The 72,089-nt window shown below is 35.0% G+C and overlaps 1 protein-coding gene across 2 annotated transcripts; it reads left to right on the top strand.

Moving 5' to 3' along the window:
* The first annotated feature begins 12,849 nt into the window (after nt 1–12,849).
* TMEM38B (transmembrane protein 38B) lies at nt 12,850–65,757 on the top strand. Of its 2 annotated transcripts, XM_031961383.1 has the most exons (7): nt 12,850–13,123; nt 31,234–31,390; nt 54,202–54,278; nt 54,647–54,754; nt 55,690–55,777; nt 59,599–59,716; nt 63,743–65,757. In XM_031961383.1, exons 1-7 carry the CDS (start codon nt 13,012–13,014, stop codon nt 63,950–63,952), a joined length of 870 nt encoding a protein of 289 aa, XP_031817243.1. In that variant the 5' UTR covers nt 12,850–13,011; the 3' UTR covers nt 63,953–65,757. The 2 variants fall into 2 exon arrangements, with proteins under 2 accessions (XP_031817243.1, XP_031817247.1); XM_031961387.1 differs by lacking the exon at nt 54,202–54,278 and having other exon boundaries at nt 12,946–13,123; nt 54,570–54,754.
* The last annotated feature ends 6,332 nt before the right edge of the window (nt 65,758–72,089 follow it).

Raw genomic sequence — 72,089 nt, 5'->3', positions numbered from 1 at the left:
AGGCATAAGATAAAAAGACATACATTTACCAAAGGTGTCTGTCAGAGTTTATACAAACCTAGAGTCCAAATGGGAAAAGGACCACAGATGATCATGTCCTCCAAATGTTCCTGATTACAGATATTGTAATGGCTGTTCTCAAGTTCCAGAATGTTACAGGGCATGGGACTAGAAAGAAGTTCATGTGAGAGTTGGACCTTTTAGTAGACTGCTAGCTCAAGTTGAATTACCTAGAAGTATTTTATATGGCAATTTAATATTTAGGCTATAGTGATAGAATCCAGGTGGTTATATCAAGAGGAGTAGAGTCCTTTTAAATTCTTAGGTGATATCTACAGTAAAAGTCAAGTTCTGGGCATCATAATAGAGTAAGGACAATGATAGATGGAGCATGTCCACAGAAAAGCAACCAGGACTAGCTTTCATGTCATGTTGCAGGTGGATTGTTTCAAAATATCAGGGATGCTTATTTTAGAAAAGAAAATATAGAGGATATAAATAATAGCTGCCCCCAGATATTTGAAGATCTCTCACATGGAAGAATTTAACTTATCTTTTAATCTATCAGGGTAGAATTAGAGATGGAAGTTTTAGGGAAAAAGATTTTGACTTCGAATAAGAGAAAACTTCCTAGAAAAGTCCAAAGAAGAATGGGTTTTTCTCATAAGGGAATAAATTTCTCATTCCTGGAGGTCTTCTTGCAGAAGATTAATGACTACTTATTAGGAATACTGAAGATACTTCTGTTCAGATTTTTTTGGACAGGATGATCTCTGAAGTATCTTCCAACTCTGATTTTATGAGTACAATATTTGAAAAAGCTTTTATTCTTATTATAGTGTTTGCTTGGCAGGATATTTTGAATTTCACTTTCTGTCCTGTTATTTTGATCCTTAAAACCTTTTAAAGAGGATGCTGAGTACTTTTTAATGCTAGACTGCACACACCTTTTTAAAATCTTCCTTCCTGAAGAGCTATAGAAGTTGGACCTCAAAATACTTTGTCTCTGAAGCTAAGCCAGAGTCATGGCATTCCATCTCTAAGTTCAACACATTTCTTGGTGAACTTAGCAGTTACTATGCTTGACTCCTCTTCCTAAAACATGTTTTGTTAAAAGGAATTATAAACTTTTGTAAAAAGAATTATGGCAAAATCAATCATGGAAACAATATGTCAGGGACCTCTCTCTTGTCCTGATTCCCCTCCATGTTGCTACTCTTTGGACTCATGACATGTTCCCAAAGTATCTTCCTATGTAGAGAATAGACAGTTAAGGATTTTCATAAAATTGCTACACCTCACCTCTCAAAATGTTCAATAAAGGTGATGGGGGGAAGAGCCATGGAACAGTGGCCATATCAAGAATACAACTGAAGGTAACTTAAGGGCCTTCTCTCTACAAACCATACCCTTATTGGAACTTTACTCTTCACCATGTGGGGATGGTACCAAACATTCTACATGCACATACTTGGCCTTCTCCCAACTAGCACACCAAAGGAAAAATACAAGAACATGCTCGTATCAGCAAAGTTTTTTGCTTTTGTTTTTTAAACTTGGAAACCAATCAGCTTATCTAACCAAACCCACTGGTACTGGTAACTGCTTTTGATTCTCATAAGTACTATCCCTCCACTGCCCCCCAATACATACTGTCCAGTGACTGAGAATTGCATTTTATTACCCAAAACTTAATGTTGAGTTGCTTAGTCTCACTTTACACTCAACTGCTGGCCATGGTGCTGTTTCTCTATTCTGTTAACAGAAATCATTTTAACATTCCTTTTCCAAGTCCTGACTTTTCTGTTTTTATATGTTGAATTGCTCTATAGTAAGTAAGCAGTGCTCTATGGTAAAATCTAAAAATAGCTTGTATCAGAGATAATGCCAGGTGTGCAGAATGATAGGTGATTACAACTAATCTCTGCAAATTATATAAGGATCTATATAAAGATCTAGTGGGGAAGAGGATGTTCAAATCATTTCATTTTTTTTTTTTGTGAGAAGAAAAATCAAACAAGTAGAACTCATGCAATATTATAGCTAAAAGGGGTTTGTGACATTTTGTCATAAAAATCATAGGACCTTAAAGCTCAAGGGGACCTTAAAAATAATCTACCTTTACCTTTGTTTTATATTACCATACCTTTGTTTTATAAACAGGTATCTCAGAATCATAGAAAACAAGCAAGTTATTAAAGTTTCATAGCCCATTAGTGGTAGAGTGAAAACAAAGTTGGCAGGAAATCTGCTGGAAGAGCATACACACACACACACACACACACATGCACGCACACACAAAACATACATACATACACATATATATATATATATACACATACATACATCTACAATGTATTCCCCCCAAAAAGATGAAAATCAATTGTCAAAGGAGCAATCAAAAAAATTCTAGCTAATGAACTGAGCTAGAAAATTCCCTTTAGCCAAGTCTAATAACTGCAAAAAGATGAATTATTCATTTCTTTCTGTAGCAGAGAGAAGCCATTGTTAGTTCAGAACAAACTTGCAGGAATATTGAAGGGATCTCACTCCAAACAGGATCAGTGATAATTTTAAAAGGAAATAAGGCTTGTGTTACCTTAAGCTATCAGTAGAAATAATTAAGATGAGTAAGAAAGGTACTACAATATACAAAGCATTTATTTTAAAAATAACTAATTTTTGAACATAGTTTCAGTGAGATAAGTCAAGTTTTTTAATATGTAGCTACATTGTTTATTTTAGAAAAAAATGAAGGTGACCCCATTTTTTAGACTACTTTGCTCTGAGAAAACATTTTCACTGCATAAAACTTATTGCCTAAGTCATATGGCAATTAATGAGGAACTTTTACCATGTAGTTGTAATATTCCCTATTTGAGTAAATAGATAAATGAATGAATGAGAAAAATTATTTAGAGACTACTAAGCAATATAGTAAGTGTTGGGCCTTCAAGTAGAAAAGCAAAACAGTCACTGCTCTTACCTATTCCAATTGGGGGAGATAGCACATATGGAAGATTTTACCTTTAAATCAGAAAGGCCTACTGGTCCTTAGAGTTCAATGTTAAAGTAGATGGTAATACATTTTCTTTAATGGCATTTCCACTTATGATGCTGATCCATTTGTTAGTGTCAAAGGCTCTGATGAAGTCAAGAACTTCTTCACCCATTGGGTCTTCAGTAGCTGTAGCTGAGGAGGATGCTTGGGCCAGGCTGGAAGCAGGGTTGATATTCTGAGGGGTCACTATTATTCTTGGGGCTCTTGGGCTCAGGGTCCTAATATAATTCGCTTGAACCGTCTGGTACACACTGTTTCTTGGCTCTCACTGAATGGTGCTTTTCTTTTTCAGCAAGGTTAGAAAAATTGCAAATAAATTACCTATTTTGCTAATTAGATATCTATGATCTATTTATGTGGTACACTCTCTATTAATGTAGATTATAACCCAACCAAATTTTCTCATGCTATGTAATTCATATTAATGCTTTGACAAAGAGGTGTACCTTCAATGTACGTTTCTATATCTTTTAATCCTTTGTAGATCATATCATATAGAACTTCATTTTTCTTTTTTCTTTTTTTTTTTTTTTTCTGAGGCAATTGGGGTTAAGTACTTTCCCAAGGCCATACAGCTAGAAAGTGTTAAATGTCTGAGATCAGATTTGAACTCAGGTCCTCCTGACTTCAGGGCTGGTGCTCTATCCACTGCACTACTGCCTTAGAACTCCATTTTTACTATATAATTGACCTACTGTATTTTCCAATCACACCTTTATTTCCTTATGTCTTTTATGGTATTTTGTATTGTTATTATGACCCATACTACTGTATTCCCATCATGAATCTACCTGTTACTCTTGGGGAAAATTTGGATTCCTCAGAGATTGTGGTATGTAATTATTTTTGCCATTATAGCATTATTGGGAAAATATCAATGCCAAAAGATTTTTTTTTTTTTTGAAATGGGATACAGTTTGGGATAATTGAAAGTATCATACAATTTCTAAATTTGTAAATTTCTAAATTTTTGAGGTAGTTCTTGACTCAGTCCATGATTCATCTGTAGCACCAGTTCAAGATACATATGCTGAATTATTTACTCAATGGTTAGCCTAGTCCTGGCCTCTGTCTGTCCTATTGTGACCTATTCCCCTGGTGGGTCAAAAATTAAAGCTACTAGAAGTCATTGCATGTCACTGAATACCTGAAGATTAAACGAGCTCTCCTAATTTGGTACTACAGTAGACTCTTTGTCAATATTGTAGTTATTAACAGGGGTTTTGCATAGCTTAAAGGTTATGTATTATATTTTTATGCATCATAATTTAATACTTAAATATTCCAAAATATATATGAAATTTATAATAAAAAATATATATTTAATAACACAATTAGTGATTTTATTGTTCCTAAATGTGGATTTTCCAATAAAAACCTGTCATTTTAAAATATGTGATTGAATTTTACTGATTTCCCATGAATGAAGCTAATGCCACTCAGTGGATAAGAAACATCACTGCAAGGTAAAAATAGCTGTAGAATTGATCATTGCCCACTGTAGCTAAAATATATAGATGAAGAGATGCTAGAACTAAAAGATATGTTAATGATCAGACAATCCAAAATACATATTTTATAGGTAAGAAAACAGACCAGGAGGGTTCAGTAACTTGCCTTGGATTGCTACTTATTAAAGGTGGGAAAGGTGCCTTAGTTCATTAACTCTTATTTAGACCTCTCATACAAAAAGTAATGATTAAACTTACCTTTGAAGTCCAAAGGTGTTTATTAGGATCTTGATTTAAAAAGATAGATGATTTCATAGTAAAGCCACAAGCATGCCATCCACATGGTGCTCAGTACTGTAAGGATGGGCTATGCAGTCAATAAGTAAGCCATCCAAATGGAGATTAGGGCACATTAGAAATGGGTGTTCTCCTATCCTGGTAAATGGGCTCTCTCTACAATGATTGTTAAGTATTCCTACTAATCATCGAACACCTCAGTTTGCCCCTCTCTGGAGATGCCATCAGTTTTGGATCAATGGTAGGCATTATAATGATGAGCAATAGCTAGTTGAACACCTTCCCCAGACAGCTTTGAAGCTGAGTTTTTATATTTATCCTGGAGGCCATGGCAACTTTCAAATACCTACTTTATCTGATATAGTTCCAACTTGTTTCTGTGTTGTTAAATCACAAATTCCTGGTACTAGGTGTTGGTTAATCAACTGGTTATGAGGGTAGGTAAATGGCAGACAAAATTCCCCCATTGCTCAGTCACCACAGAAATAGACTATATGTTGTAAATTATGTTAGGAATATTGCATGCCCAGTTAGTTTACTTGATGTAAAAGTCAGGGTGATAGTTTCCATTTAAAAGATGTGAATATCACTCTTATCTCTATTTTCAGACATATAGTGGATTATTTGGAGAAGGGAAGAAGTGAGTTCAAATCTGTGTTCATACACATTAGCTTTATATACATTTTATATAACCTACCTTGCAAATTACTTAAACTTTCTTTGCCTGCCACATAGTAGGTCCTTAATAAATGTTCATTTCCTAAAAAAGACAATAATGGAAGGTTAACTAGGGCAAGTATTTAATGTCTTATTGTTATTGTTAATAATAATAATAACAGCTAGCATTTATATAATGTTTATTATTTTCTAGGAACCAGGCTAAACTAGAAATATCACACTTCATTATCATGATCATTCTGGGAGTCAGAATTATCTCCATTTTAGAGTTAAGGAAACTGAGGCAAATAGATTGTCAGTTGTCCAAGGTCCCACAGGATGATTTGAACTCAGATCTTCTTCCCGCTAGGCCCAACACTATTTATCATGCTACCTGTTTAGTTCCACACAGAAAGTTTATGACATTAAAATAAGGATCTGTGATTTCATAGCTGTAGGTACTGCTGGTGAGACAACTTTAGTTTTAGAGAGTAGCTTAAAGCTCAGAAAACAAATTGTTCATGGTTACCTACCTTGCATCAAAGATGGGATTAAAAACCAAGTTTTCTCAACTACAAGCCTAGTGCTTTATCCACTATGACACACAAAACCTTTCAGACCTTTTAGTCTTTTTCATCTATCATTTTTATATATTGATATGAGACCACAGCTGATATGTTTAAATGGATTAATTCAATGATAGGTATTAACTTTGTATTTTAAAAATGTTTTCATAATATTTATACAAGCCTCAATCTCATTTACTTTTGTTAATCTAGATTTCCCTCCATTTGTCCCCACCTCCTTCTGTTGGTCTTCCCTATCCCTAAACTAAAAACACTAGCATCTGCCGGGATCAAATACACTAAGCCTTCTGGCAAATACATAAAGATTCTAACGTGGGATTATGATCTTATTTCCCTTAGGTCTTTTTTTGCTTTCTTTAGGCCCTAGGCAGGTGGGCTAATGCTTATTTGCAGTTTTAAAATTAACCCCCCATTAATTTATGAACAAATTAACGACATTTCAAATAAAAAATGCTAAATTACCTAGAGAGTAAATTGATTTCTGATGACTCTACTGCTAAACACATGTCTTATACTTAACAAAGGAGATATATTTCCAGAATATTGTTTCTAATTTAATCTATTACTGTGACCCACCACTAGTATGAATTTATTCATTCATCAAACACAATCATTACTATACACAATGCGCAGTGCTAGGTTCTAGAAGATATACACAAAGAAGTCTGTCCACATTTTTCTCATCTTTTCCTCTTATAATATAGGGGCAGAGAATTAAGAATTAATGACAGAATTATAAAACCTCAGAGCTAGAAGGGTTACTGCAGGGATTCAGGTATAGCTCAGGTTCTGGAGCTTCTTTTCCCAGCTTTCTTCACTCACTAGTAATAGGAAGAAAACCAGAAGTAGTTTCCTCTTTTCCCTTCAGGGTTAGGAGTATCTTCCTTATGTTATATAAAACTTTTGAGCTCCCAGCTGTGTGCTTTCCCCCACTGATTTTCAGTTGATATCAATTACCCAGCCAGACTTAATTAGCTTTTAGAAATTAGTATTTACCAAGGAAGTATAGAAAGAGAATTTGGTACAAACATGATTTTATTTGTGCAAGTTACTCCTTGAGAGAAAATTCAACTCTATCAATAATAATAATTAACATTTATATAGCCCTTTAAAGTTTGAAAAACTTTGCAAATATTATTGAATTTTATCCTCACAACAATCTTGAAAGGTAGATGCAATTATTTTCCTCATTTTTTAGATAAATAAACTGAGTCAGCCAGAGGTTAGGTGACCTGCTGAGGACCACAGTTAGTAAAAATCTAAGACATGATGTGAATGAACTCAGTTCTTCTAGATTTCAGGTCCAGAATTCTATCCATTGTTTGTTACTCTAAGTGGGGTGGGGTGATTGATTCAATTACCCTTTCCCCCTTCACTCCCACTCCCCCATCTTCCCATAACAAGTATGACTTTCTTTTACAACATCCTGGATAAGTAATTCTTGAGGCTCTATTGGAAGACTTTGAATCATGAAACAAATAATTAGCAAAACATTTAAATATATATATGTGTGTGTGTGAGTGTATGTGTACTATATATATGTGTATGTGTATATACAATATATAAATTCATGTATGTATATTTAAAGTTTCACTACTATTTTTATTTTTTATAGAATTATTACTATCAGTCATCCTCACTTCCTCATAGAATCCTTACTTAAAATCAGTATAGTCAAGCAAAGCACTTAATACAAAATATATTTCTCATTCCTTATCTATATAGAGAGCTGAAATGCCTACTGCCCCATCAATTTTCTGAATTAATGATTGTTTATACTATTTATCAAAGTTCTGAAGTATTTAAACTTTTTTATATTATTAGTGTCATTGTGTAAATTGTTCTGGTTTTGCTAACTTCATTTTGCATCATTTTATAGTTTTCTAAAGTTTCTCTAAATTATTCTTGTCATTTCTTACTGTGAAATCATATTCCATTATGATCATATGCCACAATTTAGTTAATTTATTCTACAAATGACAAATGCTTATATTTTCAGTTTTTTGCTATTCCAAAAGTGTTACTATAAAGATTTTTGCAATTATGGGATCTTTCCCTCTTTCTTTGGGCTCCTTGGATTATAAACCTAGTAGAATTATGGCCTAGTCAAAGGGTAGTAATGATATTAGTGACATTTTTGGCATAATTTCAAATTGTTTTTCCAGAATGGTCTGACAATTCACAGCTCTATTTCTTTCTATAGTCCCTTCAAATAATAAATGCTGTCATTTCTTTTGTCAAAATTTTTAGGTATAACATGAAATTCCAGAATTATTGTGATTTGCATTTTTTAACTTTAAATGATTTTGGTTCATCTTTCATATGAATATTGATAGTTTGTATTTATTTTGAAAAAAAAAACATATCCTTTGCCTGCTAATCTGTTGGGAATGGTTTTTTTTATGTTTTGAATCAAAATCTCTTTGTGCAATCATCACTTATAGGAATTCGCACAATTATAGCACCTCATCTGGAAGGAACCTCAGAGACCATTTCTAATTTAACCTTAACCTGAATGAATATGACCTCAACAACATACCTAGAGAGTGGTCATCCTGTCTTTGTAGGTTTCTACTGAGGGGGGACCAAAGCTTCTTTTATCAGTTCAATTTGTTTTTGGCTAGTTTTGATAGGTAGTTTTTCTTTAAAATAAGCCACAATTTGCCTCGCTGCAACTTTCACCTTTTTATAGCCCCTCAGATCCTTGAAGCTAACCTCTTCAAAAAGATACTTATGCCAACTGAGTTCTCTTATCTAGGCTAAACAGTTCCAGTTCCTTCAGTCCAACAATACAAGGTGAGATCTCTCCCTTTACCACCTTTTATCTCCTTTCTGGGATGCTCTCCTACTAATCAGTACCCTTCCTAAAATGTGATGGTGCTTGGAATCGAACGCAGGACTCCAGAAGTAGTTTCACTAAGCCAAAGTGCAACGGGACCATCACCTCCACAACCCTGGGTGCTACATAGCTTCAGTTTTACCTAAGATCACATTAGTTACTTGGACCTGCCATATCATCTTTTTAACTGACAGGTAGTTTACTGAAATTCCCTAAACTTTTTCAAATAAATTACTGTATATAGCATGTAGCATATCAACCCACATCTTATACTTAATAGATATTTTAAACTTAGGTTTACATTTCTCCTATTGAAATTCATTTAATTAAACTTGGCCTGGTATTCTAATCTTCTAAAATCTTTTTGTATTCTGAAACCTAACCTTAGTTATCCTTCCTAGGTTTGTTGTCTCTAAGGTCAGGTAGAACCAATTGAATCCCTCTTTTACATGACACCCTTTTCTATTCCCTGAAGTTGCAAAACCTGTTTTCATGTTTCCTAGTTTCCAGGCTAAAGGAAGGAAGGAAAGAGGGGAAAAAAACAAACATTTATTAAGTGCCTAATAATAGGCACTATGTTAAGAACTTTCCAAATATCTCTTCTGGTGCAACCAGGTCCCTCAGCCAATCCCTCATCATCATCCTCACCTCACTCAGAAGACTGAGGGAAAGTCTTATTCAATTAATTTATTCATTTATTATAAATGATAGTGATAATAATAAATGATGAATCTACATTAAAAATGCACAAATTTGAATGATTTTTACTTTAACTCCACACAAAGTGAAGACTATCATCAACTTAATTCTCAGATATACAATTATCTAAGTCCAAAGGACTCATGATAGAAAAAGCCATCCATGCAGAGAAAGAACTAATGGAATCTGAATGCAGCATTCTTGGTAGTTTTTTTCCTTTTGAAAACTGTAATTGTTTTGCAAATGGTTTCTTCACAGAATGACTAATATGGAAATAGGTTCATATGATTGTTCATATAGAAGCTATTTTGAATTTCTTACCATTTTAGGAAGGGGAGGTGGAGACAGAGGGAGAAAATCTGGAACTCAAATTATAAAAAATGAACATTAAAATTGGCTTTACATGTAATTGGAAAAAATCACTATAAAAAGTCAATGAAGAAATGTTATTGTAGTATGTGTCAAAGAGAAAGTGAGGAATGAAATAAATTCAGAGGAATCTTACAACTGTACCTATATGCAAATATAGAAGTATAGTCTTCAAAACTTAATTCAAACGTTTAAATGTACTTCCTAGGATGTATCATCTGAACTGGAAATGAATACCACGCTACATATGTAACCTGACCAGAACAGAGTACAGCACAATTATTGCCTTTATTATGAATACTATTTTTTATTTATTCAGTCCAAGTGTTTGCTCATTTGACTATCCTGCTATACTTGTTGGTTACACTGAACTTTGCACAAAAATTCCTAGGCCTTTTCCACATAAATCAGTGTTACTGAAAACACTTTGGCCTTTCAAATCATGAAAGTGTGCTCAGGTACTTTGCCCATGAACATTAACAGCTGTTAAACATTTCCTAAACTCTATGAACTTGTGGCAATTGAATTTTTGAATCCAAGTTTTGAAATGTGTGACTTTAGGCCCCAGTAGGATGAAAGGGTTAGACTAGATGATCCTCAGAGTCTGTTTTAGTCCTAAATCTTATGATCCTTTGGTTCCATATTTGAATGAAACCATTTTTTTTTGACATTTAACTCATATAATTTATTTTAGAATTTAAATGACTTCCAGATATAATTCTTAAATCTACAATACATTATCAAAAACAAGAGAATTACAGACCAAACTCAGATGATCAAAACCTATTTGGTTGATTCAATAAAATGAGGTGTCAAATAAAAATCAATCAATAAGCATGTATTAAACACCTGCTGTTGATGTTATGAGAACCAGTTTATCAGGGACATGATGCCATGACAAGTAATTAAATTAGACCTGAGTGAGGGGCGGGGAGCGTCTGACCTGCTCACTGGGGATTTTCGCTATCAGCCTGACTCCTGATCATGCGTGAGGAATGAAGGGACTCTCAAAAATGGTCAAAGCCAGAGTTCATCTATTCAAATTCCCCTCAGCCTCATATACCCTAATACTCTTACGCAACTACAGCACACTGCGCATGCGCTAACTATAGGATTCTGTACATGTGGGACCACATAAACGACTTGCTATGTGTGCACGTTTCCTTGCCACTTGGGTGTGTCACCGCTTCAGTTACCTTACAGGTTGTCACGTGCCCTGACTTCTCAGGAAGGCCAGAAGCCCCCTAGAGGGGATGGGGAGCCAAACCAGACGGGGTCCCTTTTGTTGGACTAAAGCGTCTTATACTTTGTCCAGGTTCCCCACTATCTGTGACTCTCCACACACACATGGGGATAACAGCAGCATCTTTTACATGAAAATCAAGTGAAATAACTTGTGTAAATTTCATATTTTCATTCCTCACAAAAGAAACTCCTTCAAACTACAGGACATTTTGCTAGGGATGAGGTATTCCATATTAGATGCGAATAGCCCAGAGGAGTTGATAAAAGAACTGACCCCCGGGGCGGGCAGTCCGAGGCGCGGATGAATAGCAGCTTAGCTTCCCTGCCCCACCCTCTGGGGAGGGGAACGTTCGGAAATCCTAGTTACGTCTCCGACGTTACTCTTTCCCTATAAAACCTAGGCACGGGAGAACCCAGCGCTGCCGCCCTCCTTTGGGTCAGCCCGCCAGGCGCTCAGCCCGGGTGGAGTTTAACCCCCTAAGCTTCCGGCCCCCACTTCTCCTCCAGGCTGCTAACTCGCTCTCAGGGGGCTAGCTCCTTTCACAGCCCCAGCCCCCTGAGCGCCCGCTCCCTATCGGGCACTGAGTTTCACCGAGGAACTTGTCTTCCACGTGCTCTCCCAACTTCATTTCGCGTCTATCATTCCTGGCGCCTGCTGCATCCCTTCATCTTATCTGCGCTCTCTTCCCTACGCAGAGCTACTTTTGTCAGAGAGAATGGCCATCGAGAATTCTTCGCGGACTGAAGCCCGGCTTTTGGCGCCTGCCACCATCTGGCGCCGCCATCATTTCAGAGCTCAAGCCACGTCGCTAGGGCCTCTCTCCCCTTTCCTCGCTACCTGTCTGCCCTCCAGCTCCAGCCAAACCCCACCCGCCGCAAGGAGCCTTTCGCTTAGATCCGGAGCCTCCCCCTTGGGGTCGCACCCAGTTTATTGGGCGCGCCGTCGTTAGTTTGCGCGCTCTCTTCCCCCACGGCGCTGCGCGCGCCCCGGGCTGGGTCTCTTGGGCTTTACTTCCCCAGGGCTCGGCCCCGAGTGATAATGTTAGCATGTGAGAAGCGAGAGCACGCGCCTCACTCAGCCGCAGAGTCGCACTCTCCTCCCGAGCGCTGTACAGCCCGCAGGGCGCCGTGAGAAGCAGCGTTTGCCCTTTGCTTCTAGCCTGGCCCGGGCACACCGCAACCGCTTAGAAAGTGCTTCAGGACTGCGCGCGGAGCTCCGGGCACCAGAGGGGCGCACTTTATAATCACGGCCCCGACGAGGGAGGGAACCGCGGCGGGCAGCCAGGGACTGAGGCGGCCCCGGCCACGCAAAGCCGGTCCCGAGGCCCCGGAGGGGGCGCCGCGGCGGGCAGGGGGGGGGGGGGGGGGGGGGGGGGGGGGAGGGTAACACCAGAAGGCGGATTCCGGGACTCGGGGGTCACTTCCAGTCCTAGACCAGGTGATCTGAGGCGGGGGGGGAGGGGTCTCGGACTCGGGGCATGGGGGCCCGCCTCCTCAGGCTTCCAGGACCTTATGTGGCCGCAGTGAGGGGAGTGAGGAGGCGGGGCCTATCCGGCCTGGCCAACCGCCTTCCGCGACAGTTGGCGTCCCGCCCCCGCGCGCGCGCTCCGCCCCCCGGAGCGAAGTATTCCTCTTCTACTCCCCCTCCTCCCTACGGTCCAGCGGAGTGGTGGGCGCATGCGCGGCGGCCCCGGGGTGAAGTGAGTCGGGGGCTGGCGGCGGAGGAAAACCCGGCGCTGAGCGGTGGGCACCGCCGGAGCTGGAGGCGACTCCCTGGGGCTGCGCGGGGAGCCCGCCGCCGTCGCTATGGAACGCATGTGGGGAGAGCTGACCGTCGCCTTCTCCCGGTTGTCCATGTTCCCCTTCTTCGACATCGCCCACTACCTGGTGTCTGTAATGACGCTGAGGCAGCAGCAAGGTGAGTCCCCGGGAGGCCCGGCACGGAGGGCTGCTTGCGGGGGGGCGAGCGCTCCCCCGCCTCAGCTTCTCCCCAGCGCTTCTCTGGCCCCCTCCCCTTCCCTCGGCCCTTGCGTCGCTTGTGAGCGCCCCGGCGCTGGCCCGCGGGTGGTCCCGCCTTCCTACACTAACCCTCCCCCCGGGTGGTGAGCCTGAAATTCGGCAATGTTCGTAAAACCCTTTTCAGACCTAAATGGAGCAATAGAAATGTTAGCGGTTTTCTTGGTAGGGTTGTTACCTGTAGGGGGTAAACCGTGGATTATGGATGGCTCAGACCCCCTCCCTCCGCCTTCTCCGTCCCCCATCCTTGGAGCAAACTTCGGCTCTTGTCCTCACAGGGGGCTTCATGGATAAACTCTTTCTTTCTCTGTTTATTTTCCTTCCTTCCTTTCCTTCCTTTCCTTCCTTTCCTTCCTTTCCTTCCTTTCCTTCCTTTCCTTCCTTTCCTTCCTTTCCTTCCTTTCCTTCCTTTCCTTTCCTTTCCTTCCTTTCCTTTCCTTCCTCTCCTTTCCTTTCCTTCCTTTCCTTTCCTTCCTTTCCTTTCCTTCCTTTCCTTTCCTTCCTTTCCTTTCCTTCCTTTCCTTTCCTTCCTTTCCTTCCTTTCCTTCCTTTCCTTCCTTTCCTTCCTTTCCTTCCTTTCCTTTCCTTTCCTTCCTTTCCTTCCTTTCCTTCCTTTCCTTCCTTTCCTTCCTTTCCTTCCTTTCCTTCCTTTCCTTCCTTTCCTTCCTTTCCTTCCTTTCCTTCCTTTCCTTCCTTTCCTTCCTTTCCTTCCTTTCCTTCCTTTCCTTCCTTTCCTTCCTTTCCTTCCTTTCCTTCCTTTCCTTCCTTTCCTTCCTTTCCTTCCTTTCCTTCCTTTCCTTCCTTTCCTTCCTTTCCTTCCTTTCCTTCCTTTCCTTCCTTTCCTTCCTTTCCTTCCTTTCCTTCCTTTCCTTCCTTTCCTTCCTTTCCTTCCTTTCCTTCCTTTCCTTCCTTTCCTTCCTTTCCTTCCTTTCCTTCCTTTCCTTCCTTTCCTTCCTTTCCTTCCTTTCCTTCCTTTCCTTCCTTTCCTTCCTTTCCTTCCTTTCCTTCCTTTCCTTCCTTTCCTTCCTTTCCTTCCTTTCCTTCCTTTCCTTCCTTTCCTTCCTTTCCTTCCTTTCCTTCCTTTCCTTCCTTTCCTTCCTTTCCTTCCTTTCCTTCCTTTCCTTCCTTTCCTTCCTTTCCTTCCTTTCCTTCCTTTCCTTCCTTTCCTTCCTTTCCTTCCTTTCCTTCCTTTCCTTCCTTTCCTTCCTTTCCTTCCTTTCCTTCCTTTCCTTCCTTTCCTTCCTTTCCTTCCTTTCCTTCCTTTCCTTCCTTTCCTTCCTTTCCTTCCTTTCCTTCCTTTCCTTCCTTTCCTTCCTTTCCTTCCTTTCCTTCCTTTCCTTCCTTTCCTTCCTTTCCTTCCTTTCCTTCCTTTCCTTCCTTTCCTTCCTTTCCTTCCTTTCCTTCCTTTCCTTCCTTTCCTTCCTTTCCTTCCTTTCCTTCCTTTCCTTCCTTTCCTTCCTTTCCTTCCTTTCCTTCCTTTCCTTCCTTTCCTTCCTTTCCTTCCTTTCCTTCCTTTCCTTCCTTTCCTTCCTTTCCTTCCTTTCCTTCCTTTCCTTCCTTTCCTTCCTTTCCTTCCTTTCCTTCCTTTCCTTCCTTTCCTTCCTTTTTTTCCTTCCTTTTTTTCCTTCCTTTTTTTCCTTCCTTTTTTCCTTCCTTTTTTTCCTTCCTTTTTTCCTTCCTTTTTTTTCCTTCCTTTTTTCCTTCCTTTTTTCCTTCCTTTTTTCCTTCCTTTTTTTCCTTCCTTTTTTTCCTTCTTTTTTTCCTTCCTTTTTTTCCTTCCTTTTTTTCCTTCCTTTTTTTCCTTCCTTTTTTCCTTCCTTCCTTTTTTTTCCTTCCTTTTTTTTCCTTCCTTTTTTTTCCTTCCTTTTTTTTCCTTCCTTTTTTCCTTCCTTTTTTCCTTCCTTTTTCCTTCCTTTTTCCTTCCTTTTTTTTCCTTCCTTTTTTTTCCTTCCTTTTTTCCTTCCTTTTTTCCTTCCTTTTTTCCTTCCTTTTTTTCCTTCCTTTTTTTCCTTCCTTTTTTTTCCTTCCTTTTTTTTCCTTCCTTTTTTTTCCTTCCTTCCTTTTCCTTCCTTTTTTTTCCTTCCTTTTTTTCCTTCTTTTTCCTTCCTTTTTCTTCTTTTTCCTTCCTTTTTTCCCTTTTTTTCCTTCCTTTTTTCCCTTCCTTTTTTCCTTCCTTTTTTCCCTTCCTTTTTTTCCCTTCCTTTTTTTCCCTTCCTTTTTTTCCCTTCCTTTTTTTCCCTTCCTTTTTTTCCCTTCCTTTTTTTCCCTTCCTTTTTTTCCCTTCCTTTTTTTCCCTTCCTTTTTTTCCCTTCCTTTTTTTCCCTTCCTTTCATAGCCTTTTATTTACAGGGTATATACATGGGTAACTTTACAGCATTAACAATTGCCAAACCTCTTGTTCCAATTTTTCACCTCTTACCCCCCCCCCCCCCTCCCCTAGATGGCAGGATGACCAGTAGATGTTAAATATATTAAAATATAAATTAGATACACAATAAGTATACATGACCAAACCGTTATTTTGCTGTACAAAAAGACTCTGAAATATTGTACAATTAGCTTGTGAAGGAAATCAAAAATGCATGTGGGCATAAATATAGGGATTGGGAATTCAATGTAATGGTTTTTAGTCATCTCCCAGAGTTCTTTTTCTGGGCGTAGCTGGCTCAGCTCATTACTGATCCATTGGAACTGATTTGGTTCATCTCATTGCTGAAGATGGCCAGGTCCATCAGAATTGGTCATCATATAGTATTGTTGTTGAAGTATATAATGATCTCCTGGTCCTGCTCATTTCACTCAGCATCAGTTCGTGTAAGTCTCTCCAGGCCTTTCTGAAATCATCCTGTTAGTCATTTCTTACAGAACAGTAATATCATGCATAGATAAACTCTGGCAGCGGGTTATGAGGTTGCTGGCAACGGGGATGCTGTGTACCCGTCGGTGTATAATTAACCCTGGCCGGCTGCCCCAGAAAGGCCTTCTAGAACAGGTGGCTCGGTGACTTAGAGCCAGAGCTGGGGCGACTGGATCTCCGGCGCGATCTCAGGTGTTGCCCGGCGTTAGTCGCGTTCTTGAAAAGCATTTAAAAGCGGAGACACACAACATTCACAGCTGACAATCCCAGTCCAGAAAGTTGCATGAAATGTTTTTCTACACCTCTTGAAATACTCAGAAAATTAGGGCTCACTTTGCAACTTTGAAAGTTCGGGATAATTATTTTTTAAAAAACGGTATAAAAGAAAAAGAATTATAGAGTTTGAATGGAAAGTGATATAGTACTATGGGATAGGCACTTGAGTTCTCCCCAGTATGTTTTTTTTTTTTTTTTTTTTTTCCAAAACCTCCTTTGGCTTTCCTGAGGTTTACAATGTTTGTAAAACCCTTTTCAGACCTAAATGGAGCAATAGAAATGTTAGTGATTTTTATCTCACCTGAGAAGAATTTTACCTTATGTTTCACTCAGTAAGTCAGTAAACATTTATAAAGAGCCTACTATGTGCCACACACACTGCTAAGGGCTGGGAATGCAAATGCAGATAGAAACCAAGACATCCTTGGCTTCTAGGAGTTTATCATCTAAGAAGGGGAAAGACTACACACAAAAGGAATTTAAGGGGGAAGAAGGTGATGGAGAGGTAGAGAAGTACTGGAGCAGTGGAACTGGTGAGAAATCTTTTAAGTAGAGTGAGGTCCTGGAATCGATGGCCCTCAATGTAGAGAAAGGGTCCAGTCAGAGGGCTCCATGAGATGGGAGGACCAGGCAGATTCAATCTTACAGCATGAGATTTCCCAAAGATGCCTTTTCTGGGGAAGGAAGGCATATGGAGAAGTCCATAAGCTGCCAAACAGGTGGGAAATGGGGAGAAAAGGCTCACTGAAAAAACCGAGAGCATTTGCTTAGAACTCCCTTTTCTCATCTCTATCATATCTCTCAAAGGGCTGGCCTCTATTTCCCTCGTCTCATATGAAGAGAGCTGGCTTTTCTTGCCAATGCAGATTGTTTTCTGGGCACAAGTGACCCCCTTCCGACCTTTCTTCTCTCTGATTGCCCCTTTATTCATCTCCGTCTTTTCTGTAATCTTGAGTCACTTATCTACTTATGGTGCTGCATCCCCTATGCCTCTAAACCCATCTGTGTCTCCAGGCCTCAAAGAAACCCTGCTGTTATCTACCCTTGCTCACCCTCATCCCCTGTGTTTTTCCTTTCATCGCTAAATGCCTTGAAAAGAAAGGCTAAGGATCATATATGATTGCTAGTAAATGAATAAACTTTGGTGAAACACCCACTTTGTGCCAGCCGCTGTACTAAGTGCTGAGAGAGAAAAGGCTATCTTAATCTTGCTCTCAAGGAATGTGAAGACTGTGGAAGAGACAAACTGCTATAGAGTGGTAGAGACAGCTAGGTGGCAGCAGGAGGCAGTTCTAGGCCTGGAGGTTGGAAGAACTGAGTTCAAGATCAATCTTCAAGTCTTTACTAGCCTGGACAAATCACCTTCCCTTTGCCTCAGTTTATCTGTAACATGGGGATGATAATCTCCCCCCATGGAGGATCAAATAGCATAAGATTTGTAAAGGGTTTAGCATGGTGCTTGGCAGATAGGAGGCTCTATATAAATGCAAGCTATTATGATACTTACACAAATGTAATTTGTGTAATAGCTCAATCTTTATACAAGATAAATTGGAAATAGTAAGTTCAATAAACATTTAGTAAGCATTTCCTGAATTCCAGGCATTATGCTAAGTCCTGGGGATATAATAAAAAGGCAAAAGACAGTCTCTGCCTTCAGTGAGCTTACTGTCTAATGTGGGAGGCCACATGCAAACAGACATACCCTGACAAGCTATGTACAAGATAGATGGGAAATAACAGAAGGAAGGCGCCGGAGTTGAAGACTTCTTGTAGGAGGTAGGATTTTGTTTGGGATTTAGAGGAAGCCAGGGAGCTCAGTTGTTAAAGTGGAAAAGGGAGATATTCCACACACAGAGAGTGCCCAGAGCCCAGGGACGAGGGTCTGGTTTGTAATTGAGTTGAAAAATATATATTGAAGAGTGAGATGTAAGAAGTCTGAAAAGGTAGGATGGCGTGAGGTCGTGAAGAACTTTGAATGACAAGCAGGGGCTTGGTTTTCCTCCCACAAGTAGCAGGAAGTCATTAGAGTTTACCAAGGTATGTTGTGTCTGACTCTTCAAGACCCCATTTGGGGTTTTCTTGGTAGAGGTGCCAGAGTGGTTTCCCATTTCTTTCTCCAGTCTGTTTTTATAGATGAGGAAACTGAGGCACGCAGGTGAAGTGATTTGTCCAGGGTCACACAGAAGGCGAGTCTTCCTGATCTCAGGCCAGGTGCTCTGTCTCTTCTGCCACCTCTATAGACAGACTGGCAGTAGAGAGAGAGAGGAGCTGCGATGAGAGGAGATCCGGAAAGGCTTTCTGTTGGAGCATTTCAGACTTGGTGGAAGCCAAGGAAACCCAGAAGCGGAGATGAAGAGGGAGAACATGGTAGGAGTGGAGGGGCAGCAGGGAAAAATGCTCAGAGTGGGGAGAGGGTGGGCTTACTGGATGGATGAGTCCATGGGGGGTTGTGGGGAGGGAGGATGATGTGTAAGATGCCCAGAAGGTGGAGGGAAGCAGGCAGCCAGGAGTGGTGTGTCACACAGCATTTTATGTTTGATCCTGGAGGAGGCTCTTCATTTCCCTCCTTGTCTTCTCTTAACTGCAGGCTGGCGTCCAGTCTCCTCACTCAGCTGAAGCAGCTCTGCAGAAAGTTACTGGAGATGTCTTACTTGCCAGATCCATCTTCATCCTTCTTGAGCCCGCTGCACCCTTTGACAGAGTTAACTCTCTTCGATGCTTCTGTGTAGCTTTGGTGACTCTGCTGTCTGCGGGTTCTCCTATTTGCTGAACCGAGATTCTTCTTAATCTCTTTGGTCTTGGTCCAGGCTGTGCCTGATAATGTTGAGTCTTCCTTAAGGCTCTGTCCTGGGTTTTCTCTTTTCCCTCCAAGTCTTTCCATTGATTATCTTATCAGCCCCCATGGATTCAACTGTCAACTCTCTTGCAGATGATTCTAGATCTATTCATCCACCCCCTAAATTCTCTCCTAACCTCCAGACTCATCTAACTGCCCACTGTACACCTCAAACTGGGTATCCCATCTTAAATTCTTACACATGTCCAAAATGGAGCCCATTCTTTTTCTTACCACGCTCTCTCTGCTCTTCCTAACTTCCCCTTTTCTGTCCTCCCAGCCCCCAGGTTGGCAGTCTAGGAGTTATCACATTCACTCTTACCTCTCCATATTTACCCTGCAGAATTCATCTTTGCAGCATGTCTCAGAAAAGCCCCCTTCTCCTGAGACACTCCCAGCCCTAGGAATAAGCCCTGGGCCTCTTTAATCGCCTGCTGATGGGTCTGCTTATCCCACGTGTCTTGTCTCCAACATCAAATACAAAATTCTCTGGCATTCTAAGCCCTTAATAACCCAACTCCTACCTACTTTCCAGACTCCTTGTACTTACTCCCTGCCACATTCATTTAATCTAACAGCAGTGATCTTCAGCTTGTTCCATGAATAAAACAAGCCCAAATGGCTTTGGGCATTCATTTTCTCTGATGTTGTCTCTCTTTTTTACAATGCCTTCGTTCCTCATTTCCTCCTGGCTTCCTTTAAGTCTCAACCAAAATTCCATTTTCTATAGGATACCTTCCCAAACCCTCCTAATAATGGTATCTTTGCTCTCAACCATTTCCTGTATATAGTTTATTTATATTTGTTTGTTTATTATGTCTTCAATTAAATGCGAGTGCCTTGAGGACAGGAACTGCCTTTTGGTTCTTTTTGTATTCCTAGTGCTTACTAGTGTGCCTGGCACAGAGTAGTTACTTAATAAATATTTACCAGCTGATTCACATATGCATATATATATATATATATATATATATATATATATATATATACACACACATATACATACCTTGTTTTTTCAGGGTTTATTTGCTTTGTCTGTAGAATTTGAGCTCCTTGCAATTCTTTATATTCTCAGCATTTAACAAAGTTCCTGCACTTAATAAGTACTTTAATAAATGCTTGTTGACTGATGTTTGTTTCTTGTTGGGTGGATTCCCAAATATTTTATATTTTTTGTGTATTTGTAATGTTTTATAGTTATTTTAAATGAGATCTGTGTCTTCCTTTTGAGTTTTTATAGTAATATACAGAAAAGTTGATGACTTGTATGAATTTATTTTATTTCCTGCTCGTTTGCTGAAATTGCTGTTTTAGTTTAATCTTTTAGATTCTCCGAATAAACTATCCTATTATCTGCAAAAATGATGTTTGTTTTCTTCATATGTCATTATTTCTTTTTCTCATCTTATTGCTTCAGTGAGTACCTGTAATGTTCTTTTGTTTCGTTTTTCCTTGAGGTCTCTGGGAGAAGCCTTCGTTTCAGTTCAGTAATCACCACAAGGGCAGCCAGGTGTTAAAGTCCGAATCCTTTATTATCTCCTTCCTGGGGCTGGGCAGCTTTCTGGAAAGCCTTTTAGTCTGGCCTTGGTCTTAGTAGGGGAAATAAATGAAGTCAGGCCAGCCACCAGGAAGATTAAAGATGGGATTGAATTTCTCTCCTTGGTGCTGAGAGCTTAAGCTCCTGCCACCAGTTCTTTGCCTTCTCTCTGAATGTCTTTCTTAATCTTCCTGGGCGAGGTTTCTAATTTATATGTTTCACAATGAATACAAACCAATCATTATATCACTAGGAAACCATTATTTGTTATAGGATTAAATCAATGCTAAACTAGATTTAACCATTGTTTCCTCTTTGTTTCAACTTCTGGCCCATACCATCTCTTTGTTGGATTAAATCATTCATACTGAATCATGCTAAATTAGATAATTATTGTCTCTATCAATTCCACTGACTCAGTACCTTGTAAGAATTCTTTCTTTCAAGTTCAGAGTTCTGGTCCATAACAAGTACCCACAGCTGAAAGTCAGATAATAATGTGATAATGGACATTCTTGCTTTATCTTTGACCTTAGAGTTAAGAAGACCAGGATTCAAATGTGGCCTCAGTCACTATATTTTGTGACCCTGGCAAATCGTTTGACTTTTCACTCAGTTTCCCTATCTATAAAATGGAGATAATAATGGCACATACTTTCCAAGGTTGTTAGTCTTCTAATATTTGTTTCCTATTATTATCTCATAAGGTGAAATAATATTTGCAGAGTGCTTTGTAAACTTTAAGATATTGTGGAAATGCTAGTTATTGTTATTATTGGGAAGACTATAATGCTAATGCTGGGATTTACATATATACTTTATCATATTAAGGAAAGGCTTACCTGTTGCTATGCTTTTTAGTGTTTTTACAGAAATAGGTGTCTTGTCAAAAAACTTTTCTGTTACCTATTATGCTAATATTATTATATTATTGTTTTTGTTATTAACATGGCTTATTATATAATTTTTCCAATGTTGAAACAACCTGCATTTTTGTTAGTAACCAAATCTGATAATGATGTATAATCTTTTTGATATGCTATTGTAGCCTCTTTGTTGATATTTTATTTAATTATTTTTGCATTGATATTCATTAAGAATATTGCTTTATAAGGTTTTTTGTTTTGGGATATTTTTTTTTTTTTTGGCTTATTACATTTGTATCCCAAAAGGAATTTGGTAGGATTCTTTATTTTCCTCTTGCTTTTTTTTTTTTTTTTTTTTTTTTGCAAACTATTAGTATTGGACTTAATTGTTCTTTTAATATTTGCTAGCACTTTTTATAGAATTAATCTAGCTATTCTGGAATTGTGTTTATTTCTTTTTTTTTTTTTTTTTCTTCCAATTTTGTTAACCTTTTCCTGTGATTTGGGGTTTTTTGCTTTTTTTTTTTTTTTTTTTAGTTGCATGCCCATTTCATTGTTTTTTTTCTTTCTTTTATGTGGAAGAGAAGTCAGGGTAGGGATAATGATCTGAGACAATATTGAGGGTATAGGGATTGAAAATCTCAATTAGAACAAAGATTGGAGGAATTAAAATTTGGATTCAACTAGCATTTATTATTCAGTAAGCCTATTGTATGCCAGGCATTATGCCCAGCACTCAATATGACAGGTTTTGATCTTTTAGCTGGGACAATGACATATTTACCTTGATAAGTTGCAGTTAAAGGACAGATTCATAGTGCTTTAGATTAGTTCAAGGGACTTGAAGGGTTCATTTTCAGCCTTAGTGATGAAGAAAGGCAGATGAGTTGGGCCATGGCTGTTCCTCCTTAATTTGACAGCTTTATTCATTCTATATCTAATTGCTTCTCAACTGCAATGTAAAATAATTTATAAGTAAGGATAAAATGATATATTTGTTAAGTGCTTTGTAAACTTTTAAGGTACTGTATACATGTTATCAATATTATTATTACTATTATTAAGATGAGACATGATAAATATGTAGAAATCACTAAAAAGAGAAAGACTGGAAAATCAGCCAGACTAGGCCAAATATTAAGAGAAGAGGCCTGTACTGGAGGCAGCACAATTGTGAGTGAAGGATTTAGATAAGGTGTCTGATGGTGGGAAAATACCAGAGTTGTGGAAGAAACCTTATTGATCTTACTGATATTAAAAAAGTTAAGATGAAGTGCATCTATAACTACTGACATATGTGTTTACTGTTCTAGCTATACAAAATCTTTTGAATTAACCTTCAAAAATCTTTTCCTTTTAAAAATTTATGAATTTAAATAGCAAACGTGAATATGTTCACATACAAATTACTAAAAAGAGGGTTATATATGACATTGTGTGTCTCTGTTAAATATAGCTAATTAAAAGTGTGTAATTTAACAGTGCCAGTATTGTCCTGCCTGCTTGTACATATTTTGGTATATCTGGGACCTTTCTCTTTTACCTCCTCGGGGTATGTGGCCAGTAATGTTTTGGCTAAATTAAAGGATATGAACGGGTTGGTTATTTTTCTCACATAATTCTAAATTGTTTTCCAGCATGTCTGTAATGAGTTTGTCAATCCGCCAACAGAATGTTAATGTACTTGTCTTCTCACAGCCTTGCCAACATGAATGGTGTAAATGTTGCCTTGGTATCCCCAGGTTCTTTTTTTAATCTTTTATAATTTCTCATTTTTCTTTTTGTTCCCCAATTTAAAAAAACATTTGTATTTAAAATTTTGAGTTTCAAATTAAATCTTTCCTTCCTCCCTCCTCCCTTCCCTCTCTGAAACCTTAAGTGATCAGATATATGTTATACATGTGCATATCCCAGGGTTTTTGACCCCTAGATCTTGAGTTTTCCTGTTTAGGGCGCGAGGGAGTTGAGTGGTGTTTGAGTCTCCAAGGGCTTCCACCTACCTAGGGATGTCATGCTGCTTTTCCTAGGCTGGCAGTGGGTAAAAGGAATGTGTCAGCCATTTGTGCTTAACTTAGCAACATTCATTGAGCCACCAGCTACTTCCCGTCAGGGTTTGGGAGAGTAGAGATAAAATAAAGCAAGACCTTGACTACCAGTAACTTACAGTCCTGTTGCTGCAATAATACTTAGACCCATGTAGACATCATGCAGATTTGACTCTGATAAGATAGATGTAACAGGAAGTGCTTATTTGTTACCCTTCTGTCTTTTAAACTCAGGGCTGTTTTGTGGAAGTTACTGTAGGCACTGATAATAAAGAATGGGAAGGGATACGCATTTTTGTAATGCCATATCTTATTAGGGGCTTTACATACATATCTCATTTGATGCTCACAGTACTGTGGAGTAGGTGCTATTGTTATCACCATTTTAGGATTGAGGCAAATATGGAGGCTGTCCAAAATTATATAGCTAACAAGAGTCCAAGGCTGCAGTTGAGTTCTGGTCTTCTTGACTGCAGGCCTAGTGTTCTTTCCACTGGGCCATCTCACCATCACTTGGTGACTAAATTGTTCTCTGTTTAATATCCATGTTCTCCTTTCCCTTAAGCATTTAAGCATTAACATCAGCATTTAAAATCGAATAATTATTGTGTGAATGAGTTTCATTCATAACATTATTTCACATTGACTTTATTTTTTGTTAGTATTATATTTCCAAACTCTTAAGTCCCCTTTTCTCACATACTAAAATCTATCCTTTTTACAAATTAATGACATTTTTGATTACAAAATTGATCTTCAAAATGCATCATTTTTTTTCATGGAAGGACTTCTATAAACTAGAATGTTAAAATATATTTTCAAAGTAATAGCACAAGTGGTTTGTTGAAATCTTGATCAGTTAATCAAATATTAATTAAGAGCCCTCTATTTGTCAGGAGCTGGGGGATGCAGACAGAATAAATGAAATAAACACTACAGGGGAGAGGACAAATACATACATGATTTAGAAAATATTTAGATCTTACTGAAAGTACTTATTGTGCTAACCAACATAGTTTTCAGGTTTTTTTTTTTTTTGGCTTCTTTAATATGGGAAAATGAATTATTAATTTGGAGAAAATTTAATTCTTACAAAGTAGGGGAATAAATGGTAACAGTGATTTGAGAACTACATGTAATCATATAACTCATTTTTTTTTTTGTTTTAAAATATACATTTTTTGTTCTTGTCATGGTTAAATATTTTGTTCTAAATCTGTTATAATTTGGATTCCTATAGGTAATATATATTAACTATAGTTTCTGTGTCTCTCTTTAAATTCTGTAAAAAATTAAAAAAAAATTCTCCCATTCTATTTGCTTAAAAAAGATAAAGTTTATATAGAGAGAGAGCACACTTAAAAAAGTCAGCAAAAACCCAGCATTTTTTTTGTACTTAAAATAGTATGTGTGGGACAATTGGCTTTAAAAGGGCAATAGTGGTTCAGATTTCTCTTGAATAAACAAAAGTAATAAAAATATGTACAAAGTAGGTCATCTATTTAATAACTTTTAAAAAAATACTTTGTGTGGATGCTCTTTAAAAAAAATGAGATAAAGAGTTTTGAAACTGAAAATCCTTAAAGGAGAAAACCTTCAATTGCTTTGGTGAGGGTACTCCACCCCAAGCACAAACAGTTTCATCTTTGTTATCTGGGTGGGGTCAGCTCAGTCCAGAAACCCATTGAATTCAATTCAAATTCTAACCCTAGCTGAAACCCAGTGAGGACCCAACTTGGGACTCCACCCACAAGTCCCCTTCTGCTTGTAGCCAAAGCCCCCTATTATAAAAGAGCCAAACTAAAATGCTCTCTTTGCAAAGGTTCCAAATATGCCAGCCCTATGCTTGGCACATCAAGGGCCTCTGCCCACTGCAATACTGTTTCTGGTGCCCTCCTCTCTTTATCCTCACATATTTCCTTAACTAGACTTTAACCTTACTTCCAATCTCCATAATAAACCTCTTTTATCAATCTAGGTTTTCAGGTCTATAAATTCCTATACCAGGGACTCCTGCGCTGCCAGAACGGAATCCCAGAACTCCCTATTCTTGTTCTGCCACTGGACCTCATTTAGACCTTATTTAACTCCCTGATCACCAGAAACCCTAATTTAGTTTGTGTACCCCAAATCTAAACCTCATCAAAACTACTAAAGTAATTGCATTGATTATATGCTTATTACTCTTGAAGTGATCCATTCAGTCTACATTCCTTTTCCTCTCATCATTTACATACATACATAATTTGTACTATGTTAATGTACATTTAAAGTAATATGACTTGGGAATGCCTTAAGAATTACTTGAGGGGAAAAAAAAAAAAGAATTACTTGAGGGAGGTAGAGGTTGAGTGACTTAACTATAGTGACAAATTTTCTTTGTTGTTATTCTAAAGTTGTGTCTGACTCTTTGTGATCTCATTTGGAGCATTTTTTGGCAGAAAAACTGGAGTAGTTTGCCATTTCTTTCTCCAGCTCATTTTATAGATGAGAAAACAGAGGCATACAGGGTTAAGTGACTTGCTTGGGGTCACATAGCTAGTAAATGTCTAAGGCCAGATTTGAACTCATGAAGATGAGTTTTTATGATCCCAAACCTGGTGCTTTATGATACTTAGTTGCCCAGTTACATATTTTTGTTTAAGACATTTTGGGATTTGGGACAAAGATTAAAAAAAATTAAAACTAGAAAAAAGGTATTTTTTAAAAACTATTTTTCTCTTTAAAAAAGGTGAGGCAATTTACTTTTTATCCTGAGCAATTCTCCTTCTGATTTTTTGACACATAGCTCTGGAAAAACAGACTGTAAAAACACCCATTGTATTTCTCATGGAACTACTTGGCTATGCCTTTAAAGCCAAATCACTCTAGCTCTTAGTGAATGGCTAAGTCATATTCCTCAACTGAAGCCTTTGTGACATTGTTTAGCATCTGATGACTTAGAATGAGTATAAATAGCAATTGTTTTCTGTTCTGGCTGAAACTCTTAGGGTTTTTCCCTTAAAGATCGATAAGTTTTATGGTGGCAAATTTGGTCTTCTGTTTTCTATATTTTTACTTAACATCTTAGTCCCTGAATGGGCTTTCTCCAGTCAAATTGAGATCTGGGACAGACAGTTTAGAAATTAATGGTTCACTGCTTGCTGGACCATTGCCCAGTTCTCTTGACTTTTGCCTTACCACTGGACTTTTGCAGAATCTTGAGGAAGAGGGTGGTTGATGATTTTGTCCAACTCTGCCTTATTAAATCCAGTTCATGTGCAAATTTGATATCCTTGATCCTCTTCTAGAAGAAACGACAGGAAAAAAGTTGAGATTTGAATCGGGGTTCTCTAAACTCCAGGTTTAGCCTGTTTTCCACTGTACCATGTTGCATTTCAAACTCTTGCCTCTTCAAACTCTTCCTCCACCTTTGGAAGAATGAAATTGTCATTAAGACAAGTTACAGATTTATGAACTACTCTCACATTGAAAGAGGAAAAAAACTCTTGGTAGCACATAGCAGGTACAGTTGAAATTTCCCATCATTAATTATAACATAATTCTGAACCAAAGTTACCTCTCAAATTTTTCATCTCATCCTTCTCCCTGTCCTTATTTATAGTTTGCGACATGCTTCTGTGATAATGCTTTTGTTCCACTATTCTGATCCTTACCAAAGGATCTCATTTTGCAGGAATACTCCTGGTAGAATTCTAGATCTCTTCATGTTGTTGTGCCACAGTTCCATTTTATTGTCCTGCTTCAGTTTCCCTGAATTATTCTGCCTCAGTTTTCCCTGTACAACCCCCCTTTTCTGCTCATTAGAACTGAGATAATTAGGACTGTGGAGATCTGGCATTCCAGAAGATAAGACTCCAGATATTATCCTCTTAAGTCCAGACTTCCTGGCTCTAGTTGGACACCTCCCTCCCTCCCTTACTAACCTCCCTCCCTCTGATTGCTTCTCAACTGCAATGTAAAATAATTTATAAGTGAGGATAAAATGACATATTTGTAAAGTGCTTTATAAACTTTAAGATACTATATCAATATTATGATATAATGATGAGATACTGATAATGAATTATTGATGACACTCATGTCAGAAGAAATTTTTGGTATGATTGACAGATTTTAAAATTGACATACATTGCATTGGACTTCTGACCATTAATAATAGTTAAGTTATTGTTATTATTAAGCTCTGTTAGCTTAAGTGATATCAAATTGAAAGGTAGGTCTACAAACATAAGTAACAAATGTAATATAGAATTACTTTTGGGGGGATAAATATGCATAAAGATCTAAATGTAGTTTTTTTAAGTCATTATAAAAGTAACCCCCCCCCCCCAATTCCATTAAAAGAAATAAGTCTATGTAAAATTGTGTAAATATGGGACATACATTGTCTAACTAATTTAACTTGTGCTAAAATCTTATTAACTGTGTGATCCTTGTCTGTGGGCAAATAAATGACTTAACCTTTCTGAGCCTTAGTTTCACTTAAAAAATTTGGGAGTTGGAGTAATGTGATCTTTAAGATTTTCTCTGACTCTAAATGTATGATGCTATTTTAAAGCATATTTGATTAAAAAGAAGAAATTGCCATTTTTCATAGTGATATTTATAAAGATAAAACATTCATTGAGATTTTCCTTTTGAAGGTTGCACAATTTATTGGATTGTTTTTTTTTTTTTTACAAAACCTGAACATTCTAAATCAACAGAACTTTGATTCACAAATATAAAGAAACTGGATTTACAGAAATATTAAAACTGCAGTTAGTACATTTACAAAATTATTTATGACTACAAATGATTGTCCTGTACATGAAATAAAGTATATTAATAACTTGACCAGTCTTCAGAAATAATTCTTATTTTGTTTTAAAGATCCAGATATTTATAATTTAAATATATATAAATATATATAATATATAAATTAAATAATTTATAATATAAATAAAATAAATTTAAAAATAATTTATAAATTATAATTTAAATATTTAAATTATATATAAATTGATAATTTATAATTTATAAAATAAATCCGGAAATCATTTGCTATAGGCATGCTTGATACGTTTAATTTGACCCTCTGAACCACAATGATTCATTGATTTGTAGTTGTATATTGAAACAAGCATTTAAATTTGAAAATCTTATGAGTTGGCTTTTGGTGAGCAAATAGTTCTCTGGCATATATGATTTGTTGTAAATCTCAGACACTACCTCTAGTTTCAGTTTCCAGCTCTGATATTTGTTGCTTGTTTGACTTTGGGCAAGTAACCTCCCTGGGATTCAGTTTCCTTATCTATAGAATGAGAACTTAGGACTGGATGGTCCATAAGTTTCCTTATAATTTTACATCTATGATCTTTACATTTTATTGATATGAAATGTGGTGATCTGCTATTGCTTTATGAACAACAAAATTAGTGGCTGAAAAATAATTACAAGTACTATCATCAGTAAGACCACATTTTGAGAAACTATACCAAAACAAACCTACCTATAAACATTTTTCTATTTTCAAATGACTGCTATCTTTTGTTTTTGTTATCTTCATTTCAAATACATCCCTCCTCCCCCACATCCCTCCTAACAAAGAAAAAGCACAGTTCAGTAAAAAACAAACCTTAAACATATCAACCAAGTCCTATTGCATATAGAACTATCTATACACATATACATATACATAATAGATAAATAGATAGTCCTTCTCCTTCTCCCCTTCTCTCACATAGTATGTTAATCCCCCACTTCTTTAAAGGTGGGAGAAAGTTCATCTTTATATTTTTTCTTGGGGAATAAGCTTAATCTTAAATTATGTTGTTTCTTTTTTTGTTCTTTCCATTTATATCATTATAGTTTTTATGTATATTTTCCTAGCTCTTTTTACTTCACTTTCATCAGTTCTTAACATTTTTCTCAATAATTATTTCATATTCTCTATATTATTTTTATTAATCATTTCTAATGCCACAGTAATATTCTTGTTACATTCAGATTTCCCAATCCACGGACATTAACTTAGTTTTTATTTCTTTGCTATGATAAAAATTGCTGCTTGTAAATATTTTGGTATAATGGCATCTTTTCATTTTCTTGGGGCATATGCCAAGCAGTGGAATCTCTAGGTCAGTGGGTGGGGGGGGTATATGGCTGTGGCAGTCAGTTTCTTAGGATAATTTCAATTTTTTTTCAGATTTTTTTGCTGTAGCAGCAGTGTGCTACTTTTGTACAGTTCTTAAACATTGAATGTTTCCATTTTTTGTCATCTTTGCTATTTGGCTGGGTTTAAGGTGAAATCTTAAGTTGTTTTGTTTTTCATTAGTAACTTGGAACAGTCTTTTACATGATATAGCTTATAGTTTGTAATTCTTTTGAGAAATGTTATCTTTTAATTTTCATCTATTTTTAACTTTGCACTAGAGTTATTGAATATTTGAATTAAATTTAATTCAGAGGTTCTTGTTAATCCTTTCTGGACATTCTTTTCCTTTAGTTAAACACGTTTTGGTGCATAAACTGCAATTTTCCCTTTATTTTGGCTAATTCTTATGAGCAGTGTAAATATCAGATCACCAAATGTCTTATGAGTGATTTTTTGGAGGAATTACATGTGTATATACATATATATATATAAATATAAAATAGAGTAAATATAATCTGATTAAATATGTTTGTGAGGAAACTAAGATACTAGCAAGTTTAAAAGAATTGGGATTCTTTTATCTTTTGAAAAAGAACCTGTGAATCACTCTTACTTCTGTTTTGCCCTTGGTTTTGTCTTTGGTTTTTGTTTATGGTGAAAAAGTTAAAAAGTAATAAAATTCATTTCCTCCAGTGGTATGTCCACTTTAGTTTATTGGACAAATATCTCCTATTTAGAGTTCCAATGACAGTTATAAACCATCTAGAAACTTCATGATTGTTAGCACTCTGCCCTCATTGCCACCACTCTGCCTATATCCCCTCCCCTGCCCCCTCCAATGAAAGAGGGCTGCAAAAGCTTCAGGCACTTCATATTTAGTTGTCTTTCTTTTGTGGACTGCCAATGAATTTAAGGGGCCAGCCTCATAGTGATATGCTTTTCTGTATTTAAATAGGTCAGTACTTGAAAAACTGATTCAGTCTTTTGCTTAACAACACAGTTTATAAGACCTTTCTAGGGATGGCAATCTGTACTTGAGCCTGTCTTTTTTGGCACCCCTTGAGAACCTCAGTACTAAGAGGCACTGAAATTGGCTTTTGTGGAGTGGCAATGAAATAGCCTACCTCATTAATTGTTAGCCTAGGAGTAGGCATTCAAGAATAATTATTGATAGAATTGGAAGAATATATTCTCTGTATTAAAGAAAAATGTGAATTATAGTGTGAGTTTTTTGGAATTGTAGTTACTAATATCTCTAATAGAGAACAAAATGTTATATAATTTTCCCAGACAGCTATAATTGAGATCACATTTTAATCAATATAATATTTGTGAAATGTATATATTTAACCTTATTACTACCTATGAATGAAAGTTTCTGAATATTTAAAAACTACAGATTATTAACATTTTGTTATTTATCTGAGACCACCTTTCTGATTTTTCATTTCAGGAGCTATTTCAGTAGCATGGCAGAATCCTTTAGCAAGCTGGTTTAGTGCTATGCTGCACTGCTTTGGAGGGGGAATTTTGTCATCTTTCCTACTTGGAGAGGCTCCAACAAAATTCCTTGAAAATAACACTAATGTCTTATTGGCTTCTTCAATCTGGTAAGTAGCAGCTATAGTACAGTCTAACATTCTTAAAAATGTTTTCAGAACTTCTCTTGTATTGAAAGCATTTCAAATTTGGAAAATCCCATAAGCATCATAAAAATGATAATTAAGAATTTCACTAGTTACGTCATGGAGTGATTTTTGTCAGTCTGAAGTCTGTGTTCATTTAATTTTCCTATGGAACACTTTACAAATTTATTCAAATGGATAATCATTATGTTAAAACATATTAAGCTGCATTAGAATTAATTCTTATTTTATTGATCATTCTCATTGATTCTGTAATTGAATGTTTAAATAATCCCATTAGGTGTCTCATTACTTAAAGCAAAGATACTCCATATAATATTGCCCAGACCAATAATATATCTATTAAATCAAAATCTGATATACAATCATAAAATTACATAAAATTGGCTGGCTGGCTGGCTGTTTATGTGTAAGATTGTTTTACTTCTACTACATTCAAACCCAATGGTGACAGGTTGTGCATGCCTATATTTATTAGTAAATCTTAACAGGAACAGCCAAGAAGAAATATTTTTTCAGATATGTTCAGACAGTATGAGTACCCAACCCTGAGTGAGATTAATTATCTGCTTAAGTAGAACTACTCAGCTTTTAGTTATAGTATACTTTTGGGTTTTGGATCTCACTGATACCTATATATATATCTTTCAATTTTGTAGGTAATAACTAACCCATTTACTCTGCCTCATCCTCTGCCACTTTTGTTTATGTCTTAACCCCCCCCCCCCCCCCCCCCGCCATGGAAATAACATCTAATAGGAAGAAGGATTTGTGGCCTTTTAACATTTTATGGTTATGAGAAGAATACTTAAGATATTTATCCATTATCACAGAATTACATTACATGATCAAAACGCCTTTTCTAATCATATGTTTGTATAATTTTACATAATTTCCTGCATAAAATCATGAGCATTATGTTCATATTTGCCATGCATCCCACTCCATTGCCCTTTTAGTTAATGTCCATTTTGATTTCTTGGGACTTGAAGTGTTTATCATGATTTACAGCCACAGACATTGCCAACAGAATATTTGTGTTAATATGGGGGAATCTGAGTGTGAAGTAGCATCTTTGTATCATAGAAGGGGTTGCAGAGTCTCCTGTATTCATTCTACTTTATTGTCTTTCTTCTGCTTAAGTCTTCTTGTAAAAATCTTTTATAAAGTATTTTTTCAATGTCATTTGCTTTTATATTTTTTAATTTGCAAAATATGTGCAAAGATAGTTTTCAACATTGGCCTTTGCAAAATCTTGTGTTAAAAATTTTTCTCCCTCCCTTTCCCCCACTCCTCTAGACTGGAAGTAATACAATATATGTTAAACATGTGCAATTCTTGTATAAATATTTCTACATTTGTCATGCTGCACAAGAAAAATCAGATGAAAAAGATAAAAAAGAGAAAGGAAAAAAAGCAAACAACAAAAAATGCAAAAAAACTATGTTGTGATCCACATTCACTCTGTACATTGGCCCATTGATAAACCTGAATCATCTCATTGTTGAAAAGAGCCCCGTCCATCAGAATTGATCATTGCACAATCTTCTTGTTGTGTATGCAATGTCACTTAGCATGACTTCATGTAAATTTCTCCAGGCCTCTCTGAAATCATCCTGCTGATGGTTTTTTATACAACAATAATATTCCACAACATTCATATATCATAATTTATTCAGCCATTCCCCAACTGATGGGAATCCATTCAGTTTCCACTTTCTTGCCATTACAGAAGGGCTCCTACAAACATTTTTGTACATGTGGGTCCCTTTCCTTCCTTTATGATCTCTTTGGGATACAGGCTCAGTATTGACATTGCTGTATCAAGGGGTATGCACAGATTGATAGTGCTTTGAGCATAGTTCCAAATCGTTCTCCAGAATGACTGGATGTATTCACAATTCCACCAACAATGTATCAGTGTCCCAGTTTCCCACATCCCTTCTAACATTCCTCATCTTTTCCTGTATTCTTAACCAAGCTGAGAGGTATGTAATGATACTTCAGTTACCTTAATTTGCATTTCTCTGATCAATAGTGATTTAGAGCATTTTTTCATATGACAAGAAATCATTTTAATTTCTTCATCTGAAAATTGTGTTTATAGCCTTTGACCATTTATCAATTAGAGATTGTATTCTTATATTTGTATTCTTGTATTCTTATATTTGAGTCAGTTATCTATGTATTTTAGAAATGAGGCCTTTATCAGAACCAGTTTTCTGCTTCCCTTCTAATCTTGACTGCATTGGTTTTGTTTGTACAAAAACTTTTTAATTTAACATAAACAAAATTATCCATTTTGTATTTCATAATATACTATATAGTTTGTCTTTGGCCATAAATTCTTTCCTTCTCTGTCTGCGAGGTAGATTATCCTTTGTTCTCCTAATTTGCTTATATTATTACTCTTTTTTCCCTTAGTATCACTCTTTATGTATAAATCATGGAGCCATTTTGACCTTATCTTGGTATTAGGTATTGGTGTTAGGTATTGGTCAGTGCCTAGTTTCTGCCATACTCCTTTCCCATTTTCCCAGCAATTTTTGTCAGATAGTAGGTTCTTATACCAGAAGCTGGGTTTATCAAACACTAGATTACTATAGTTGGAGACTATTGTGTCTTGTGAACCTAACCTATTCTACTAGTCAACTACTCTATTTCTTAGCCAGTACTAAATGGTTTTAATGAATGTCATTTATTTTTATGTAACATTCATTCCCAGAGATGTCCTCTCCTTCCGCTTTCCTAACTATGAACTATTCCTTTTAACAAAGATCTAAAAAGAAAAAAAAGGCAGTTCAACAAAATTAACCAACTCATCAACTGTCCCTGCCAGCATGTGTTAAATCTTATATGCGGAGTCTCCCAACTTTGATGCTAAGGGAGGGAAGGAGCAGTATATTTTCTCAGTTCTTCCATAGGACCAAACTTGAATATCATATAGTATTGTTTCTTTTTTGGTTCTTTCTGTTGCATTTTGTTTTCCAATTCTTGTTTTTTGTACTCTGTATGAGTTTCAATCCTTTCAAATACTTCTCTAAATTCTTCATATTTATAATTTAAAAAAAAAATTATATATATATATATATATATATATATATATATATATATATATTAGGAACCTAATGATCAGCAAATTTGAACAATTCTGTATATAAAGAACAAAAAAGAAGTTTGTATATGGAACCTTAAACTTTGGTTACATAGTTTTTTTTAAAGTATATATTAAATTTAGCATGATAGTAAGAAAATTGCCATGTTTGTATGTGTTTTCTTTCTGAACTTTTTTTTATTTTTAAAAAAATGTTTTATTGACCCTCTTTTTTTCCTTTTTTGATCTTTATCACTACCCAGTAGAAATTCCCTCCTTAAACCTCTTCCCTTCAGTGGAAGTATTCCATACAACAAATAGTATAGTTAAATAAAAAGCTCACCACATTGGCTATGTCTAAAAACGTATGTCTCATTTTAGTTATTTACCACTTTACCAAAGAGAGTGGCATGCTTGATTCATTATTAGTCTTCCAAAGTCATGATTGCATTGATAAAAGTACTGTAGTCTTTCAAAATTGTTTTTCTTTACATTTTTGGGATCATTTTGTAAATTGCTTTGGTTCTCTCACTTTCCTTCTTCATTAATTCATATATTTTCCAAGTTTCTCTGAATTTATCTGATTTGTAATTTCTTATGGCATAATAATTATTTGAGTTTCTAATTCTTTGCCATCATAAAATGTGAGCTAAATGTCTGGGAGTGTATCAAAGAGTTTGCATATTTTAATCATTATTTTAAAAGCATATTCCACATTACTTTCTGGAAGAGTTGGGTAAGTTTATAACATTATTAAAAAATCTTGTGTGACTTTCCATATCTCTTATTTAGGTAAGAATTCTGCTTCTATTCATAATTGTGAAAAGTACCTGGTCTCATTCTCTTTGATTTTTAAAATACTTTAATCTTTTATATTTATTGCATTTTCATTCAAGTCATTGATTTGATTTTTATTATGTTATATGGTGTAAGATGTTGATCTAAAGTTAAATTTCTGCCATACTGTTTACCAACTTTCTGAATAGTTCTTGTCAAATAGAGAATTCTTCTCCTCATAGTTTATATTTTGAGGTTTATTGAAAACTGAGGGGAAAAAAAGAAAACTGAATTAATGATCATAGGATCATAGATCTTTACTGAAATAGGACCTCAAAAATCATCTAGTCCAACTTATTTATTCTACAGATGAGGAAACTGTTGTCCAAGGAGAGTATGCCTTGTTCAGAGTGACATGGGTAAATAAAAGACTAAGAAAGGATTGAATTCTTATCTTTTGACTTCAGAAACAGTGTTCTCTCTATTATTCTACTGTTACCAATGAGATAATCAATAAATTTTTCAGTGCATACTATATACCAGGCAGTGTTATAAACACTGAGGATACAAAAAGAAGCAAAAGACCGTTCCTGCCCTCATGGAGCTTACAAATGTAATGGAGAGATAGCAACATGCAAACAAGTATATACAAAGTAAGCTACATACAGAATCAATAGAAAGTAATCAACAGAAAAAAGACATTCTAGTTAAGAGGAAATGGAAAAGGCCTTCTGTAAAAGAAAGGATTTAAAAGAAGTTAAGGAGGTCAAGAGAAGAAGCTGAACAGGACAGCTTTTTCAGTTTTGGGGGATAGCCAGTGAAAATACTCAGAGTCAAGAGGTATAGTTTTGTTTATGGAATAGCCAGGAGGTCAGTGTCATTGCAGCAGAGTATGTATTTGGGTTGAGTATGTTTTTTTTTTTTTCCCTTCTGATTCTTGCTTTTACTTACTATGTTCCACTAATCTCTATTTTCTGTTTTTTTTTAACTAGTGCCTAATAATTTTAATGATTACTGCTTTAAAATATATTAATTTGAGGTCTAGAAGTGCTATTGACCTTCATTCCTATGTTAAAAAATGATTTCCTTTAATACTCTAGACCTTATTTTCCCTCCAAATGAATCTTATTTTATTATTATTTTACTTCCATACAGTAGCTGTAGTTGTTTGGTTTAACATTAAATTTCTACATTAATTTAGATAGCAACCTGATTTTTATTGTATTGTTACAGACCAATCAGGAATGGTGACATTTCATTTAAGTCATTCTTTAACTAAATAATAATTATAATTGTTTCCTTATAAATCTTGTATACCTTGGTGGATAGAATGCCAGAACAATGTCTTTTTTCCAAATTTATTTATTTTTGTCAGATCTGATGATGTTGGTCCCTATCCTTGATCTAGCTACAGCATTTTATGTTGTGGTCTCCTCTCTTTTCCTGGATATTGGGTTTTTACAATCCATGTCTCTTAGTTTTGTGCCTCTTCTCCCTCTTGCACTTGCTCCTCTCTTCCAACCTGTCTGATCTCTCAGTCTTCTTTGATAGAGCATCATTCATCTCTGACCTCCAATAGTATACCCCAAGTCTCTGACCTTAGTCCTCTTTACTTTTTTTTTTTTCATATTTACTCTCTCATGGTTACCTCACTTTTCATCTCTATGCAGATGACTTCCAAAGCTGGATAATCATGCCTCATTAGACCAACATCTATGCTTATTGGATATTCAATAGGCAGAGTTCATAGAAATCTCAAAATAAGTATGTCCAAAGCAGAACTCATTGTCTTTCCCAAAATTTTGCTCCTTCTAAGCTACTTTTAGATTTCTAGATTTGAAATCATTCTTGAATCCTTACCTTTGCCTCATTCCACAAAACCAATTTTGACCAATCTTTTCAATTTAGCCACCATAGTTCACCTTCTCTCCACTCACATGGCCATGTCTTCTCACCTCTAAATCCCCCACTTATAGTGCAGTCCCTAGCACTTCTCATCTAGTTATTGCAGCAGACTCCTAATTGGGTTCCCTGCCTCCAGTTTCTTCTCCCATCAGAATGACAAAATGATATGTCTAGGTATTAACATTCCTCCTCTTTTATCTTGCTGTGGCATCCTAGACACTATTGAGTTTTTACTGTATCCCTTGTTATTATTCTTCTTGTTTATCAGGCTTTACTAACATCAGCAAACATTTATTAAATGCCAACCGTATGTTAGGCACTGCATAATGCATTGGGGATACAAAGAGGGCAAAATCTGCCCTTGAAGGACTCACAATATACTGGGTGTAATAATAACTCCTGTGCTGTTATTCCTTTAAGATCCCTGATCATTGTGATCTTCCTTGTTGCTGAGCTCTGAGGATGACTGGGCCATTTTATCCATCCTGAAGCTATCTTTTATATGTGTTGTCATCTCTAATTAAAATGAAAAGTCCGTAGTGGGTAGTAGGGACTGCCTCACTTCTTACATTCAATTTTATTAATCTCACCTTTAATTTTCAGAATTTCCAAAATGATTTTTAATTTGTTTTTTTCTATTTTTTAAAAAATTGCATGCCCAATTTGTTGATTTATTTTTTCTTCTATTTTACTGATGTAAGTATTTAGCAATATAACTTTTCCTCTGATTACTGCTTATGTTGCTTCCCATAGGTTTGGCATATTGTCTCATTACCATTCTCTTTAATAAAATTATTATTATTTCTATGATTTGTTGTTTAACTCACTTATTCTTTTTTCTTTTTTTCCACTTATTCTTTAAGATTAAATGATTTAGTCTCCAATTAATTTTTAATCTGTGTTTTAATGTGTCCCTTATTAAATATTATTTTTATTGCATTATAATCTGAAAAGGATACATATATTAATTCCATATATATAATCTGCATTTAATTATAAAGGTTTTATGTGTCAGTTTATGTTATGGGAGCAACCTGCTAGTGGCTGCTGGGGATCTAATTCTGACCAGCAGAATAGATTTCTTCATGTGAGTGGATGATAACGATACAAGGACACTGAGAGGCAGATGCATTCTCTGGCCTCTCTCCTTTCTCCTCTTCCCTCTTGCTTCTGATTTATTTCATTCCCAATTCACAAGCAACATCTGCGTCAGTAAAGGCTGATTTGCAGTTCCTTCAAGTGTTTATGATTCATGGCTGTGGGGGCTATAGGAGAATCTACCTACCCCTTCATACTTAGGCATAGTCCTTATCAAGTTTATATGGTGCCATGTACTACTGAAAAAGATTTCATTCCTTTCTAGTCCTATTCAGTTCTCTCCAGGTACCTGTCATATCTAGTTTAATTAAGATTCTATTCATCTCCTTGACTTCTTTCTTTTTTATTTTTTGGTTAGATTTATTTTAGTTCTTCAAATGTTCTGTAAAACTAGGCATTTGATATATGAGTGATGCCAGGTCCTCCTTTTTACCCTTCCTTCTGTCTATCTAGGTTGCATACCCTTACTTACAATAATGTAACCAAAGGAATGTAAATTTTGGTCATTGAAACTTCTCAGGTTATTTTGGGGGTTTACCAGCTAGGACCATGCATTAAACCTAAATTATTCTGACTGTCATTGATTGACCACTGATAGATTCCAAGCCAAGCTCTACTTGGTCTTTGGATCTTCCCTGGCGCTGAGTGAATATAAAATAGCATTTGATTCTGTTTTGGTCAGAAATCCTGATCTATGTCTTGCCATTGCACCCAGGTGGCTCTGGAGGAGAAAGTGAGGCTGGTGACTTCATAGTCACTCTCATATAAATCCACTTCACTTTGACATCATCTCCCTGATATCATGGTCCTCTCTGAGAATGAGGCACAAACAACATTTTAAAACTTTCTTATTCCTTGTGGTTCAGTGCCTGCAAGGTCTTTCCTCTCTTGTAAATCACCAGCCAGCAGGGCCTTTGTCCTTCTGCAACCACTCATCAGCTTGTGCTTGCTTCTCTTCATCCACAGCCATAGTCTGGCTAGGTTGGCCAGTCTTGCGAAATACCTTCTACAACGCAGTTAACCCCAGGATTTGTTGTTTTTTGATATGGAGGTTATCTGCCTGGAGGTATTTTCACTTTAGTTAGGCCAGACCATCCATTCCAGGTCAAATTTTTTCCTAAAGCCTTCCCAAGTTGTCTTAGGCTGTACAACTGCTTTACTCAGACTTTTAGTTATTTCTGCCACTCTAAAACATTTTTTTTTTTTTAATTTAATAGCCTTTTATTTACAGGTTACATGTATGGGTAACTTTACAGCATTGACAATTGCCAAACCTCTTGTTCCAATTTTTCCCCTTTTACCCTCCACCCCCTCCCCCAGATGGCAGGATGACCAGTAGATGTTAAATATATTAAAATATAAATTAGATACATAATAAGTATACATGACCAAACGGTTACTTTGCTGTATAAAAAGAATCAGACTCTGAAATATTGTACAATTAGCCTGTGAAGGAAATCAAAAATGCAGGGTGGGCATAAATATAGGGATTGGGAATTCAATGTAATGGTTTTTAGTTATCTCCCAGAATTCTTTCACTGGGCGTAGCTGGTTCAGTTCATTACTGCTCTGTTGGAACTGATTTGGTTCATCTCATTGCTGAAGATGGCCAGGTCCATCAGAACTGGTCATCATATAGTATTGTTGAAGTATATAATGATCTCTTGGCCCTGCTCGTTTCACTCAGCATCAGTTCATGTAAGTCTCTCCAGGCCTTTCTGAAATCAATCCTGCTGGTCATTTCTTACAGAACAGTAATATTCCATAATATTCATATACCACAATTTATTCAGCCATTCTCCAACTGATGGACATCCACTCAAGTCTAAAACATTATTTTAAATTATTTGTCAGAGAATTTGGGAGAGTCATATGATTTCTTGTCTTTTTTCTGCCGTCTCAGAATCTTCTAGTCTTTCAGTTTCTAAGATTACTCTTTAAGACTTTTTAGTTGCAGAGTAGTTGTTGATTTGCATAGGTGGATGGAGTATTGAGAGTTTCTTAACTAATAAAATCACAGATCTAGACTGGAAACATATCTTGGAACATCTTGTAATCATAAATCTAGAGTTGAAAGAGTCCTCACTGGACATCTGTTTTAACCCTTTCATTAGAAAGTTGAGAAAATGGAAGCCCAAAGAATTTAAGTGACTTGCCTAAGTGGCTATAGCTTGTTATTTATGTACATGCCTTGTCCTCCAATATATTGGGAACTCCTTGAGGGCTGAGACTTTTTATTTTTACCACCTTGAAGACTACTTGGAAAATAATAGGTACTTAACAATATTTTGGTGATTTATTTTTTAATTTATTTTGTATTCTTGTTGCTTTGCAGAAGCCACATTATTGTCTCAATTTCTTTATTAATTCTCTGGAGTTTTCAAAGTAAAACATGATGACCTTTTTGTAGAAGGATGATTTTGTTTTCTTTGACACTCTTTATACTTTTAATTTATTTCTCTTGTCTTATTGTTCTTACTAGTATCTCTAGAATTATGTCAAATAATAATTGGGAGTATGGCCATTTGAGAATATTTTGAGTAGTTCTCATTCTAATTAATGCTGTGTTTTGGTTTAAGAGATTTTTTTTTTTAAACATTTAACCTTTTTGTAGTTATGTTTCAAAGATTTTTTTTCCAAACATGTGTGAGAATTATACTTTGTCAAAGACTTTTTTGTATCTGTTGATAGAATCATGTGATTTGAATTTTTTGTTGTTTTTAATAATTTTCCTAATCTTGAAGAGTCCTTGTAGTCTTGTTGTAAATCCAGATTTGATTTATATTATTGTTGTATTATTGTAGTCTTTTTGCTGGAGATTTATTAAACATTTTTGCATAAATATTCATTAGTGATCATTGTCTATGGTCCATATTTTCTTTCCTATTTTGTGTTAATGGGACATATTTATCTCAATAAGAGCTTGGTGTAATGTACTCTTTCTAAATTTTTGAGAATAACTTATGTGACAGATATTAATTTTCTTTTACATGTATGATAGATTTGGTAATTTCCTTTTATTTTTTCCAGTTTTATTTTCTTTCCTTGATTTTAAGATAATGTATTTCATCTTCTGTTAATTTTTAAATTTTATTTTGTAAACAGTCCTTTATTTCTTTTAAATTCTTTTTTCCTAGCACTTAATTATGCAGAATAATTCCTGTTAATTCTTTTTTCTTGTAATTTCATTTTGTTTGTTTTTTATTTTGGTAGTTTAACTGTTCTCTTTTAAAGGTCAAGTTTGCTAAAGGTTATTGTTTCTTACTCTTTTTCAGAAAAATCATCTATTAGTTTTGTTTACCATTTTCTTTAATCTTTTCTTCATTTTGTCTATTTTTGCTTACTTTTCAAGATTTCTTATTTGAATTTTTTTGGTTAATTTTCTCATTTAAAAAAAATGTATACTTTATCAAAAACTGCCTTTTAAATTTTCTTAAATATATGTTTTCAGAGCTAAATTTTTCCTCTGAGAGTTGCTTTTATGCATCCTTTGTATTGTGGTATGCTATCTTTATTTTCATTCCTTTCTACAAGCTACTTGTTTCTATGATTTTTTTCTCTATGCAGCTCTCATCTCATCATCAACAGTGCTTGAAAGTCTTCTATTTCATCAAAGATCAAATTTTTCCTCCTGTAGTATTATATTCAGTTTCACTGGTAGTTATTCTTGACTGAAAGTCTGTCTTTTGCCTTCTGACATTTTGTATTCTAAACTGTCCACTTCTAATGATACCTGCTAAGTTATATAGGATCCTTACTGATTCTTTGGTACTTGAATTCTTTCTGACTACTTGAAATATTTTTTCTTTTACCTGGAAACTTTGGCTTTTGAGCTTTACTGTTTTGGGAGTTTTCATTTTGGGGTTTCTTTTAGGAGATGACAAGAAGATTCTTTGTATTTCTTTCTTATTTTCTGTTTGCCCTGTGGTTCTAAGAAATCTGGGCAGTTTTCTTTTTAAGATTTTTTTGAAATTAGATGTCTAGTGTATTGGATCACCTGCCATCTATTGGAGAGAGTTGGGGGAAGGAGAGGAAAATTTGCAACAGAAGGTTTTGCAAGGGCCAATGTTGGAAAAATTTTCCATGCATGTGTTTTGTAAATAAAAAGCTATAATAAATAATAAAAAAGAAAAAATACTCATTTTAAATTAAAAAAAAAAAAAGAAATTAGATGTCTAGGCTCTTTTTTTGCTTATTTTTCTGGCCTTTATATAATGCAATGGTTATTAAGATTTTTTTCTTTGACCTGTTTCCCTGGGCCATTGTTTTTGCCATACAGTACTTCTATTATTTCAGTCTTTTTGTTTTAATATATATATATATATATATATATATATATATATATATTTTTTTTTTGTTATTGCATGGAATTACTGATTTCTGTTTGGTTCATTCTAATTTTCAGGGAATTTGTTGTTTAGACAGAATTTTGTATCTCTTATTCAAATATCAACTTCTTTTCTGATTTTTTTGGGGGTATAATACACATTTTTTTTTTTTTTTATTGTTCCTTTAGCACTCTCATCTCAATGATAAAATATTTAAAATTCTTTTTCAAAACTTTTGCTTCATCTCTTCCAAGAATTATTATACAAGTTGTATTTTCTTTGAAACTTTCCTTATATATATTTTGGAGTCATTATCTTTTCTTGAATTTGTATCTTGAATCGTTATCATTATTATAATAACTATTTGCTTGTTCTTCCATCCTTCCTCCTGTCTTTGGACATAATGTCTTGGTTTCTGTGTACTTCTGGAGGAAAAGTTTGGGGTAGTGCTATTGTTACTTTCTTAGGGTTATGAGTATTGTGTTATTCTATAATTTTAGGCACAACTTAGATTTGGGATTTGTAAGCTTTCAGTGTTGCCAAAAGTGTTCTGATCCAGGGCAATTTATGATATTTGCTTTGGTCTGAGTTCTGCAAGTTCCTTCCTGGTTTGAGTTTGAGTCTGAGCAATGATAAATTTCAATTAATCTGAGCCCTTATCAGCCTGCTGGGAGTTTCCCTAGCTTCAGAGTGCCAGAGAGACTTCTCTTTAGTCTGGAATTCCTGCCCTTGTTGTTCCTCATCAGGCTTCAGACTAGGCTAGAAGTTTCTGAGATCCGAGTTATACTACTGATAACTTGTTTCTGATTTTGCTCCTCAGTACACATTTTAGGTGTGACTGCAGAATGCCATTCCAGAGTACATTTTTCTTCAGTTCACTCTGTATCTCTAAACTAGAATGGTAGCAAGAGACAAAAGTACCAGCTGCACAAGATGTTCTGGTATGGCTGTGGGATCTTGTCTTGGTTCATAGCTTTCCTTGGAGGATGGAGTATTTCACACAAGGCTTCTTATTCCAGCCATACCGCATACTCACTGTTAGCAGCTCTCTTTGTCTGTCTTTCTGTCTCTCTCCCTCTCTGTCTCTTTTTGCCTCCCTTTTTTCTCCTCCCCACCCATTCTCTGTCTCTGTCTCTCATGTGTCCCCTCTAGGCCTAGCACATTACTTTGCAGCCTCACAATAATTTATTAAATAACACTTCTGTGACTTGTTTATTTTATTTTTAAAGTGAAGGTAGGTATGATGATATGTAAGATTCTTTAGAGGCAGCATAGTACTGTGGAAAGTGTGCTGAACTTGGAGTAAGAGGAACTGGGTTTGAATCTTAGTATTGGAAATACTTTTAACTGTGTGACCTTGGGCAAATAAATGAACTTTGTGTGCTTCAGTTTCCTGATCTGAAAAACAAGGGGTTGGAGTAGATGCTGTATCTGTAAACTTGTGATGCTGTGTACCTTTAATGGGGGGGGGAAGAGAGATGGGAAGGGAGGGAGACAAGGAAGAGAAGGAAGGGAGGGAAGGGGGGAGAGAGAGAGACAGAGAGACAGAGAGAGAGAAGAGAGAATTCAGATTTTTTTTTCCTTTTTAAGTATTGTTTCTTCCATTTATACAAATTGTAGTTGTATATGCTGGTTAATAAGTTTTCTAAAGCAATTTGGAAGGAGTATTATTAGATTATTTATCTTTATTGTTTTCATTTTTAAACTATATGAATGAAAATTATAATATTGATTGTTTTATTTTCATTTTTATAATTGTTGTCCATTGTATATATTGATTTTAGTCATCATATATATTGATTTATAATTTGTTTCTGATAAAATTTATCGCTTGGATAAGATTAGAGAGATTGTGATTTGGTATCTTATTTTTTTAATGGAGTCACAAAATTTAATCCCATATTGGTATCAATTTGGGAAATTTGTGTTATGTATAATAGACTTTGTAGATTTTCTCTCTCAGAATACTAGTCTTTGTAACAATTCACAAATACAATATTGTTGATTGATGTAAGATTGAGATAATCTCTCTCCAAAAAACTTTCCTGACCAAAATTAAATTAAATTAATATTTAAAACAAAAATTATGTCATTGTAATTCTTTATAGTATATATTTTGTTTCATAAAGTTTGGACATTACAGTAATTTTAAAGTAAATCTGCCTTGTAAAGTGCCTTGGAAACAGGACTGTCACATACTGTTAGGATTCTTACAAGGTGCTAAATAAGTGGAATTGAGGAGACAGTGGTTAAATCTAGTTTAGCATTGATTTAATCCTACAACAAATAAGGGTTTCCTAGTGATATAATGATAGATGTATATTCTGTGTGGGACATATAAGGAGGAGCTCTCAGGGCCAGAGAGGACAAGCTCACTAGAAACTTTCTGAGGCTGAGACAGATTCATTCCATCTTTTCACCTTTGTTGTGGCTGGAGGCTGAAGCACAAACCTTTGGATTTGGAGACATTTGGAGGAAGCTAGAGGCAGAAGTTGGCAGAGGCAAAGGACTAGTGGCAGGAGCTCTTGGAACCAAGAAGAGAGATAGGTTTCTTAAGAAAGCTAACCAGGCCCCAGGAAAAGAGACAAGACTTTGAAGGAGACAATAAAGGATTTGGACTTTAATCCCTGGCTGCACTTGTGATTACTGAACTGAAATGAAGGCTGCCTCCAGAAGCCCCCCAAGAAACCTGCTCCCAGAGAATATTATATTTTAGAGAAGCATATTACAATATACTTTTCAAATCATCCTTAATGGATAAAACAGTCAGTATTCAAATTGTCACTTAATGGTGTTAATGTTATTATATTCTCTTGTTTTTAAATTTTAGGATGTCATGATTTTTGCCTCATCTGATTCTAGCTTGTCAATAGTAATGTAATATTTTGGTCTGGTGGATTGTGAGACTCAGTTGATCCTTCATATGGACAGATTGAAAAAGATCTTATTGTCTTTTACTCTAGTAATAATTGTTTGTGGACTAGCACCATCTAATGGTAATGAGGAACAATAACTTATGATAACTAATGTTTGGAAGATTGTATATATTGGAGCTGTTTTGTAGTTTTAAAATTAAATTTCTGAAAATTATTAATGAAAATTATATGCTTGTGCTATACTTCCTACGGCCATATTTGTTATGTTTAATGTTACTAAGACCACAGTTGGATTAAATGTATGGTGGGTGTATCATTCTGTGATTGCCTTGTAATGAAATATGGGAATATTTAAAGAAACTTATAATTATTTCTATTATTATTGATAGTAATAACTGAGTTAGACTTTCATGTTAATTATTAATTTGTAATAATTATTGTTTGTATTTTGCCTGAGTGGGGTTTTAATGTTGAACTAACTTGAGGTCTTTATGATTGATTGATCTACATAGGGATGGGAGGGGGGATAGGGAACTATGTGATGCCATTAATAGAGGACTCTCAGATGAGGAAGCTTCCTCTACTAGTTCAGATCAACACCTTTGCATCTTCTAGTCTTGGAGAATTGTCTACAGCACTGACTTGCCTATATTCATACAGCCATAATATGTTAGAGGTATAAACCTGATTTAATGACATTATTTGCTGAAGCAATTGAGTAGAATTTGTGAAGATAGTGTTTTGTTTTTTTTTTTTTTTTTCCCCTTGAGGCAATTCGGATTAAGTGACTTGTCTCTGGTCACACAGCTGGGAAGTGTTAAGTGTCTGAGTCCAGATTTGAATTTAGGTTCTCCTGACTTCCTGACTAATGCTCTATTCACTGCGCCAACTAGCTGCTCCAAGATAGTTTTTTAGGGGGGAAAAAAAAAAACCCTTTGAAAGCTAATCCTTAAAGAAAGGAACTTGCAAATATGGAATATTTTAAATTCCCTTTTAGCTCTAAGATTGGATTAATCTAATTCTGTGTCTATAGACCACAGACATCACAGGGCCCATCTTCTAAGCCAATTTTTAGCGTTAATTGAGTATAACTCTCTTTACATCTTCACCTTATAATGGCCTAGTTTCTTTCAGTACCATTAGTTTGGCATCCACTTCTTTCCAGTGTCACTTATCCTACCATCTTATTCACAATTCTATTTAATATTTTCATTCTTAGGTCCAACTTTATTGAATAACTTTAAAAAAAATATGGCGTGATCAAGGGGACTTAGACAACACCCTTTTGTTTGTACCTGAAGAACTCTAGTGAGGGAGAATCCATTGTGACCTCCTAGGGGCAGTTAATTCCACTTCTGGATGATTGATATATATATATATATATATATATATATATATATATATATATATATATATATATATATACACACATATACATACCTACACATATATAAATTTTTTTTTTTACAATTTTATTTTTTATAGTTATTACCTCTTATTGCTAGCACTGCTCACCGGATTCAAGAAGAGTAGGTATATTCTTTTTTTGCCCCTATATTACATCCCTTCATATATTTGAAAATAGCATTTGTTCCCATCCTTGACCCTTAAATCTTTTCTTTCCAGGTAAAACAGCTCGTGCCATTCCTTATATGACATGAAGTTAGAGTCCTCTTTCAACCATTCTTATTATCCTTTTTTTGGCAAAATCTTTAATTTATCAATGATGTTAATATGTTAATCCTCAAAGAGGGTGCAGTATCCCATGTGTGATCTTACCAAGAGAAAATACAAGGTTACATACTTATAGGACAGAGATTTGTTTACAAGTAGCTTGAAGCTTAATGTTAAACACACAAAAAAACCCAAACTAGGATCTTGACAACAGCTTCCCATCACTTCCTAGCAAATAGAAGGAGAAGAAATGGAAGCAGTATCAGATTTTGTATTCTTCGGCTCAAAGATCACTGCAGACATCAAATGTAGCCATGACATTTAAAAGAAGCTTACTCCTTGGAAGGAAAGCAATGACAAATCTAGACAACATGTTAAAAAACAGGGATATCACCTTGCCGACTAAGATCTATAGTCAAAACTTTGATTTTTTTCAGTAGCAATGTATGATTGTGAGAGTTGAATTATGAAGAACGCTGAGCACCATGGAACTGATGCTTTTGAATTGTGTTAGAGAAGACTTTTATCCCTTGGACAGCAAGGAGATCAAATCAGTCAATATTTAATTAAAGAAACTATTGGAATAGTTCACATACTAAATTCACATACTAAACCTGAAGCTCATTCCACATAATGAGAAGATGGATCTGATTGGAAAAGCCCTTGATGCTGAGAGATTGAACTTAAAAAGAAAAGCAGAGGATGAAGTAGATAGATTAGTCTCACGGAAATAGGGAATATACATTGGACAATCTTTAGGAGATAGTGGAGGGCAGGAAGGCTTAGCATATTATGGTCCATGGTATCATGAAGAGTTGGACATGATTGAACAACAACATGTACTAGACACTGTGCATAATGATGGTGATGGAAAGAAAAGCAATAAACTTTATTATATTGATTTGACCTACCTATGAGCAATTGATATTTCTTTAGATGTTTAGATATCTCTATATTTGTGTAAAGAATATTTTGTAATTATGTTCATATAATTTTAATGTATGTTTTGATAGGTAGATTCCCAACTTTTATTTAGTAAAATATCTAGTTTTTTAAATAGTAGCATCTATAATTTTAATAACAGCAGTATATGTAATTAAAAAAATAAAATTTCTCTTTTTCTTCCTTCTAGATTTGGTTGCTAATATACAGAAATTATGATTGTTTATGTGGGCTTATTTCATGTTTTAAAACTCTGCTGAAGTTGTTAATCGTTTCATCTAGTCTTTCCTTGAGTATCTAGGTTTCTCCAAGCAAACTGTCATATTATCAGAAGTGATACTTTTAATTTACTTTTTGGCTGCATATAGTTCCTCAGTTTCTTTTTTGTTTTATTTCTATAGTTAGCATTTTTAGCAGTATATTGAATAGTAATAATAATAATGGGCATTTTTACTTTAGTTTTATTGGAAAGGCACCTAATTTATCCCTATTATAGTTAATACTAGTTCTTGGTTCTAGAAAAATACTGCTTATCATATTGAGGAAAGCTTCTGTTTTTCCAATACATGTATGTCTGTATATATGTATATGTGTATGTTAACAAAAATGGGTGTTGTATCTTGTCAGAAGCTTTTCTCCATATGTTCACATGATTCTTTTTGTTGTTGTTACTAACATGTTTATAGCTTTCTTAATATTGAACCAATCATATGTTCTTGGCACAAATCCAAACTGGTCATTATGATCAAAGATTAAAATCTTTGTCATATGTTGCTATAGTTGCTTCTCAAATATTTTATTTAACATTTGCCTATCAGTTTTAATTAGGGATATTTATAGTTTTCTTTCTCTTTTTACTTCCTAGATTAGTTTTGGGATATTTTGAGAGTTTTATTTATGGATTGTTTAATTTTTGCTTCTAAAATAGAGTCATTTAAGTATTCTGTTTTCTGTTCTGTTAATCTGGACAATTTATATTTTTGTAAATATTAATCCATATAACTTAGAGTTTTTTATGGGTATATGATTGGGTGAAATAGTTTCTAATAATTTATTTTAATCTCCTTTGGTTTTAAATTAACTTTTTTCTTTTTTAATATTGGTTATTTGATTTTCTTTTAAAAATCAAGTTAGTTGATAGTCTATTTTATTTTAGTGATTAAAAAATAGTTTCTAGTTTTATTCAGTGTTTTGGTTAATTTTTTGCTTTCAGTTTTATTTATCTCTTGATTTTTCAAATATCTGTTTTGGTAGGTAGTTGAAGGTTTTTAATTTGATGTTTTTTTCTCCTAGTTTTAAAAACTTGCTCGCCCAATTCATTGATCTAGTCTTTTTCTTTTTTATTTATGAAAATGTTTAAAGATCTAAAATTTCCCTTAATTATTGCTGTGGCTACATCCCAAATGTGAATGAATTTGCTTCAAATGAAATTTTTGATTATTTCTATTTGTTCTTTGACATACTCATTTTTTAGGATTACCTTATTAAGTTTCAAGTTAATTTGTAATTTTTACTTTAGGGATTGTATTGATTGTGATTGTTAGTGCATTATGCTCAGTAAAAGGTTCATTTAAATTTCTACTTTTCAGTATTTGTTGGTGAGGTTTGCATCTCCTAATGTGTGGTCAATTTTTGTGAAGATATTATTCACAGTTGCAAAATATGTATATTCTTTTCTATCCCATTTAGTTTCCCACAGAGGTCTAATTGTCTGTTATTAAAAAAAATTTTTTTTTTTTTTTAATTTGGCTAGATTTATCTAGATCTGAGAGGGACAAATTAATTCTTCCACTATAATAATTTTATTGTCTATTTCTCCTTGTACTTCATGAAAAGTTTCCTTTATGGATTTAATTGCTATTATGTATCATGTGTACATATTTAGTATCAATATTAATTCATTGTTGATGGCGCCTTTTGGCAAAATATAATTTACTTCTTTATCTCCTACGTCTATTTTTGCTGATGTTTTGTCTGAAAGAAATTATTTCTGCCCTTTTTTTACTTTAGCAAAAATCAGCCAGCCAACATTTAGTAGATATCTGCTGTGTGATAGACACTGTGCTAATGCTGAGGATACAAAGAAAGAAAGAAGTGAGCTTCCACTTGTGTGGAATTCATTGTTTAATGGGAGAGACAATATGCAAACAACTGTGTGCAAACAACTATGTACAAACAAGCTATATGCAGTTTTCCCCATTAGATAGTAATTCTTTAAAGACAGGGCCTATCTTTCACTTCCTTAAATATCCCCAGCACTTAGTAGACACTTAGTAATAAATGTTTATTGATTGACTGCAGGATAAATAGGAGATAATAGAAGAATTAAGTGGCATTGCTAAGGCCATCTTGTAGAATGTGGAATTTTACCTGAGATTTGAGGGAAGCCTGGTAGTGTGGAGAAGAAGAAAGAATATTCTAGTTAATGGGGATAGCCACTGAAAATGCCTGGAGTCAGGAGATGGAGTATCTTGTTTGAGAAATGTAATGGAGGCCATTGTCACTAGATTGAAGAGTATGTGGAGGGCTGTAAGATGTAGGAAGACTAGAAAGTTAGAGAGGCAATAGATTATAAAAAACTTATTTAAAAGATGGAGAATTTGATATTTGATGTTGATAATAGGTAGTCACAGAAGTTTGCGTGTGGGAGTAATAGGACCAGACTTGTGTTTTAGGAAAGTCATTTTTGCAGCGTGAGTATAAGATGGACAGAGTGGGAAAAATTTGATAGCGGTCTGGGCTTCTCAAGAGTAACAGCTGCACTGTGATGATATCAGTGTGAGAGCAAAGAAGGCAGCATATTTGAGACATGTTGTAAGGGTAAAATGTCCTTGATCACAGGTTGGATGTGAGAGATGAGAAAGGAGGAGTAGAGGAGGACGTGGGGAGATCAGTGCTACCCTTAACAGTGATGGCCACTTTGGAAAGGAAGAGGGCATGGGTTGTTATTTGCTGGAAACCCATCTCATTTTATTCCTATGCTATGCATTTGCCTGTTTTATTGCCTCTTCCTTCTGATCCTGTGGGGGTGCCACCCTCCTGCAGGACAAGATTCCTGTCAGGGTCACTTGCTTTGTGGCATCCTTAGCATCCAGTCATAACCATGGATACCTTTAATCAAGTATATTTGATGTTGATGATGGTGATAACGAAAGCCATCTTTATGCCACCAGCAGTGCTGACAGCAGATGACAAGATATGACAGGGCATTGGTTCAGGCCCACTTCAGTTACAAAGTTAAGTCAAGGATGTCTGGATCTTCAGAACCAGAAGTGCTGATGACCAGTATAACGAGAAAGAAGGCTATCCTATGCAGGATTATTATCCATTTTTGTTTGTCTCAAAGCTCATACCAGTATCTTGAACATAGTAGGCTTCCAAAAATATCTTTTAAAAATATTAATTGTTGGAAGGAACCTGATGTCATCTAGTCATCCTGTCCAATTCTTTCCAAGAATCCCTCATTCCACATCCTTTGTCATTTAGGGTCTGATTGTATACTTTCCACTAATGATAGTTCATTATTTTTTGGACAATTATTGAATTTAGTTAGATAATTCCTTCTGGAACCAAATATGTACCTCCGTGTAATTTCTACCAATAAGACCCATTAACCACTTTTCCTTATGACAGTCCTTCATTTATTTAAAGCTAGCCTTTTTATTTCCATCTAATCATTCCTGGTTCTTCACTATAATTCACCCAAGTGCTTGGCCCTCTCTTAGATGCACTTTTATATAATTCTGTTCAATTCAAGTTCTTTTCCTTAAATGTAGCACCCAAGACTGAACATACTACTTTAGATATTCCCTAATAAAGAATATAATGGAACGAGGCAGGTTAGTGCAGCAAAGAGAAGACTGCCTTTGGAGTCACTAAAATATTGTTTCATATTCTATTCTCACACATACTAATTTCAGTTTTGAAAATATTTGAGTTTAGGATGTCTATAAAACTTCCAAATTGTGATGTGTAATAGGCAGTTTGAGATGTGAGACTAAAGGACAGCAGAGGGGTTAGGGCTGGGCAAGTAGGTTTGAAAATCATCAGCAGAGATTTAATTGATAAATTGATGACATCATCAAGTGAAATAGTATGGGGAAGAGAAGAAAAGAAGGCTTATGAGAGAGCCCTATGTGATACCATAATGAGAGGGAATGACTGGAATGAAAATCTGGGAAGGAAGACTGAGGAATGGCCATCTAAGCAGCTGGAGAACCTGAAGAGAGGAGTATCCTAGAAACTGAGAGAGAAGAGAGTATCAGGGAGAAGAAGGTGAATGGTAAGGTCATGAAGAGTGAAATGGAGAAAAGATCAATGGGTTTGGCAGTTCACTTTAGAGAAGAGCAGTGATAAGATCAGTAGCCAGACTGAACGAACGGTTGAGGAGAGAATGAAGGAGGAGGGAGAGGAGGTACCTGTTGTGAAGACCTTCTCAGTGAGCTTAGCTACAAAAGGCACAAGAAATATGAAATGGTAGCAGGAATAGATAGTTTAAGCAGGGATTTTTTTTTTTTTTTTTTTTTTTTTTTTTTTTTGAGGATGAAGGAGACCTGAGCATATTTAAAGGCACCAGGGAAGGACCCAATGGACACTGGCTGGAAATGTGAGAGAGTGAGGAGGAATCTGTTTGAGGATGGAACAGAATCACTTTTGCCCCTGAAGGGGCTGGCTCTGGCAAGGGGAAAGTGGGTCACCTCTTAATGGGAGACCAAGCTAAAGGAGGATGTCATGGAGGAATCATCTGGGAAATATGAGAGGAGGGAGGAGAAAAGGGAGATCATGACAGAAGGCCTCATGTTTTTCAGTAAAATAAGAGGTGAGAAAATGAAGGAGAGGAAGAACCATAGAATGTTTGAGGAAAGGATGACAAGGTTTGAAAGAGACACTGTGGGGAGTAGGATAATAACTTGGTTATTGAGGTATAAAAAGGCCTACCAGAAGCAGGGAGGACTCAGCTGAAATAACTTACCAGTCTGCATGATTATATGGTTTTTGTCACCTTCAATCCGCAGCGCATGCATAGGAGCCAAGGCAACATGGATTCTATTCCAGTCCTTTATTTTAACTTGATGTGTTCTGTCTCAAGTGAGACAGTATATTTTTGAATTCTATCTCTAATCCATTTTTCTCCTTTCATTTTTTATGGTGTTCATCCCATTCATATATAATATAATATGTATGTGGCCAACCAAAGCTAGTAAATAACATAATCCAGATGTATGGGTAAATTTTTGAGTTTCTACAGATTTTATGTCTAATGATTTTTTTATCTTTCTCATTGCCTAGCACAGTGCGTGTACATATAAAACATGTTCTTCTGTAGGATCTTATATATTGCAAGGGAGGGAGCTAAGGTGGCAGGATAGTTCTCCACAACTACAAAAAGACCTGGAAAAGGCATACGAAGAAAAAAAAAATCACAGTGAATCATTTTGTCAGGTCAGGGTGACATAGGAAAACAGGAGGTTCTATACTGGGGATGAGGTCTAGCCAGGGATTTGAAGGTGAGCAGAACATTCAGGGATTAAAATAGCCTGCTCATTTCTGGTGCAGGAAGCACTAGGGCAGGAGGAGGTCTAAGGGAATCCCTGAACGCTAGTGTTGGAGGCAGAATAGGTGCTATCTAGCAATACTGTCACTACTCAGTTCCTAAGATTCAGGTGATTTAAGGAGGGAATATGCATATTAAAGGCAGTGAAACAGTAAGAAGTCCTAACTATATACTAAGTAAGGAACAAGCTCAGAAGCAAGAATTATTACATGGTTCCAGTTCCAGGAGCACAATAGGGACTCAGTTCTATCCTCCAGCCCTAGATAAAGTCTGTAGCATACTAACCTGGGAAAATACTCCAGACCAAAAAGGATTCTGAACCTGCAAAACCTCCCAAGTTGCTAATAGTGGCCAGCAGCAATCTACTAAAAATATTAACCAAGGACAGGACAACAGATCTTGCTCAGATTCAAATCTGCAGAGCTCAAACTAAGAGGGAAATTAGTTGCTTGATGATTACACATTGGATTTTTATTTCTATTCTTGTTTCCCTATTTACATATAAAATATTTAAAATTTTATTTCAGGTATATTGTATTTTATTGCCCATATGACATAGTTTCGGAGTGTTATTGTTTCCTGCCTGTTCAACTCTTGGCTGCAGGAATGAATCTGGATTATGTTATTTACTAGCTTTGGTTGGCCACATACATATTATATTTCTGTTGTCTTATATATGTTTGAATGCTTTTTTCCCCCCTGTTTTGGTAAATTTCTCTTTTCTTCCCTTGAAGGTAGGTCCCATGTCCCCATTTATTTTGTAGTTTGAAATTGATGCCTATTATAGTGGTTTGCCACAATGGGCACTCAATGTTGCTTGATGATTACACATTGGATTTTTATTTCTATTCTTGTTTCCCGATTTACATATAAAATATTTAAAATTTTATTTCAGGTATATTGTATTTTATTGCCCATATGACATAGTTTCGGAGTGTTATTGTTTCCTGCCTGTTCAACTCTTGGCTGCAGGAATGAAGGAAGTAACCAGAACTTGGAAAATCATGGGTGGAATCATACATACTAGTAAGAATTACACAGATTCCTGGATGGTGTTGATAGTTCTTGGATGGGCCCGAGGTAATGTTAAACATCATAAATTAGTATCTAATAAACCAGAATTTTGATTTGTCCTTTAGTCACAGTTTTGGAATCATCTGCTCTATTAATGGGAAAATTTTGAGAATAAGAAATTTTTACTTTTCGATTCCTTATTCTCTATGGACATGAAAGCTTCATATTATTTTGGAAATTGCCATAACCAATTATTATTGAAAGACTGATTGGCATAATGTGAAGCTTTTAGGATTTATGTGATTAGGAATCCCCATAGTCACAAAAGCTTATAGCTATTTATGACTTGATGCCAGATATAAAGCTAATTTAAACAAGTGAAAATGTGGTATAATAATTTGAAAATGATATATTTAGAATCGCTTGGAATTCTTGATTTCTTCTGTAATGTTAAATTGTGCTATTCTTGAGGAATTGCATTTTATTTTTGAGCTTTTCATTTTAATGGGAATAGTGCCATTTCTCTGTTCAGATTCTTTATAAGTTTATTAGTATATATTTGAGTTATAATTAATTTAGCACATTCTTGTAACTTTACATTAGGTGATTATGTATACCTGCATGAATAAAAAAATGAAAAAGAGAAACCAAGATTCATAGGGAACTTTTGAAATATCTGGATAATTCTTCTGGTCAGTTATAAAACCCTACTTAGATTTGGGTTTGTAGCTCTAACCTCTTCTGCTAATGGAATGTGAAACACAATTGTTATGGCAGTGAAAGCATAAGACTACCATTTTCTCAGGTATATTGGTCATTTGTTAGAAACTGGAAAGTATGGTAATTATGATAATCCATACTTATTTGCTGATGGAATTAACCCTACTTATTTGAAACTTCTTGTTAGATTTTTCATCTGGAAGATGTTATTGTCTTCATTTGATTCTACTCAGTCATGTCAATAAATCTAATCTAAATAACATTACTTTCTGGGTTTTTAGGTGCTGGTGGTAATGTAATTACAGGTCTGGAGCAATTGCTAAAAGGGGCTTGGAAACCTGAAACTATCAAATTTCTGGAGATGTCCTAGTAAGTTAGTGTAATTATAAATAAAATCTTGTTATTATTGGGGTCATTGAATGTCTTTTATACATATGAATTTGAGAAAATTAAACTTGTGAAATTTAAGTGCTAAAATCTTATAGCATTAGGAGATAGAAAAAGGAGGCAACATGGTGGTTAAAAGAAATACTGGCCCAGGAGTCAAAGGCCCTAGATTCAGATCCCACCTTTAAATACTTGCTATTTGTATAACCTCTCTGGGCTTCAGATTCCTCATTTCCAGAATGAGGAGATTGGACTGGATGCCTTGGAGGTTCCATTTGAGAAGGATTGAAAAAACAAAAACTATTTTTTTAGTCTCTGAAATTTTTTTAAAGACTTTACAAAAAGATTTTTTAAAACTAAAAACAAGCAACTCTCTCTGAGTTATAGTCTCTCTCTCTCTCTCTCTCTCTCTCTCTCTCTCTCTCTATATATATATATATATATATATATATATACACACACACACATCCATACATGCACATATATAGATACAAGAATATATTGTCACTAAATAGGAAATAAAAATATAAGCATTTTTATAAGCGATCTCAATGACAAGTTACCCGGGTAACCCTCCTAGTAATTAAATATTGAGTTGATGTGATAGCTAGTAGTTATCACACAATTTATTGTTAATTCGTTTTCAGAAAGTGGTGATTAAATTTTTCAGTGGATAATTATACACCAACATATCTGGAAGAAATGAACCAAATTGTGTTTATGAAATGTTTTTTGAGCAATTATTTTGAACCCTTTAAAGGGTTAAAGAATTTGGCCCAATTTGTTGCAGAAAAAAAAAAGCAACTCACAGTTGTATATTGCTTTAAGGTTACAGGAACTTTCTTCATAATAGTTCTGTGAGATAAGGCATTGCAAGTATTATTATTATTATTATTTTTTGCAGATGAAGAAACTGAAATTAAAATAAATTAAGTGACTTTTTCAAGGTCATACAACTAATGAATGTCAGGACTGGCATTTGAGTCCTAATCTTTGCTGGTTCTTAAGTTTAGCTTTCCACTGCCATCTGGTGGCTCTTATCTTATCTAAAACTATAAAAAAAGCATCTGAAAAGTATGCTGGAACTTTATCCCAAGAAGGAAGAAAGTTCAGAGATGGCGAACTATGGGAAAACTAAGGTGGTAGAGGGCTTGTAATGAAAACAGTTGTAAAAAATAGGGTTCTATAATATATAAAAAAACAAAGTATAAGGAGATATAAGATGGAAATTCATAAAATTAAAAAATATATGGACAGAGTAAATTTATGTGTTAAAAACATTTCAGAATTAGGGAGCTCCTTGAAACTTGAAAGAAGGTGGGAAAAATGAAAGAAAATGCTACTTTTCAATGTTTCTTATTCACAGCATACTACAAAGAGGTATTATTGGTAGAAAGAATAAGGTTATATTAAAAAAGCAGATAAAATTCATGAGTAAATACCTTCCATAGTGGATTATTGGGGATGGCTGTTTAGGCTATAATTTAAACTTTTGATCTAGTCATCTTAGGAAACAATCATATGCTTTGCAATAATAATTTGCATTTATATAGAACTTTTTACACCCAGCACTTATTGACTATTATCAGCTACATAGTTAAAAAAAATTTCCCATTTTGCAGACTCAGGTTAAATTACATGCCTAGGGTCAGAATATGTCTTGAGCTGAGATTTAAATCTAAATCTCCTTACATCATGTCCAATACTCTTTCTACTATACTATGTTGTCTTATTTAAATGCGAGTTATCATCTTGCATTTATTCTTATTTCAAAATATATTAGTTCTTTGATGCCACTATCAGAGACAGACTATTAATAAGTTCACTGGAATGTGATCTAACCTGGTATTTCTACTATTTTTTGTAAGCTATATTAAGATATGATTTGTCATTGTTTTTGTATTAATATTAAAATCTGTGGTCATGCATCATATTAAAGCAGAATCGGTATTCATTGAACATCAAAATGATAAAGTTTTTACCATAATTTTATAATTCTGCACTAGTTGTTTTCATCTTGTTTCAAATAACTGGATCATTGACTCATTCCAACATGTATTTATCACTGAATAAATTTACTTTATACCTATCATGCTTCTTTTTAATACCATTTATTGTATTCTAGCATAAATTTTATTCTTAGAGTCTAGTGTCAGTGTTAAGAAAAAAGAAGTTGAAATCATTTCTAAGCTTATAGTGTCATCTGTATGAATGTTTATAAATTTATATCTAGATTAGTAATCTAGTATTATTAAGTAATAGTACTTAAGAATACACTATCATCTGTAAAGTCAGCATGACCTACATTTTAATGCAGTTGTCTTTGGCAAGAAGATGTGACAAAAATGCTAACAATGCTTTATCTAAATTGAAATTTTTCTATTGTCAGCAGCTTTAAAATATTTATTTTTGCAACTGAATTTAATTTTTACCATAATTTTATAATATTTGCTTATGATATTTATAATATAATATAATGTAATATCACAAATATTATTCTGCTAGATCTTTAAGATGACTAAAATAATATATAAATATGAAAATATAAATATTTGGGAGAATGGCATGTTTTCCTTAGAGACAGAATATTCTTGAATTATTTTGATGAGCATTTCTTAGATGATTTGGGCGTGGCTCCCTTTTGGTTAAAAAGTCAAATGTATGAGCCTTTGTTATTTTTACATTGGAATAAAAATAATATAGTTCAAAATTTTAATACTCTCAGTTATCTTTTGTTTCCCATGTCATATAGCTTTTTCAGTGTCTTGAGTTCATAGTACAAGATTGCTACTAATATTGTGAAACTTGAGTAGATCCTATAATTTTTAAAAGTTTATTTCTTAAATTGTAAATTATGGATATTGATAAATTCTGTTCACCATTGATGATGTGAAAGGAATAATGATATGGAGATATGATGAAATTAATGAAGCTTTTCAGAAGAAAACCTCTATTTCAGTGTCTTGCCTCCTTAGTGTCAAATCTTTCTTCTTATACTATTTTACAAATAATTATATTTACAATTTACATTTAGCTGCTACATATACATTTTGGTCTCTCTGTAAAAGATCTCTTTGATCCTTCACATCAAATATTTTAGATTTCTGCCTTCAAGGAATGACTTTGCTACATCTACTGTCCCTGATAGGATCTTTAGGCAGACCTAACTTTTGTTTAATTTGACATCTCAGTTCTCAATGATTAAATTACAAAACAGTTCCGACTTTTATTTTCACAGTGTAATAAAACATACAGATAACTTAATGCTTATATAATATGGTATTCTAGGAGTTTTGGTAATTTTTACTTATTTATATAAAGTTTATCCTTAGTTTCAAGTATGGATAAATAAAATTTTATTATACTACTATCATAAAAATTTTATACAAATAAACAATATGACAGGAAGGAAATTTTGAAAATATTAAACTAGCTTTGATATTCCTGTGGCTACCCATCCATAAAGCATTTGCATCCTGGTCTCACAGGATTGTTAAGGGAAAGAGCTTGGTAAATCTTAATGAGAGCTTTTGTGCGCGCGCTCTCTCTCTCTCTCTCTCTCTCTCTTTCTCTCTCTCTTTATCTCTCTCCCTCTCTCTTTCTCTCCCTCTCCCTCCCTCCTTCTCTCCCTTCCTCCCCATATATATATATATATATATATATATATATGTATATCCACGGATTATTAGTCTGATTTCTCAATTCTAAAATTTTATAGCACTATCAAACTAAGTCTTTAAAGTTATGATGAATAGTAATCTAGGTATTATTATATACTAAATTAAAATTCATTTTATTTTCAGCACTGTGAAGATAACTTTGGTGGGGTCAGTTCTCTTCACGTTACAGCATATAGAGAAGCTGCCAATAGAAAAACACAGTCTTATGTTCTGCTATACTTTTTTTATCGTTGTCACGAAGGTAAGAGTCTAAAATACCTTAAAATTAAATTTTACAAATCCTGGATTTGCCATTTTTTTTCTTAGGGGAATTACATGAAGTTTAAGCATCAGCAGGATATTTTTTGTGGCTGAACTTGCTCAACAGGATATGGTAATAGAATATAGATACAAAGATAGTAGAGTTTTATTCTTAAAGCATTACCTTTCTATAGTATTCTCCAGCTTTTGCAAGGATCAGAAGAAAAAAGTTGTGGGTGTAGCTTGAATCAGATTGGGTTTACACTGCAAAGTAGTGGTGCCTAGGGCTAGATGCAGCACCAATCATGCACATGTACTAAGATAAAAGAGAACAGCAGAGCTCGGGAAATATTTGGGAGTGGACCATTGGAACATAGCTCCACTAATGGACAGATTTTTAGAGATTCAGGGTTCTTATTTTCCAGATGAGGACCTCAAACTTAGAGAGGTTGTATAGAGAGTAGCAAAGCTGGGATTTGAACACATGTTTTCTCCTTCAAAAATAGTTGTTGGTACTCTCAACTCCACAAATTTTCTTGTGCTTCTTATCAATAAAATTTCATTTTTGTTTTTAAGGACAGGGGCTTGTTTTTGATTTTTTGTATCCTTATATTTAGCACAATATTTTGCAGGTAGTATTTAAAATGCTTGGGTTTCAGAATTATGGTTGGTCATTGCATCGATCAGTGTTGTTGTTTATCAAAAGTTTTGTTTTTCCAGTATAGTTGTTACAGTATAAATTATTCTCCTTATTCTGCTCACCTCATTCTGAATCAGTCTATACAAATCTTTCCAGATTTCTCTGAAACCATCCCTTTTATTCTTTCTTATGGCACAGTTTTTCCCAGTATTTTAGTCATTGATCTGTGTCTGACTCTCTTGGACCCCGTGGACTATAGCTTATTGTTCATGAGATTTTCTTGGCAAAAATAATGGAGGGGTTTGCCATTTTCTTCTCCAGTGGATGAAGGCAAACAGGTTAAGTGACTTGCCTGTGCTCACATTGTGAGTGTCTAAAATTGGATTTGAACCCAGGATTTTTCTGGCTCCAGGCCTAATACTCTAACCACTGAACCATCTAACATCTTCATTATGTCACAGTATTATTATGTACAGTGATTTGTGCAGCTGTTTCTCAATTGGTTGATAATTTTAATTCTTAACTACTATAAAAAAAGCTGCTAAAAATTTTTTTGTACATAAGTATTTACTCTCTGATAGAATTTTGATCTAGTAGGAAATTTTTCAAGGCCCCTCATTTTATTGATGTGGAAATGGAGGCCTGAAGGAAGAGATGAAGAAGTTAGGTTAAGGAGGCAGAGAAGGGGACAGAATTAAGCTTAGCCAAATTTTAAACCCATTACTCTTTACTCTGCACCATAGTGTGCCCTCCCTTTCTTTCTTTGTTGAAGTCTTTGCAGGATATTCAGGTTAAAATTAGCTTTGGGGACAGGTTGGGGATAGAGATGGAGATTTCAGAGTCACCTGCATAAAGGATGAGGAGGATTATGTACTAAGGGTATTTATAGAAGAGAGGATTTAAGGCAAATGTCTAAGAATGTAAAGGACTTTCTTTGAAAGAAGAATTAACCTCGATTTGCACTCCCAGGAGGGCAGAATTAGGAATGATGGATAGAAGAGAGAATTGCCAGATTAATCTAAGAATAAACTGCCTTATAATTAGGACTAGCTAAAAGTAAAATGATCTGCCTCAATACTAGTGAGTAGCCTTTCAGTACAAGTTACCCAACCCATCACTTGTTATGGATTTTGTGGAGGAATTTCTTTTTTAATGCTGGATTATAGATTTCCCTGCTTATAATTTTCAGCTCTTAAAATTCTTTGAGGTAACTTTGACATTAGGGAAGTTGATAAAGTTGCATATTGCAGTAAGACCATTCTTTCATATCATTCTTTGAGGAATGGGGGAAAATATTTTCAAATAAAGATAAAATAGAAGGACATTGATCTCACACCCTTTTAACCTATTATTTCCCTTCTGATGTATTTCTCATTCTCACTCAAATTTGAGGGAGGGAAATTTTTTTTTCATTCTATGAGTTTGGGTTTGCAGATTCAGCTTTTAAAAAGTTTTGTTAATTAAAGTTTTTCAGTAAAGATGAATGTTTCTACCAAATAGAGAGGCTCCCTAATCATTTGGTTTGAAGAACAATGTGAATGTTTAGAAAAAAAAAATTGTTTGTCTCTAAACACAAGTACTTATGGCCTCTCTTTCATCAGTGATTTATAATACTGAATTTTAATATCCTATTTATAAATAGTCCCTATCTTTATACAAATAAAATTTATCTTAATTGAAATGTCAAGTATAAATCTTTATTGAAGTAGAATATTTATAAATTCCTTGTTCAAGTAACAGTTAAAACAAATTATGCAATGATTTGATGTCAAGTAGTGCTGAATCATTTTTTTCCAACTCTGAGATTCTGTGATTCAACTTGCAGTAAATTCTTAATATTTTGTTATAGTTTATTCCACTTAAAATGTTAAACATAAACTGATTGAACATTTACTTCTGATTTATATTGTTCATCTTCCAGATTAGAGAGGCATCTAATGGTCTCTGGGCAAATTTTTTTTTTTTTTTTCTAAGATTTTAGTGATTTCTCCTTTTCTAATATCTCTCAGCTACCCCAGAAAGAACTGAAGAAGAGAGAGACAGAGACAGACAGACAGACATAGCATTTCTTTACTTTTAACCCTAAACTCTTCTGGAAGCCTTTATTTCAAAGAAGAGAAAGAGTATATAACGTCCTTTCCCAATCAGAAGGAGATAACTTTTTGTTCTTATGCTCTTTAAATATAGTGAAATGACCCCCTTTCCCTTCAGAACACTGACTAGGAGTAATTGATTTGGTGGGGAAAAATAAAATCATTTGTTGAATATGAAATTTAAATTAGATGCCTTATAAGAAGGCATCTAAGGGCTAGTTTTCTCTCTGTAATTTAGACTTCAAGAGAGATACTCTTAGAGGCTTGGTTAATAAACCTGGCTCTGTGGGAAAACAAAAGGCTGTTTCTATACCCATTCAAGAGGAAGATAAATATCAACACAATGCAAGTAGACTAGTGGATCCTTCTTTAGAAAAATTTGATATGCTGAAAAGTCCACATTTGCAAAATATATAGCAGTGACAAAAGTGGATCAGTCTCTTGAATATAGCTCTGTTTCCAAATGTTCACAAGACAGTTGGGCTATCCCAAGGATCTTTCAAAGTATCTTAGAATATCAGCAGGGACACCTAAGAACCCTTGATAATTAATTCATTTTTGCCCAGCTTTGGGATGCTTGGTGTAAATTATGTTTTCTTTCCTTTGAATTTTAGTCTCTTTGTAAAGAGACTTAGTATCTCATACTAAACCCTGAAATCTCCCAGAGTGCTCTCTGGCCCTAAGAACTTCAAGGGAGGTGTGAATTCAGATATCTCATACTAAACCCTGAAATCTCCCAAATGTGAACTCCAATGAGTACTTAAATACTTATTGCTTCTATGAACTCTCTAAAGGTGTGAACACAAGCATTATTGACTTATCAGTATTAGCAACTTATCAACTTGTAAGGATTCGCTTTAAGGTATGAATCAATAAGCATTGTATCAATTCCATTGAGTTAACACTAGGATTCTGACATCTCCCTTGAGTTTTCACCTTGTTTCAAGTTGAGTTTTAATTCTTTATCTCAATCTTTATCTTTCTGCTCATTTGTGTGTAGACAAGTAGGACTTGTCCAAATCCTACTCTTCCTTTAGGACATAGATCTACTCCACATCCCCATTATCTATGGCACCAGCCAGGGCTAGTGTTGTCTTCTGATGGTACTAGTCATTCGTCAGAATTAGAGCTTGCCTCTTAATTTAACACACAACAAAGTTCATTTGCTTTTATTATAGATACTGTTGTCATTGATAATAAACATATTGTGCATCATTTTTACTTATCTCTTTTCAGTTATAGAAACTACCAAAATGCTATATTGAAATTGAAATTTAACTGTGTTTTTTTCCAGATAACCATGATGCTCACTAAGTGTCACTATTCTCCTCTCACTCCTTTTGAGATTATACTGGGTCGAATGCTATTTGGCTTACGGCAACCTGAGGCTTCAGCATTACTCCGAAGTACTTTGAAATCATCTTTCAATGGTACAAGCACAAACTCAAAGCCCTATATAGACAATGTTGAAAATAAGAAGAAACAAAATAAGAAGACAGAATAAATTTACTTGGGGGAGCTCTAGGTTGCCAAAAAACATTTTCTTACTTGTTTACCTCACAAATTGTGATAAACATTTCTATTGTAAATGATGTGAAGTAAGGATTATATGTAAGGAAATGCAGGTGACCAATAGGAATTATTGCCTTCTGCTTGAGAGGGATACTTATAGCCCTTTAAAAGTGGCATTGTAGCTTGTAATTTCTTGGTTGCTATGAGTGTATCATGTAAAAATGTTTTTCTAAGTTAAATGTAAAAGATTCTATTGTGATCATTTTTAATAGTTTTATATTGATGAAATAAAGCTAACATTTTTTTTTTTTTTTACAAGTGCTCGCAAAACCTAAAAGGTATTTACAAAGTAACAAAAAAATAAATGTTTTCTTTTTTCCTTAGCGGTTTTCATGTACTTTTTAATTTGCATATGAAGTATACCATTATCTTCTATAATTTAAAAAGTATGACAGCTTGTCAATCATTTATTTAAGCAATGTAGGGGAAGAATAAAGTTTTAGTAAGGTATTTTGTATTATGAGTGAACTGTATTGCCAATTTGTTTTAGATACATTTTTCTATCTATTGTTCATAAGATGTATCTGAAATTTTAGATAATTATATTATTGAGACAGGATATTAGCAATATGCAGTTCCTAACTAAAGTCTACTTTCTCTTTGAAAAGAACCCTCACTTTTTTTCTTCCAAAATAAATCAGGTATTTAATTTTTATTTGTTATTAATCTTATATCTTCCATTCTAAGAATTTGTTCCTCCCTTTCTTTCATAAAGTACATTTGTACTACTTGTAGGAGAAATCACTAATTGTTATCAACATTTCACATAACTCAGGGAAAAGAAAGGCTAAAGAATTTAAGCTGAATACATTGTGGTAGTTATCATCTTAAAGGAATTATCCTAATCCTTAAGTACATTATATTTTTAAAATAGCAATAAAAATCTTTTTTAGAAAACATTTTTTATTGTGGCATTTTTGTTTTTAGTTGGATATTCCTTACTAGTTGTTTGCAAAACAGTTTTTGTGAGTCTAGAGTTTATAGTATGCAGATAAATATATCATCTAAATTAAAACAAGTTAACCTCCATGTGAAAATCTGATGTTGGGTACTTTAAATAACTCTTGATTTTTGGGTCATAATCAAATGCCCAAATAGAAACAATAAAAATACACGATAATCCATTTGAACACAGAATAATGGCATTTAGTCCAATTCCTTTTTGACAAAAAAAAATTTTTTTTTAAAGTAATGTTAGATTTATGTGCTTTATACTGTGGTTTCAAGTTCCAGTTAATACTTTAATTCTTAGTGATATGGTTTCATATCCTAAGACTATGGACCTATTGCTATTATAGGTATTGGCAAGTACTAAACATTTTAGATGACTCAGGAACATTAAAATTCCATCCAAGTAACTGGTTTACAGATAGCCAGAATGTTTTATTATGAAGATAACATTACAGGTACTATTTTTTAAGCACTTGCAAAAAAAACAACATAGCTTTTTGATATGTATGAAATAAGCATATTTTTAATATTTTTATTTTTCAAAAGACATTGAGTAAGAGTTCTGTATAACATTTGATACTCTTAGTATTTTGATGTTTCATAGTAATATACAAAAGATCTAAATGTCAGGCTAAATAACCTGGTCATTTTTACATCAAGTTAGTGTGTGATAAAGTGTTAAAAATTATTCTTGAAGTTTGTAAAACTACTGTAGTTGAAACCTTGTGCTGTTTTCTGTTTGTATTAGATACAGACTTTTTAACATTAAAAGTAATTTATTCATCACTTATGGTATGCTGAAAGATTTTTTCATTTTCTTTTTTTTAATGTGTGAAATCACTCCTGTGTATATAGGTGGCTTTTCATTATCAATCTCATTTATAATCACAAGCAAAATGCAGTTGAGTTAAAAAGAGATTGAATTTGAAATAAGAGGACCTGAATACAAATTCTGACTCTGCTATTGTTGTGACTTTGAACAACTGAATTCAGTTCACCAGATTTTTATTGAGTACTTACTAAACAATTTTTTAGATCTTGGGGATTCAAAAATGAAGGAATACTTCCTGCTTTCAAGAAGCTTATATGTTCTACTTGAAGCTGAGTAGGGTGGATATGGAATGACACATACAGAGAGGTAATTACAAAGTGATTTTGGGCATGGTTAGAATCGCTAACTGCTTTGGGGCAGAATGAAACAAGGCTTCTGGTAGGAAATAATACTTGAGATGAGCCTCTACAGGATTCCTGTTAAACCCTAGAAATCCTAGCAATTCCAGTCAGTCGACAATCATTCATAAAGCACTTATTGTGTGCCAGATATTATGCTAAGTTATGGAGTTACAAAGAATGGCAAAATATGCCTCTTGCTTTCATTCTAACGAGTAAGACAACATGCAAATGATTAGGCACAGAAGATACTTCCAGAGGGAGAGTATTAGACTGGATTAGTGGGGAGACTAGGAAGACCTTCAGAATATGAAATTAGAGCTGAGTTCAGAATGTGGGGGTAGATGTGAGAAGGAAGAGTATTCAGCTATTTGGAATGACTTGTGAAAATGCCTGCAGTCAAGAGATAGTGTCCTATGTGATCAATAACAAATAGAATGATTTGGCTGTACTGTTGGAAGTGAGAAGAAATAATCTGAGTCAGCCTGAAAAGGTAGGCTGGATTTTAAAGGTCAGAAGAGTTTATATTTTGTACTAAAAGTGATAAGGAGCCACTGAAACTTTTTGAGAAGGTGATTGAAGTTGTGGGACTTGTTTTTTTAGGAATATCATGTGCAGTTTTTGAAGGATAGATTGGAGAAGAAAAAGACCTGAGCCAAGGAGTCCAGTGCAAAGCTATTGCAGGAGTTCAAGTGAGGGGGCCATATTGTTAGAGAGAAAAGGAGAGTTAGAGTTGTGGAGGTGGAACAGATAAGATTTTGCAAATAATTGGAAACAGAGAAGCAAGACTGAAGAGCCAAGGATGATGCTGAGGTTGCAAATCTGGTGATGAGGACCATGATGTCCTATATATAAATAAAAAATTAAGATGCTGGAGATGATTTTGGGGAATATAAGAGTCTCAAATCAGTTCAAAACTCTACCAATAGTGCATCGATGTCTTTTTCCACATCTCCAACATTTGTCATTTTCCTTTTCTGTCCTATTAAGTCAATCTGATAAGTATAAAGTAGTACCTCAGAACTGTTTGATTATTTCATCTGAAAAGTAACTTCTTTTGATCACTTTTCAATTGGGAAATAGCTCTTATTTTTCTTTTTTTTAAATAACTTTTTATTGACAGAAGCTCTTGTTTTTCTAAAGTTGACTCAGTTCTCTATATTTGAGAAATGACACCTTTATCAGAGAAACGATTCAGAATTTTTTTCACAGTTACGATTGCTAACTGTAATTTCCTTCCGTCCAGGTCTAGTCATTTAGAGGTAGGATCAGAGTATGTGAAAGGGAATAAAGACTAAAAAAGGTAGGGAGGATTCAGGTTGTGAAAGCCTTGAAAAGGCAAACATGTTTTTTTCTATATGGCATGCCATGGGAGTTTATTGATTATGGAGGGGAGGTTTCCTGACCCTGTCATTCAGGCAGATCAATATGAAAACTGAGTTGAAGGTGTCCTAGAATGGGAAGAGGTGATCTCTGTTTGCAAGAACAGATTCAGAGACCTGTAGTAAGTGACACATCTACATATGCAGTGTGTGGAATGGATATGTTAACTTAAAAACCTCAAGGAACTAGATTTCACTGGCATGGATACACGAGTCTTCAATCCATGAAGATTATAGCTCTTTCATGCTTTAATGGATAGTTAAATCAGTCTGTTCTGAACTTGAGTGAAATCTCCAGACAACAAACACAGCCTGTGCCTGAGCTTGCACTCGAATTTTTTCATCTTGGTAGGACTGTAAGAAGTTCTTTCAAGATCCAGTTCTTACTAATAACCAGTGACACTTTCATGGGTGGATTAATTTAGTGGGTTTAGCATTGTGTTTGCAAATGTTAAGGACTTAAGAGCTTTTTCATTCAAGTGAATTATGATCATAAGCAAAGTTAAGAATACTTATAAAAACCAAAGTACATGATATGCCTTTTTATGATATCAATTGTGGTAACTTTACTGAACAAGTAATTTTGAAAATCAGCACAAAAGATTCCCCTAACGTTGTGTCTGGACTAGCTCCCTGGAGGATCTTGGGACCAGCCCAAGTTTTTGGTCTTAGTGGAGGAGTGAATAGGTGGGACTCATGTGGATGGTAAAATATGGAGTCCATTGATTTCAAATTCCCTCTCCCTTACATACCCGAATACCCTTACATAACCATAGCTCACTGCACAAGCGCTATGTGTAAATGTCTCTTTGCCACTTGGTATCACACTGCTTAATCACAACACAGGCTGTCACCCCTCCCCTCTTGAATTCTCAGGAAGGCTGAGACCCCTTATGGGAGATAAGGAGCCAAACAAGACTTTGTCAGCAGGTTCCCTCTGGGCTGAAGAGTCTTATATGTCACCCCCATTATCTGTGGCCCTCTACACCTAAGATTAGGATTCCTCCACTTCTACCCTCTTCCACCCTAATGGTTAGCCTTTTGTCCTCAGAGAAAAACATCATGATATAAAAAGAAAGATAGCTAGTGAATCGTGAATTATAGAAATCATGAGTATAGCATAGAGGGGAAACATGCCAGATGCACTAATTGCCTTTTAACACTTTTTATTTCTGTTGAATGATATTATTAGTGAAAAATGTAAAGTATATAGTATTTGGACCTTATAAAATATTTTGTACAGTATTACAAGGTTTGACTTCAAATTTCATTTTGAATTCCACAAAAATAATAGCATGAAACCTTTTCCAAAAGTCTTAATAAAGAGTGAGTAATAATACACTAAGAAATTGTCTAAGTATCACAGAGATTGAATTATTATATTTGATAATGAGCTGAATGAAGAAGTATGCAGTATCTTATTTTTAATTTTCTGACTTGTATTACTATCCAAAATACTAGTTTTTTTAAAACATAAAATATGTTTAAATAACCCAATATTCTATGTACCATGTAGAAATTATCTGTGGTATATTACAAGTTTGTATCCAAATAATTACAACTTTAGCCATTTGTTAAAAGACCAGTAGTTTTTTTAACTAAAACTAGGGAACATTTTGGCATGTGCTGCTGAAGGAGGAAATGACACTCATTCCCTATAAAAAAATTGCCCTCTTAACAGAAATATTTTACTTGCAAAAGCTGCTCAAGGCAACAGTGTCCAAAGAGTTCTTGAGTTTTGTTTTCTGAAATTCTACATTTGAGCTCAAATAAAGAAATAAAAGATTGATTTGAAAATAAAGTGCTGAAAATGTGCCATGGAATTATTTTTTACAAAACATTTCTGCTGAAATAATCTCTAGTCAAAACTTTTTTATATACATATACAAACTTTAAATAGCAATATATACATAATTACAGATGTTAGCAAATTCACCACTCTGTAGTGTAAATGCAGAATGTACAGCAGCCTTTAAATAAGGCAATGCTATCCAGAAAGCATCATTGGTAGCAACTCCTGAAGCATGCAGTATCTTAATAAAATGTACAGAAAACATTGGGAATTAAAAATACCAGTGATGAGAGGTATTATTCTTTTTTTAATTATTTATTTATTTATTTATTTATTTTTTTGTTTGTTTTTTTTTTTTTTTTTATTTAATAGCCTTTTATTTACAGGATATAAACATGGGTAACTTTACAGCATTAACAATTGCCAAACCTCTTGTTCCAATTTTTCACCTCTTACCCCCCCCACCCCCTCCCCTAGATGTCAGGATGACCAGTAGATGTTAAATATATTAAAATATAAATTAGATACACAATAAGTATACCCGACCAAAACGTTATTTTGCTGTAGAAAAAGAATCAGACTCTGAAATATTGTACAATTAGCTTGTGAAGGAAATCAAAAATGCAGGTGTGCATAAATATAGGGATTGGGAATTCAATGTAATGGTTTTAGTCATCTCCCAGAGTTCTTTTTCTGGGCATAGCTAGTTCAGTTCATTACTGCTCCATTAGAAATGATTTGGTTGATCTCGTTGCTGAGGATGGCCTGATCCATCAGAACTGGTCATCATATAGTATTGTTGAAGTATATAATGATCTCCTGGTCCTGCTCATTTCACTCAGCATCAGTTCATGTAAGTCTCTCCAGGCCTTTCTGAAATTATCCTGTTGGTCATTTCTTACAGAACAGTAATATTCCATAATTTTCATATACCACAATTTATTCAACCATTCTCCAACTGATGGACATCCATTCAGTTTCCAGTTTTTAGCCACTACAAAAAGGGCTGCCACAAACATTCGTGCACATACAGGTCCCTTTCCCTTCTTTATAATCTCTTTGGGATATAATCCCAGTAGTAACACTGCTGGATCAAAGGGTATGCACAGTTTGATAACTTTTTGAGCATAGTTCCAAACTACTCTCCAAAATGGTTGGATTCGTTCACAACTCCACCAACAATGCATCAATGTCCCAGTTTTCCCGCATCCCCTCCAACAATCATCATTATTTTTTCCTGTCATCTTAGCCAATCTGACAGGTGTGTAGTGGTATCTTAGAGTTGTCTTAATTTGCATTTCTCTGATTAATAATGACTTGGAGCATCTTTTCATATGACTAGAAATAGCTTCAATTTCTTCATCTGAGAATTGTCTGTTCATATCCTTTGACCATTTTTCAATTGGAGAATGGCTTGATTTTTTATAAATTAGAGTTAATTCTCTATATATTTTGGAAATGAGGCCTTTATCAGAACCTTTGACTGTAAAAATATTTTCCCAGTTTATTGCTTCCCTTCTAATCTTGTCTGCATTATTTTTGTTTGTACAAAAACTTTTCAGTTTGGTATAATCGAAATTTTCTATTTTGTGATCAGTAATGATCTCTAGTTCTGCTTTGGTCATAAAGACCTTCCCCTTCCACAGGTCTGAGAGGTAAACTATCCTATGTTCCTCTAATTTATTAAAAATTTCATTCTTTATGCCTAGGTCATGAACCCATTTTGACCTTATCTTGGTGTACGGCGTTAAGTATGGATCAATGCCTAGTTTCTGCCATATTAGTTTCCAATTTTCCCAGCAATTTTTATCAAACAGTAAGTTCTTATCCCAAAAGCTGGGATCTTTGGGTTTGTCGAAGACTAGGTTGCTATATTTGTTGACTGTTTTATCCCTTGAACCTAATCTATTCCACTGATCAACTAATGATGAGAGGTATTATTCAAAGGAATGATAGAGCATATTTATAAAATGTGAATTTAAAGTTAGAATGATTTAAGATACAACTATTCAGAATCTGGGAAACACCTGACAAATGGTAATTAACTCCAAGGGACAGAATAGACAGATCATTAGATATATTTGGAATTTGGTAGCAGAAAAGCCCAGTGCTCTTCTCTGTTATATATAAAAAGAAAGAATTCTGCTGAATCACATCTGAAATTTAGTGTGTAGCTTGGAAGTATCTTGCTAACAACCAAAAACAATGGGAACATTAATATTTTAATTCTGTGAGGATTCATGACTTCATTAGAGTGGCCATACCCTAAGCCTGTAGAGATGGCAGCTCCTCCACACCTTTCTGGGTGGGTTAGAGAGTTGCTGTGACCAGAATGATTGGTCCACTGTTAGTTGGTTCTCAGAAAGCAGATGCATTGTCTGTCATAAGCACAAGGTAGGAAGGTTTTCCACTTTTATCAGGCCTACAATCTGCCAACTCAGCTTATAATAACTTTGAGAATTTTTTTTATATTATAGATTTTTATTGACAAAACATATGCATAGGTAAGTTTTCAACATTGATCCTTGCAAACACTTCTGTTCCAACTTTTCCCTTCCTTCCCTCCATCTCCCTCCCCTAGATGGCAGGCAGTCTCATACATGTTAAACATGTTAAAGTACAGATAACACTTTTCTAACAGCCTTGGATATGCAGAGCATAATGAAAACTAGAAAGGAAGCAAGAAACATCTGAACAATCAAAATCGATCTTGTCAAGACCACATGAGGAAGCTCAGTTTACTTATTTGGTTATCTTAGTTGATAATTAAACAA

The sequence above is a fragment of the Sarcophilus harrisii genome, chromosome 1, assembly GCF_902635505.1.
Source record: "Sarcophilus harrisii chromosome 1, mSarHar1.11, whole genome shotgun sequence".
NCBI classification, from domain to species: Eukaryota; Metazoa; Chordata; class Mammalia; order Dasyuromorphia; family Dasyuridae; genus Sarcophilus; species Sarcophilus harrisii.
The sequence above is the reverse complement of the archived record's forward strand: the minus strand, read 5'-3'. Positions and strand labels throughout refer to the sequence as shown.

Bases quoted from the DNA above. Each gene is read 5' to 3' on its own strand.
- TMEM38B (XM_031961383.1), top strand. From the start codon at position 13,012: ATGGAACGCATGTGGGGAGAGCTGACCGTCGCCTTCTCCCGGTTGTCC. The intron at 31,391-54,201 runs GTAAGTAGCAGC...ATTTTATTTCAG, and splicing joins TTATTGGCTTCTTCAATCTG to GTATATTGTATTTTATTGCC. The intron at 59,717-63,742 runs GTAAGAGTCTAA...GTTTTTTTCCAG, and splicing joins TTTTTATCGTTGTCACGAAG to ATAACCATGATGCTCACTAA.